This window comes from Nansenia antarctica (genome assembly GCF_963989245.1).
Source record: "Nansenia antarctica genome assembly, chromosome: 1".
NCBI lineage: Eukaryota > Metazoa > Chordata > Actinopteri > Argentiniformes > Microstomatidae > Nansenia > Nansenia antarctica.
The window spans coordinates 72223855-72286354 of NC_137674.1; the positions used below are offsets into that span (position 1 = coordinate 72223855).

Here is a 62500-nt window from a genome sequence, read left to right on the forward strand (position 1 = left end):
TGTTTTCATATTTCTTTGACATCTATTGATTTGAGGACAGCTGTACGGCTTTGTCGCAGGAGAGAGCTCCGGTCACAATGCATTAGTGTGACGCGTGAGCACAAGCCCAACATCTGAGGATCCAAACAGGCAAAGCTTGACAAGGACAACAACATAATCACGGAAAACCCACACGTTTTTTGGCCTGATGTTGATACTCATTTAATCTGTATGAAATAAAAGTTAAATACAACTCTGCCACCTTTTTGTTTTCGTATCATCAAATCATTCAATTAAATTATGTATTGACCTGAAATATACCTTGATTCAAATTAGGGAAAGATATATAAATCCAGAAGTTATATATATATTTTTTTTCCGTTTTGGGGGAAAAAAAAGCTGACAAAATGTTTCATATCCATCGAATAATTATGCTGTGTGTGTGTGTGTGTGTGTGTGTGTGTGTGTGTGTGTGTGTGTGTGTGTGTGTGTGTGTGTGTGTGTGTTTGTGTGTGTGCGTGTGTGAGAGAGTGTGCGTGCGTGTGTTTGTGCGCGCGCGCGTGTGTGTGTGTGTGTGTGTATGTGTGAGATAGAGAGAGAGAGAGAGAGAGAGAGAGAGAGAGAGAGAGAGAGAGAGAGAGAGAGAGAGAGAGAGAGAGAGGGAGAGAGAGTGAGAGTGTGTAATTGGGCGATCGCAGCGAATAATTTCAATTAAAGTAAAGAACAATGCTGGGATCTTTTGCAGCAGGAGAGTCTTGTTTTCAGAGTCTTGTGTTTCTTTGTTTCTTTGTTTTCAGTGGGTGATACTCTAAAGCCTACTAATACGCATATCACATTCCAAAATAAGTATCACTGTTGAGTTGCACTTTTGGCTACTAACCTAGGCCTACAACCACAACTACCCGAGGCTAAAAAGATTGCTGACAAATAGTCATTGTGTTGATCATCTTCATTATCATGATCCAAATTAAACATCAATATCATTCATTTTATTCTCCCCAGATTTTCAGATAACAAGAACGGGCGTTTAAAAGTTGACTAGGGGTTGGTCCCACCTCAGATGGTCCTGGTCACGGGAACAGATGGAGCAGACATTTAGCCACAATCCCCCGTACATTGTCCCCCCGTCTGCCTATACTTCGAGTGAGGTATTGCATTCAGTGGCATTTCGGCTTGGCCTATACCCTGACGCCTTGTTTTTAACAAATCACATTCTCACTCTTCCCTTAGACAATGAATCAAGATTTAAAGATGGGAGGACACATCCCTTGGCAGAAAAAAGGCCATTGCAGGCTTTGAGGGGCTGATTTACGTGCCGTCTACTACCCACTCTCCCCCACCCAAGACGGCCACTCTGGGGCATCCACAGAGACCACTACTCGGGGGGCAAAGCCGGGGGTCGGCTGCTATAATTTGTTACACGGCTGGAGCCCTGAAACCAGGAAGAGTTACGCCAGAGAAAAAAAGACAAGTTGAAGCCGCTCCTCCCTCTGAAAGAGAGAGAGAAACTTTAAAAAAAAGCTTTTTCTCAGCAGGCTACACCTTAAAAGTCCCTCCTGAGTCATACTAACCCCCTGTACTGTTTCTCCAGTGTCCCCTGGCCTGAGAAATAGATTACTTTTTCCTGCTATGACTGGTGGATAGATGATTCACGTAGTCAGATGTATTTGTTGTAAGTCGCTTTGGAATAAGGCGTCTGTCTGCTAAATGCCAAAAATGTCAATGTAAATATAAATGTAATTATTGTCAATGTTATACAGATGATGCTCACCACTGATTAATGAATGCAGCTTAAATCTACTCGTTTACCACTGTGGTCTAAGGTCACCATCACCATGTAATCGAAGATAAATAGCCGTGCGTAAAAGGTGTGGTTTGCTCCGCTGTGCTTCTGATTTTTGTTGTTAGGCCAACCAGACTTCTCTTGAATTTATAGAAGATAAGACTCTTATCCCCCCCCCCTAACGAAGATGATGATCTAACGAAGATGGTACGGCTACTGCTATAGAGTCGGGGGGGTCCAGCTCAGTGGGTACTGCATTAGACAAACTCCCAGGTTGGAGTTTACCGTCGCCTGCAGTACAGCTCGTGGAACTTGGGTGCCCCCTTGCGCCAAAACAGTCTCATAGAAACCTTTGAATGCTTTAATTCTTTGCCGTGCATGTTTCACAAAAATCAACCAACTTAGTCCGTTTCAAGTACATTTGGTTAATTATAAGCGTGTAAGTGAGGTCGTTCGTGTGGTTCATGGTTATCTTATGGCAAATTGTGTAGTACCAGTCAAACATATTAGTCTGTAGTAGTGTGAAACCTCGATCACATGAGGAGCGTGGTGCTGAACGGACAGCACCCAAGCGGAATCACATGGAAAAACAATGTTAGTGGGCAATTTGATCATGTCTATCCTAAAACAGACATTAGATTGCAGATTAAATCATGATCAAATTCGAGTCTTCACACACTAGGAATCAAAGAAGCATGTCAAACACTCCATGGTTATACGATTAGCTTTCCTCTCCAGATTCGATGATGTCCTGATGAGCAGACGGGCCAAGGGAGTAGGCCTATCATATAATATAATATAATAATAATAACCTTTATTTGCATAGCACTTTTCCTGCAAACGTTGCAGCTCAAAGTGCTTGTATTTATTTATTTATGATTAGACATGCCCTATGTGTAGTCTTAGGCAAATGACCTAAAGCCTTTACTTTTCAACAGCCTTAACACTGGATGAGAAACGCACAGAACACATAAAAATGTCCTGCCCACTAGCCAGTTGATTTATTACAAAAGTAGAAGAAAAATATTATTATAATATTCCTAGTATCCCATATTAATATTCCTAACCACTTAAACATCGAGACTGTAGGTTTAGGCTTCACACTACAGTGCACTTTTTTTCAGAAAGTAATGAAAATGAAAGAAGATTCGTTACATTACTGTACAGTCAAACAGCCAAAGCAGTAGGCCAAACAGTATGATCCTGAAAATTACGTTAATGCTTAAAGGATTAGTATTAATCTTCCATTAGGTGGCAGAGAGGGAAATGTCAGACGCATCGGAGAGGTTCATCCGTATGTTACCCACTAATGAGCACATGTTAGAGGTAGTACATGGAAGACGGGGCACGAAACACCCGGGATTAAAACGCCATTCATTGATTTCTCCTCCTCCTATATGGAAGCATACTCCTAAAGTATATTCGTTTTTGGTGGATCTTAACTTTGATTAACTTTGCCTTGACTATACGTTAATTAACGTTTCTTATTACATTTGCAATCAAGTCTCGCGTGATATGGATTTCACAAAATTAAACAGCATACAGAGAAAACGGAACATTTGGTGATTACTTTGTCGATAGTTTATCAATAGGCCTAGCGGACGGTATAACAATGGAACATAATATGTTTTAACTATGAGGTTGCGGCCTGTACTGCATTTCATATAAGTCATTTGCTTATGAAGAGTACTATTTCCATGCAAGAGAAGATGGAGAAAATTTCCATTTATCATATTTCTGAGGTTCATCTCTCTCTCTCTCCCTCTCTCTCTCTCTGTGTCTCTGTCTCTCACACACTCTCTCTCTCTAGGGAGGCTGGCGTTTGCTTGACAATTTCTGTCTTGAAGTGCAGGCTTTCAGTGCAGTGTTTTTATCTACACCTAAAATAGCTGCGGGACAATTTAACAGGCAATTGAGCTGACCGTGTGTTAGTGAGGCTGTCTGTCCCGTACACTGCCAGGGCTTCATGGCATGATGGATGTGGCAGTTTAGGTTTGGTGGAGAGACAGGCACCCACCCCCCCCCCCCACACACACACACACACACACACACACACACACACACACACACACACACACACACACACACACACACACACACACACACACACACACACACACACACACACACACACACACACAGTCCCTTGTCATCATTGCCTTTGTCCCTTTGTTGGAGACTTGTATTGAAGGTGGGTCCAAATCTTAAAAGTAATAAAGGTCCGCTCCATAGGTGTGTGTGTGTGTGTGTGTGTGTGTGTGTTTGTGTGTGTTTAGGACAGATGGGTGAGGCATGGTGCTGCATGGCAGAGACAAGAACAGGTACAGCTGTGTCGGCACAATAGAGAAAAACACACAGAGTCACGCATATGGACCCATCCGTGGCCAACACCGTTCCATTAGGCCAACATCTTGTGCTGGAGGTTGGAACAGGGCAGGGCAGGAGTTGGGTCGTCCAAACCCGTCAGTTAGAGGAGGCAGAGGCGTTTGTCATCCCTCTCTCTGGACGCCTCCCCCTCCTGGAAGAGAGAGAGAGGGGACAGTGGGCTGGGCTGTGGAGCATCTGGTCCTGGTAGCTCCAGCTGTGGGGAGAGAGGGGGGAGAGGAGCTGATCTGGTGCCCAGGGGAGGACTTCGGATCCTGCAGCCAAACCCTCGTCACCTCCCTCCCTCCCTGCTGGCTGGATGGTGATGGAAGATCGCAGGATAGTGTGGGGAGTTTGTTTACATGTAGGCAGGCAGTGTGGCATGGTATGTCATGTCTACTATACAATGCAGGAACACACATACACACATACAGTGCTGCTTGAAAGTATGTGAACCCCTTATAGATTGTTTTAGTTTTTACCAAGAAATATTTATTTAATCAGAACAAGTCTTTTTTATCTGACATAACAGGTTTATATTTACCAATTCCATATGTTGGTTTAGAGGGAATCATGCGTGTGGTAGAAAAACTAAATTAGTGCAAGTGCAAAAATAAGTCAACAGCAACTTGCATTTGTTAAATCAAGTAGGTGAGTAGAATCCGGTGGGTAAATAATTGGGTACCAAATTAACCAGTTGAAGGACAGATCTTTAGGAAAGAGTTCGGGTGGGACTGATATAGAGATAAGAAAGCTGGTCAGTTTTGTGTTATCCATACAGGTAAATGCAAAACACACCATGCAGAGAAGAAAGGAGATCTCAGAGGACATCAGGAAGAGGTTAGTGAGAGCACATCAGTCTGCAGAAGGCTAAATAAGATTGTAACACCATTAGTCCATTGTGAGGCAAATCATTTACAAATGGAGAGCATTTAACATGACAGCAACTCGGCCTAGAAATGGACACCCTTCCCAAAATATCCCTAAGAGCCACAAGAACCAAACTGCCCTTCTTAACTTTGCCGGAAACCATCTGGACATGCCTGAAGATTTCTGGAAGTCCATTCTCTGGAAAGATGAGTCCAAAATTGACCTTTTTGGTCACAATCAAATCCACTATGTTTGGCAAAACCCCAACACTGCCTACCACCAAAAGAACCTTATCCCAATAGTCAAGCATGGTGGTGGGAATGTCATGATCTGGGGCTGCTTTTCCTCCTCTGGACTTGGCCTACTCCACATCATTAAGGGAACCCTGAATTTTGAGGTATACCAGGAGATTTTTGAACAGAACTTCAAGCCATCAGTCAAGGAGCTAAAGCTGGGCTGAAGATAGATCTTTCAACAAGACAACGACCCAAAGCATTCAAACAAATCTACCAAAGAATGGCTCCAAAGAAGATTTGTGTTTTGGATTGGCCAAGTCAAATTCTGACCTAAATCCAATTGAGATGCTGTGACAGGACCTGAAGCAGGCAGTTTATGCCAGACATCCCTCACTCAATGGACTCACGTCTGTAAAGAGGAGTGGGCAAAAATATCACAAAACAGATGTCAGAGACTAGTGGCTATACAAGATGTTTACTTCAGTTATCGCTGCTAATGGAGGTGGTCAAGCTATTGACTGAAGAGGTTCACTTATTTTTACACTTGCACTCATTTCTTTATAATTTAGTTTTTCTACTACCGTACACGCATGATTCCCTCTAAACCAACACATGGAATTGGTAAATATAAACCTGTTATGTCAGATAAAAAACACATTGGGTCTTTTTTATGCACAAGGTGTTCATATACTTTCAAGCAGCACTGTATATTCTCTTTTTATTTTCTTCTGAGTCAATGCTTTCTGACTATGGCCTCTGTTGCTTGGCAGCTCTGAGGAGGGTTCTCTCCTTCCCTTCCAAAACCCTTGAACGCGCGGCATCTAAACAACTGACTGACTATCTTCGGAAGATGGATCACTTAGACCCCCACCAATCCGGCTTCAAGGCTGGGCATTCCACTGAGACTGCGCTCCTTGCTGTCACGGAAGCCCTCCACTCTGCCCAAGCTTCCTCCCTCTCCTCTGTTCTCATTCTCCTTGACCTGTCTGCTGCCTTCGACACAGTCAATCACCAGATCCTTCTCTCTATCCTCTCAGACCTGGGCATCTCTGGCACCGCACACTCCTGGTTTTCTTCCTACCTGGCGGGCCGCTCCTACCAGGTGACCTGGAGAGAATCGCTATCTTCTCCACGAACCCTCTCCACTGGAGTACCCCAGGGTTCCGTCCATAGGGCCCCTACTCTTCTCCCTCTACACCAAGTCTCTTGGCTCGGTAATCTCTTCACATGGGCTGTCCTACCACAGCTACGCAGACGACACTCAACTCTTCCTGTCCTTCCCCCCGTCTGATGTACACGTGGCAACCCGTATCTCAGCATGTCTCGCTGACATTTCAACTTGGATGGCTGACCACCATCTCAAGCTCAATCTTAACAAGACCGAGCTCCTCTTCATTCCCGGGAAAGCCTGCCCTCTCCAAGACTTCTCCATCACAGTGGAGAACTCTACTGTAACCCCCTCCCTGACAGCCAAGAACCTTGGAGTGATCCTGGATAACCGACTTTCCTGTGCGGAGAACATTGCAGCAACGGCTCGCTCCTGCAGATTCTTCCTCTACAACATCAGAAGGATACGACCATTCCTTACCAGAGAGGCAGCGCAACTCTTGACCCAGGCACTGGTCATCTCCCGCCTGGATGACTGCAATGTACTCCTGGCTGGGCTCCCCGCTTCAGCCATTAGACCTCTGCAGCTCATCCAGAATGCTGCTGCCCGGCTGGTATTCAACTTCCCCAAATACTCGCACGTCACCCCTCTCCTTCGCACCCTGCACTGGCTCCCGATAGCAGCTCGCATCAGATTCAAGACCCTGGTGCTTGCATACCAGGCAGCTAAAGGGACAGCCCCTGCCTACCTGAAGGAAATGGTAACCCCCCAAACCCCTGCCCGCTCACTCCGCTCCTCCACCTCGGCTGGCCGACTGGCCCCACCTCCTCTACACAGCAGTCGGGCTGCCCGATCACGTCTCTTCACAACACTGGCTCCCCGCTGGTGGAATGAGCTCCCCACGGCTGTCAGAATGGCAGAGTCACTACCCATCTTCCGTCGTAGACTGAAGACCCATCTCTTCAGGTTACATCTTAACTGCTCCTCCTGAGACATCTTCTGACCCTCACCACTACGTCTCCTAAAGACACCCGCTTTCCCCTCTACTGTGTCCCTAAGAACTTCTATTGCCCCCCTTGTACTGTTTCTCAGTTTCTCCAGTAATAAAATAAAATAAATAAAAAAATTAAAAGTTTTAGTAGAAGGCGATAATAGGGAGAAGGTTTTTCCTTCTATCAGTGGCCTCGGGCCCGAGCTAGAGTACTCTTCCTGCAACGAATGGTGGACTGCTGATTCACATGCTTAGTATTCAAATGTATTGATTGTAAGTCGCTTTGGAATAAGGCGTCTGCTAAATGCCAAAAATGTAAATGTAAATGTAGGGTTTAGGGCCAAGTACCAGGGACAGACCACATCATATCACATGTGTTTCTGTGGGCCGTTGAGAAAAGTGCTCACTTAGCAGGGGAAGGGTCTGGTCCTACAAACCAACCCTGCAGCAGAGAGGGATATGTCAGCTTTCACGACAGTGTGTGTGTGTGTGTGTGTGTGTGTTTGTGTATGTATGTGTGTGTGTGTGTGTGTGTGTGTGTGTGTCTGTGTGTCTGTGAGAGTGTGTGTGTGTGTGTACATGTGTGTGTGTTTGTGTGTGTGTGCAAGCACACGTGTGTGCGTGTGTGTGTGTGTGTGTGTGTGTGTGTGTGCGTGTGCGTGTGCGTGTGCATGTGCATGTGCATGTGCGTGTTTGTGTGTGTGCATGTACACAGACCCTACAGCAGGGCCGAGGTGTGAAGGACCTACAGTAATGCAGACTGACTGGCACAATGGACTAGAGGAAAATGTCGCCCGAATGATGACCCACAAATCAGTAAAGCCGCCAAAGCCAAAGCAACGCAGCCAGGCCCTAGAGACAGCATTTAGCATTTAGCCTCAGCACACAAACCATGGCTAGCCAACGGCAGAAATGTAGCACCAGGCACCACTGCCGTTGGAGACATTTCATATCACATCTATCATCTTTAGATGTGGCAGGGCCTGGAGAGGCCATTTAGTGTTAGCATTTAAAGGCTAAGGATGTTCCAGGGTTTGTTCTTGGGCCATAATAGTTAGGATGATTATTGAGGGGAGGGGGGGATGAGAGTTGAAGCCCTGAGAGGGGTGACTCATCTTGCTCTCCCTCTCTGAGAAGTGTGAACTTTACTATAGGAAGAACCACGGGGCTGGAGAGCCCCCTCATTAATCTGGGATAACTCCTCCAGCGTGGATTAGCATAGTCTGCCATTAGCCCTCCTGGATTGTAGTCTGAGACTGTAAGGAATATTATACAGTTTCCTGTTGTGCACTGCTTACTCTAGTCTTTCAGGGAGTGATTGCCTCAACTGACCTTTCAAGGGAAGACCACCTAAACTGATCTTTCAGTGAGAGACCACCTCAACTGATCTTTCAGAGGGAGACCGCTTAAACTGATCATTCAGGGAGAGAGCCCCTAAACTGATCTTTCAGTGAGAGACCACCTCAACTGATCTTTCAGAGGGAGACCACCTCAACTGATCTTTTAGGTGAAGACCACCTAAACTGATCTTTCAGTGGAAGAGACCACCTAAACTGATCTTTCAGTGGAAGAGACCACCTAAACTGATCTTTCAGTGGAAGACTGCCGTCCTAAACTGATCTTTCAGGGAGAGAGCCTCTAAAGTGATATTTTAGGGAGAGAATGTTTAGACTGATCTTTCAGGATCTATCATAAGGAGGGGTATGGGGGGGACTATAGAGTACAGTTGATCCCCGTTTGAATGGAATGATTGATCAGGACATATTCATCTGACTGTATAAGGCTGTACATGTAGGTGTCTGCAAGCAAAAGTTTGGAGAGTTTTGTCGTTTTCTTTGTGATATTATATCATATTATCTGTCGATGGCAGGAGCAAGTGATTGATTTGCTTGTTATTTTCTTAAGGAAAATGGCACACACACACACACGCCCACACGCGCACACACACACACACACACACACACACACACACACACACACACACACACACACACACACACAGCCACACTACCATATAGGAGGAGCACAAACAAACATGTCCACTTTCGTCAAGGCATAATATGTACAATCAACACATCCATCAAAGCACATCAAATGTCTTCAGCTGTCCCTTCCTGTACGCTGTTGGTCGAAGTCAGCCTTCAGATAGCAGACTATGGTTACCTCTGGAATAAGGAAGTCATTCTACAGGTCTGAGAGCTGAGGTAAAGCTACAACCTTAGTGGACTAGGCTTCTTCAACTACAACACAGGCAGAGATAGTGTTTAGACAGGCAGCATCATGCTTAGACACTAACACTGTTGAGATTAGCACCACACACATCACAAGCATCCTATTTGATGTCACTAATGAAGCTTCAGAAGGGTGCCATGTTCCTTAGTTAAAAAATAAATAATCCAGATTCACTCTGGACATGTGTTTGTGTGATCTAAAGAATGTCAGAGTCCCAGAAGGCTCTAGAACACAGAATGAACGCCTCTGCCCACAACCACAGTTACTGCCAACCGTTAGTGAGGCTGTCTGGGGACTGGCTGTAGGGAACGCTACTGTTTGGACAATGTAGGAGGCTGCTTTCCTCCAATGGAGGCTGGTGGAGGTAGAAATCGGAGGACAGGCTCATTACATTTTCTGCCTTCTGTTATTACGACTTCTGCCTCCATCAGCCTCCACCGCTTTCCACTTACTGTGTGATTTATGCTTAGGCTAGCCTATACGATGATACAATTAATGGGTGGTCTCGACTGATAGTTCTTTTTATGGTCTTCATTACGACACGTCGGAACATAAATTGCAAATAAATTGCCGTGTTTATTAACACACCAAACATAGGCCTTAACCATTTTGCCCCCTTGTGAATCTATGGTTAATGGTCAATGGTGACCAAGTGGGTAAATTAAGACCCTATGTGAAACACACACACACACACACACACACACACACACACACACACACACGCACACACAGGCACACACACTCCACACATCTCCCCTGCCACAATTCTATCTTCACACGCTTCCTCAAACATTATTTCCCCCCTTGATGACCCCCATTAAAAACCTATTTAATAGATGCTTGCTGTCCACGTGCTGTGACATTGACTAACGCCGGCTATGCACCACAGAGCGCATAAATGAAGTGGTGGGTCTGAGTTTTGCTGCAGCACCTCTGTCGTATAACAGAGTAATTACAGGATCAACTCTGTTCAAATTGCGCTACGGCTGTTCCATGACCTATCCTATACTAATCTGCACGTTGAGGTTCGGCTGCGTGACTATAAATTGCTGACTTAATTAAAAGTAGGACCTCTCTGTCATCTAATTACAAGGAGAGAAAGGTTATTGCTTCAATGCAATTTTCCAAACGCGAGATATTGAGAGCACCCAGTGCCGTTTATTGTTTCAGATTTTTCAATATGGAAATGAGCCCGGTGACAGACGTAATGACTCGGGGAAAACGCTTCATCTCGATTGTGGCCCGGCCGTGGACCATTTGTCTACGGTAAGTGAAGCGGACGGGAACGGGGAAATGTCACGGGAGGAATCCCATGATTGCCTCCGCTTTACAGTCGTCATTAAAGAGAGCAAAGGTTTCTTTTCTCCGCCGCAGCAGCCGTGATAACTTTATTAATATAGAATGGTTTGGGCAGTGAGTTATGACAATTATGAAAGTATAAGTGAGAGAGAGAGAGGGGGGGTATGTTAAACAAAGCCATGGAAACTTGGCTGATGATTTCACTTCATTGTTCTGTTGAATGAGGGCATCTGACGTTTATCAAACTTTTCTCAAATTCCAGCACTGACTAGTATGGTGGAGGTTACGAGCCCTCATTCCCTAACCCTAACCCCAACCCCAACCCTAACTTAAAAAATGTTAATAATAGCACCGGATAACTGTTTTCAATAATTGTGTATCTAATGGAAATAATAAGCCCCTTTTCCACTATCGTGCCAGCGGGTCGACCCGGGCTGGCCTGCTTCTTTGGCGCTTTTCCATTTGTCGGCCCGGGTCGCCTCGGCTCGGTTCGGCTCGCTTCTTTAGCTACCCTTCTTAACCAGGAACCAAATTTAGACCCAGAACCTTTTTGCCAGGCTGCGTGTGACGTGTGACGCTGCACACCGTTGATTGGTCAATGGAAATCGTCATCCCATGTTCATAGATTTCTTCGCTAACCGCCATCTTGAAATACCACATTCGCTCTTGGAAAATGTCACTACAGTTTCTGTAATAGCTTATTAATAAAGATTCGAAAAATTATGCTGACCATCGTATTATCTTAGTTTAATGTCATTTCAATGCATCATAGAACTTTTATTTACAACAAGCATAACACAAAAATCGCTATTATGCACCGTCTTTGCCCGTGAATAACACCGGCTGTGAATGTGGTAGAAACACAATACTCCTTTGCTAACTTCACCATCGGTCTACGGTCATTTTGAGCCCTTAACCACCGCGCTGACACCCCGAGAAGTTATGCTTTTAACCGTAAACTCAATGAACCCGGGAGTTCACCCGGCTGCTGCTGCTCGCAGCACCGCTTGCTGCTGGTTGAAAGTCCCGTTGACAGCGGGGGCAGGAATTCGCTTCGCGCTGTCGACGGTGATAGGAGTGTAGGATCGACACCATTCAAATGGTTTTGGATACCCTGTCCTCTCCTATCCGGACACGTTTGAATTGTTATCCTAACCCACGGTAATCCAATGTTATTAACCCGCAAAGCACCGCTTGCTGCTGGATGAAACTCCTGTTGACAGCGGGGGCAGAGAAAAGTTTTACCAGGGAATTCGCTCCGCGCTGTCGACGGTGATAGGAGTGTAGGATCGACACCATTCAAATGGTTTTGGATTCCCTGTCCTCTCCTCTATCCGGACACGTTTGAATTGTTATCCTAACCCACGGTAATCCAAAGTTATTAACCCGCAAAGCACCGCTTGCTGCTGGATGAAACTCCTGTTGACAGCGGGGGCAGAGAATATTTCTACCCGGGAATTCGCTCTGCGCTGTCGACGGTGATAGGAGTGTAGGATCGATACCATTCAAATGGTTTTGGATTCCCTGTCCTCTCCTCTATCCGGACACGTTTGAATTGTTATCCTAACCCACGGTAATCCAAAGTTATTAACCCGCAAAGCACCGCTTGCTGCTGGATGAAACTCCTGTTGACAGCGGGGGCAGAGAATATTTCTACCCGGGAATTCGCTCTGCGCTGTCGACGGTGATAGGAGTGTAGGATCGATACCATTCAAATGGTTTTGGATTCCCTGTCCTCTCCTCTATCCGGACACGTTGGAATTGTTATCCTAACCCACGGTAATCCAAAGTTATTAACCCGCAAAGCACCGCTTGCTGCTGGATGAAACTCCTGTTGACAGCGGGGGCAGAGAATATTTCTACCCGGGAATTCGCTCCGCGCTGTCGACGGTGATAGGAGTGTAGGATCGATACCATTCAAATGGTTTTGGATTCCCTGTCCTCTCCCCTATCCGGACACGTTTGAATTGTTATCCTAACCCACGGTAAACCGAAGTTATTAACCCGCAAAGGGCACCGTGCACTCCTTCAGGCCGTGCACTCCTTCACCATCATCTCGATATCACGGTCTATGCCCGGCCACCACACCAAATCCCTGCAGCGCTGCTTCACCTTTACAATGCCCAGGTGGCCCTCGTGCGCCATGGCGAGGACGCGCGCCCTGAGGTCGCTGGGGATGAACGTGCGGAGCCCCCGGGCCACACAGACACCGTTCCAGCAGGTCAGTTCATTCCTGACCCGATGAAAAGGCGCCAGCTCCTCCGGCACTTTCGTGGGCCAACCCTCCCGGATGTAAGTGCGGAGATGGGAGAGCGTGGGGTCCTCTGTCGACGCGCGCTGAAGGTCCTCCAGGGAAACCGTGGCCTGGAGTGGGGCGTGAAGCATGAGCACAAGCTCTGACTCCATCTCGTCTGGGCCCTTGTTGGGCAACGGGCCGGGGTTGGGGCCGCCGAGTGCTGGGACGGGGGTGGCTCGGGAGAGCAGGTCAGCCACTACATTTTCCCTGCCGGGGGTAAACAGTGTGGTGAAATCATACGGTTGAAGCCTCTCCGACCAGCGGTAGATCCTCAGCGGCTTGTGGCCCGAATCTGAAGTAGCGAGCAGGGCCGTGAGAGCCTGGTGGTCAGTTCGCAATGTAAAGTGTCGCCCGTACACATACATATGCCACCGCTCGCACGCCCAGACGCAGGCTAGCGCCTCCCGCTCCCCCACCGAGTACTTTTGTTCAGCTGTGTTGAGGGACCGAGAGGCGAATGCCACCGGGCGTTCCGTGCCCCCCTGGATCTGGGACAGCACCGCCCCGATCGCCGTGTTGGATGCATCACACGTCACGAGTGTGGGGCTCGCCAGGTCAAAGAATGCCAGCACCGGCGGCGAGGTCAGCTGCTTCTTCAGTTGGTGAATAGCAGCAGAGCAGGCCGGGGTCCACTCCCAGACCGCGTCCTGTTTCAATAGTTCACGCAGTGGGGAGGTGGTCATGGAGTATCGGGGAAGGAAACGCAGGTAGTAGGCCGTCATCCCAAGAAACGAAGCCAGCTGAGCTGGGCAGGACGGCTGCGGCAGGCGCAGCACAGCCTCTACGTTAGAGTGTAGCGGGCTGAGTCCGTCGGCGGTGAGGCGGAACCCCACGAACTCGATGACCGGAGTGGCGAAGGTGCACTTTTCCCCATTTAGCGTGAGGTTGTGGCTGGCGAGGACGTCCAACACCCTCGCCAGGCGCTCGTCATGGACGTCCGGTGTCGCACCATGGACCACTATGTCGTCCAGGAAGATGACCACGCCCGGGATGCCGGCGAAGATGGTGGTCATGATCTTCTGGAAACAGCTGGGGGCTGAGCTGAGACCGAAGGGCATGCGGGTGTAGCGGAACACCCCGCAATGCGTCACGAAAGCTGTCAGGTTGCGGCTGTCGGGGTGCAGCGGAACCTGTAGGTAGCCTTGGCGAAGGTCGAGTTTCGAGAACACAGAGGAGCCGTAGAAATGTGCAGCCAGCTCCTCCACCGTGGGCAGCGGGTACCTGTCCGGGATCACTGCCTTGTTGACTGACCTGAGATCGATGCACGGACGCAGGCCCCCTGACTTTTTCTTTACCACCACCAGGTTCGAAATCCAGGGGGAGGCATCGACACGCTCGATGATGCCCGCATCCGAGAGTTTCTGGAGCTCGGCGGTGACGTCGTCGCGTAGGGCGAGGGGCAGGCGGCGTATGGGCTGTATCACCGGATGCACCTCGGGCTTGAGGAGGGGCTGGTGGTTGAAGGCGGTGAGGCAGCCCAAACCGCTGAATAGAGCAGGCCAGCGTTGTTCCCACGGCGAGCCGACAGACAAGATGGCGGATCCAACATTGTCCATGAGGGTGAAACCCAGCTCGCAAAACAAATCAAAACCCATGAGGTTAGAACCCTGGTGAGACACCTGAAAAGTGAATGAGGGGAGGGCCTTAGTCCCGTAACGCACAGTGAAGGCGATTGTGCCCACCATGTCTATTTTGGAGTGCCCATAGCCATATAGGTCCTCGGCGTTGGCAGTGAGCGTTCGGAGTGGAAAGAGCCGCCGTACCGTGGCAGCGTTCATGAGCGACCTGGAGGCCCCCGTATCCACCAGCAGTGGGAGGCGAACCCCATCCAGCTCAACAGTGCACCACTTAGCCGGTCGGGGGGTGGCAGTCACTGAATGGATGGTCGTCTGTGTGGGCCGTCCCGGTGTACCTTGTGGCCGTGGACTGTCTGTTGTGGGGGTAGAGCGGCAGACCCGGGCAAAATGGTTCTGCCTGCCACAGCGCTGACACTGCTGCCCCTTGGCAGGGCAGTTTGGGGCTCGGCTTTGGTGTGATGATGAGCCACAATTACCACAGGCCCGGCGTGTTGTCGTACCCTGGCGTGCAGCAAAGTTCACATCGAGGCCGTCCTCTGGGAAACCGGACTCGGAAGGCTCCGTGGGCGGTGCCACCATTTGAGTTAGTAGCATGGGTCTGGGGGGAAAAGAGCTGGAGGTGGGCGCTAGCTGTGACTTCAAGGCTGCTGCTGACTCGAGCTGGAATGCTAAATCCACAGCTTTAGCTAAAGTTAGGTCGTCTGGCATCATTAACAACTTGTCTCTGAGCTTTGAGTTATTAGTGTGTTCAGCCAGCTGATCCCGTATCAGTTCGTCTTCCAGCACCCCGAATTTACAGAGGCTGGCTAGTCCCCTCAGATCAGCCACGTAATGGTGGATAGACTCACCCGTCTGCTGCCGACGTTGGCGAAACATTATCCGCCGGAGCATTACATTCTGTGGAGCAGCAAAATGTCCATTGAGCAGTGTCACACAGTCCGCGTATCTCGGAGCGGGTCCGAGAGTCCGAAAAATCCGCTGTCCCTCGCTGCCCAGTGAGTGAATCAGCAGGGCTTTTCTTCGTTGGTCACTAGCACCGGCCAACCCGGCGGCTACTATGAATGTTTCGAAGGACTCACACCAGCGAATCCACGGGACCGGTGGATCGCCCGGCAGGGCGAGGAACGGGGGAAGAGGTGAGAGTAGAGAATCCATAATCCTCGTCGCCAATGTTATGATTAATAACTGTCCGCACCTTGGATAACAGTCATCACTTTATTATCTCCTCACATCGCCATCTTGCACACCAACAACACGTGTCAACCGGGGGGTAACTCCACTAACTTCCGGTGTCTCTTAAAGGTGCAGTCCCACATACATAACAGTGTACATAGCTTCCTCTCTCTCTTTCTCTTTCTCTCCCAAAAAAATCACGGTTAGTAATATACCACATGCCGAGGAAAAAGTATACGATAGCTTCAAGTTCCTCCATGTCGCTGTTGTTGTGGCTGTGTTGTGTCTCGTGAAAATATACGTCACCACCATGGCGCGCTGTTATGACGCGTAACTCCGCCTACTATCGCCTACTCCTCCTACTAGTTCCTGGTCTGTTGTGTATAGTGGAAAACCAGAACTGTTGAAAAGCGGGCCGAAGCGACCCGAACCGACCCGACCCGAAGCGATCCGGGCCGCTGATGGAAAAGCGCCATAAGTTGTTTAAAAGCAGTTCCCTCAGGTCCTCGTTGACCAACCACCGTGTGAGTAATGTTGTTAGACTGCAGGAGACGGAGGGAGGAGAGAGAAGGTCACCTAGCAGGCCTGAGTGCTCTCCCCCTCTCTCTCTCTCTCTCTCTCTCTCTCTCTCTCTCTCTCCCTTCTCTGTCCTCACTCTCTCTCTCTCTCTCTACTCTGTCCTCTCTCTCTCTCCCTACTCCCCCCTCTCTCTCTCTCCCCCCCCTCTCTCTCCCTCCTCTGTCCTCTATCTCTCTCTCCCTACACTGTCCTCTCTCTTCCCCCCTCTCTCTCTCTCTCTTCCTACTCTGTCCTCTCTCTCTCCCCCCCCCCCCTCTCTCTCTCTCTCTCTCTCACGTGTTGCTCTGCATTTGTCGCTCCCTGCAGAGGTTTAACCTTTAATCTTTTTCCACCTTAGTTTTTTTGCTGTCTGTTCCCTACACTGACTCACTGGCAGGCAGTATTTCCTCTGTGAAGGATAACGTGAGGCCGTATTTCCTCTGTGAAGGATAACGTGAGGCCGTATTTCCTCTGTGAAGGATAACGTGAGACAGTATCGGGAGACATGTAGTTCACAAACAGGCAAAACGCTACAGCTTCCATCTTCCATTGCAATACGATTTCTACAAGATATCATTCAAAGCCATGGCCCTAAAACAAACTCCAACTGTTTCCTTTTGCATTTTAACAGCCGAGTTTTAATTAAATGTAATTTATTGTGTTTACCTTGACAAGACAATGTCTCCAGGTGCCTGTGGGAGCGCACACTTCACACACTCCCTGGCGGTGCATAGCTGATCGCCGGGCCATAAAAGTACAGCTGTCTAATGATCTAGTCGTTTTTGGCAAAAAAAATTGGGCCGCTACCCACACCTTTAGCTGTGTAACTCATTCCACGAATGCATGATCCTTACAAGTTGTACCTCGTTGTAAAGGTGACTAATCAGGCTTTCCAACGATATAAAATACAATACCAATTGGTATTATTAAAGGGGAGCAAGAATCGACTGAAATAACGTTTCCAAACTTTTTTTGAGGGGTTTAGTAGTTCATTCACCAGGAGTCAGGAGGTAGAGCCGCCGTCTAATGATCGCAAGGTTGGCAGATCGGCGGTTCGAGTCCCCGGCACATGTCGAAGCGTCCTTGGGCAAGACACTGAACCCCAAATTGCTCCCAGTGAGTGAGCGGGCCGGCGACCTTGCATGGTAGCTTGCCGCCGTTGGTGTGTGAATGTGTGTGTGAATGGGTGAATGAGAGGCCGTTGTAAAGCACTTTGGATAAAGGCGCTGTATAAGTGCAGTCCATTTACCACTTAGGAGGCCTTGTTGTTGGTCTATCTAGTCCAACCAGGGTTTTTACTTTTATCGTCAAGGTCCAGTTTACCCTTTTCTAGACACAGCCGAGTCCATCAATTTAATTTCCTAATGAAATAATTTATTCATTTCGTAATCGTTTTTTTTCAATGCTAACATTTTATTTCATCTGTGAATCGGTATTGTTTCATAGTCCGGGTCTCCTTTTTTATGCGTTAGCCGCTTGGAACTCTGGGAAGTGGCCAATTTTCTGTGCAGCCTCCTCAGCCCAGTGGGCCTCCAGCGCAGCGGCCGCTTCATCCACCTGGTAGCGCAGCGCCTCAGGAGACGCCAGCAGGCGCAGCAGATCACGGTTGTCCATCTCCAGCAGCATGCCCGTGACCTTGGGGGCGATGCTGGGGTGCATGCTGAGGATGGATGGGAAGAGATGCTCACCTGGAGGGAGGGGAGAATAGATATCAGTAACAGTAACTGTTGTAACTTTATAGGTTACCTGATCGATTGACAGTTAAAAGAGATTGATTCATGTTACATGATTGATTGACAGTTAAAAGAGTTATTATTTATCGTTAAGGTAGTTAAAAAACAAGAAGTACATTTCTGTTGTATTAGTTAAAGAATGGGTTTCAGAACTGCAGGTTCCAGAATGCCTTGCAACAAGACGTCTCACAGAAATGCAAATTGTACCGTCCAGAATATGAAAGTGAATATCTAACAGCTTGTTTTATTGAATTGAAAGTGATCCCAAGTGTATGTCAGCAGATTTGTATATAGTCATAGCCATCATTTCAGAAGGTAGAAATTCTACAGTAACTGTAACAGCTAATGGGGATCCATAGAAACAGACAAATAGACTTGCCTATCATCTGCTTCTGGTCCTCATGGGGAACTGTAGCCAGTATGGAGGCAGTCAGTGTCTCCTGGTCCTGGTCCTGGACATGGACAGCAGGCTGCTGCACGGGGACTTGTAGCTGGGGAGCCGTGTGCTGCTGGCGGTCGTGTACACCAGCTGTGGACTTGTTCTGGGGCACAGCGTGCAGCCGTGCCATAGCTGGATCACCATCTGCAACGGCAGGGTGCTTTCTCAAGGCCTGGGTAGCTGAGAGGGGAAGATAAGCATAACCAAAGGGATATTTATGGCAAATGTTTGGATAGTGCTCTTGTCTCTATGTCAGGGGTCCCCACACCTTCTGAAACATCCCATTCAAGCACCTTTCAAGGACTTTCAAGACTCGATTCCCTCAAATTCAAGGACCCAACACGGCATAGTTTGAGACGGAGCTAGTTGACGAGCTGAGTAAAACATTTTTGAATATATATTATTTATTTTTTAGCGAGAGAGAGAGGGGAATTCAAGCACTTTCAATGGCCCATGTCTATTTTCAAAAAACTCAACACCAAACCCTCTCTCTGACCTTGATTTATTTTTCTCAAACTCACAAACTTTCAAGGGTTTCAAGGACCCGTGGGAACCTTGCTATGCGCAGGGATGCTTCACTAAATAAACTGACCTATGTGCTGAGACGTCATCCTACGGGGCACCTGGGAAGGTGTGGCGGGGGTCATAGCATCGAAGGTCTGAGGCCCGGTAGCCCATGGAGATGTGGTGGTGTCGTCGGGCGTGTTCTGGAAGTGCTGAGGTTTCGCCTCAGGTTCGAGGGTAGCCAGGTGATGAGTGGGTCTCAGCTGAGCTGAGGAGTATTGGGCGGTTCCACAGTCCTGGGTCTGTGGAATGTGAGAAGCCATGAAGAGTCCAGGTGGGGGAGCAACCTGGTAGGGTAAGTTATGTAGGAAGTCTGGGTCGGGAACGGCGCAGACGCTGGCCATCCTCTGTGGCATGTTCCAGTTGGTTCTGAGAGCCTGGCGCTCCTCCTTGCGCTGGGCCAGGGCCACGTACAGGGGCTTGGTGGCCACGATGCGGCCGTTCATCTCGGTCACGGCCTTGGTGGCCGCCTCGGGGGAGGAGAAGCACACGAAGCCGAATCCCTTGCTGCGTCCTTTCTCCGTCATCATCACCTTCGCGCTGGTGATGGTTCCGAAGCGGGAGAACTCTTTGTGCAGTTGGTCGTCGTCCAAGCGGTCGTGCAAGTTCTTCACGTACAGGTTGACACCCTGCTGGTAGAGAGAGAGCATGTTTAGTGAGATGTTTTTATACCTCAAATACATCAGCAATGTTTACCGAGACTATCAGCTTCTTTTTCTTATACACATAATAATGTTAGGTGTAGCTATCTCACCCAGTGACTAACACTGACAGATATTGACAGCTGTCAATCTAGAGGGGGAGTGGTTGTGTTACCGCCCATTAGCTGGCTGTGTGAAGGTATGAAAAACACTCTTCAAACAGCTTTTTCTCTGGATTGTGATTGTATGACACATCATTCGAAAGCGTACAATCTGTAGTTTAAGCACATGTAAAAAAAAAACTGAAAAATGACTTTGCCTACTGGTTGCTTTGACTACTTTTCACCAGCAGCTGTCACATTTTTTCCTTCATAAACACACACCTGGTATGTGGTCCTGTGGCCCTGGTTCAGTTGCTCAAACTGGCTCTTCAGGACAGCCTGGCGCTCTCCTCTCTTCTGGGCCCGGCCCACGTAGACCCGCCTCCCGTTTATCTCCTGGCCGTTCATCTCCTCGACGGCCCTCTTGGCGTTCTCGTGCCTCTCGAAGTTGACGAATCCAAAACCCACGGATCTACCAGCGCCATCAGTCATGACCCGGACGCTCAGGGCCGGTCCGAATCTCTCAAACCTCTCCTTCAGGCGTCGGTCGTCCATATCCTCCCCAAAGTTCTTGACGTACACGTTAGTGAACTCTCGCTCTTTGCGAGACATCCAGTGTCCGACAAACACTTTTTGGTCGTTCAACAACGTGCCGTCGAGTCTCTCGATAGCTCTCTCTGCGGCCTCCTGGGTGTTATACTGGACGAAGCCGAAGCGTTTAGAGAAGCCGTTCTCGTCAGACGCTACCTTGCAGGAAAGGATGTCCCCGAACTCGGAGAGCGTGTCGTAGAGGTCCTTGCTGTTAAAAGCCTTCGCTAAATTCTTGATGAAGATGTTGCCGACTCCACTGTTCCTTCTAGAGGGGTCATGCTGACACCACATGATGCGCATGGGTCTCCCGTTGACGTCGTCGAAGTTCATGGTGTCCAAGGCGCGCTCAGCGTCAGCTCGCTGTTGGAAGTTGACGAAAGCGTACCCGAGAGACCGGCGTGTCCTCATGTCCCTGCACACTCTTATAGAGGTGATCGGTCCAGAAGGGCTGAATTTCTCACATAGCATTCCTTCAGTGGTGTCCATGTGGAGATCTCCTACATACAAGGAGGCCGTCGGTTGAATAGGCGCACTAGGATTCATTGTCTGGTGACTTTCGGATAGCGAGAGTTGGAGAAAAACTGTGAGAAGAACGAATAACTAATCTATCTATCTAGCTCTTCACAGAGGAATGGCAGGTAAATTAACGGCATGTGTACTGCAGCTGGATTCTAGAACCTGGTCATTCACATAGAATTCTAACTTTGGTCATTGTTACATCACAGACCATAGCCAGGGTCCATTTTGTATAGAGGTCAGCAAACCCATATTAATAATAATAAAGTTTATTTGTATAGCACTTTTCCTGCAAACGTTGCAGCTCAAAGTGCTTAGGCTATATTAGGAATACTTGAGGAATCCTTTCCCCAGCGGAGATGTATTACACGTAAACAAGGATATTGTAACTGAATATGAGGGAGAGAGAGAGGGACAGAGGGACAGAGGGACAGAGGGAGAGAGGGAGGTAGGGAGGTAGGGAGGTAGGGAGAGAGGGAGGGAAGGAGAGAGAGAGAGACTGAGATGGACGGACAGGGCGTTTGTGTGTGTGTGTCTGTGTCTGTGTCTGTGTCTGTGTCTGTGTCTGTGTGTGTCTGTACGTGTCTCTGTCTGTCTGTGTGTCTGTGTGTCTGTGTCTCTGTGTGTGTGAGAGATAGAGAGAGAGAATCCGCTCCAGTTTGCCCCTCAGCCATGCTACAGATAACAATAGAGAACCAGCAAGCACTCTCCCTGTAGCTGTTTTGGACTGGGGAAGGGAACTCCAGACTAGTCTATTGGCGCTCTTCCACTACAGGGCCGACCCGGGTCGACCCGGGTTGGCCCTGGTCTTTAGCCTTTCTCCACTGCCAAAAGTACCCGTGCCATTTCTGGTACCCGTGCCGGTTTTAGTTCTTGTTCGGGATGGGTAGCGAAAGGTACCAAAGGTACTTTTTTGCCAGGCTGCGTGTGACGTGTGACACACCGTTGATTGGTCAATGGAAAACGTCATCCCATGTTCATAGATTTCTTTGCTAACCGCCATCTTTAAATACCACAACAGATTTCGCTCTCGGAAAATGTCACTTACTGTTTCTGTAATAACTTATTAATAAAGATTAGAACAATTATGATAACCATTGTATTATCTTAGTTTCAATGCATCATAGAACTTTTATTTACAACAAGCATAACAAAAAAATCGCTATTATGGCGATGTCCTGTCCCTATGCTGTTCCTCAGTCCAGCGGCAGTCAAATGCCGGTAGATTTGCGTCTTGCTCCCTTTAACACATGTCGGCGTTTCCCTGGTTGCGAGATCTAAACTACTAGAACTGAAAGCGGCAGGTAACAGGCACGTAACATCCATATGCTGTATATATAAATAAATATATTAGACACCGGAGCACTCGTATCTATAACAAACGCGGAGATTGTATGAGCCCCGCGTCAGTCAGCCTTTCCGTAGAAATACATCGCTCTGTTATATATCTAACGTTACGTGTTTTAAGGCTGATCTGTGCATGATAGTGCTGCATTATGTTGATCTATTTATATCGATCTATTCTTGCCAATTCCTTATTACCAGTGGAAAGGGGGAAGGCTAAAACACTTTGAATGGAATAGATAGGACTTTCCGTTCAATGGAGGAAGCATGATACTCGCGAGTTCATCTCGCTTTCCCCCCCGTTGATGTATTAAACAATCTAAGCAATCTAATCAGAGCAGTTGTTATTATGTAATATTATTGATGGATGTGCCATTTTTGATGGAGAGCAGTGAGCGGATGACTGAATGTGAGCATGTATTTGACTAATGCTGATAGATTCGCGTCTTGCTCCGAAACCGGAGCTGTCGGCGCAGACAGGATTTTACAGCGTTCCTTCAAACTATCGTAATTCATGAACTATATGCCCAATCTAAAAAATTCAAACAGTTTCTGAAAGCAGAGAAGTTGCACTTTTTGAACAGTTGAACTTTTTTAGGCTTATTACGGTAGTTCACCAACAAAAAAAAGCACAGTGCTCAACGTGTCAGGATAAATAAAAATAGAATCGGGGCTTTAACACATGTCGGCATTTTCCTGGTTGCGAGATCTAAACTAGTCTACTAGAACTGTAAGCGGCAAGTAACAGGCACTTAGCGTTACTTTGAATTGATTGATTGAAAACCTTTATTGTCCCCAATGGGGAAATTTTGTTGTCAAACAGCTCAGTTAGGGCAGACAGAAAACATTCAATAAAATACATAAAACAGTGCAGGCTCAATAAGTAAAAAGTTCCAAGTTCCAAAGTTCCAGTTACATGTTGTAAGGCTGATCTGTGCACGACAGTGCTGCATTTTGACATCATTCTTATCACATTTCCCCCCGCTGATCTGTATAGCGGGGGGAATCTTATGACACTTAACTCCTCCTACAGTCCCGGGTCGTTCCTGTGTAGTGGAGAACGATTCCTATATGGAACTTTTCAAAAGCCGTGCCGAGCCGAGCCGAGCCGAGCCGGTCAATGGAAAAGCGCCATATGGGGCTCTGGCTCTGTCTTTGGCCTTGGTGATGCTGTCTCCATCCACACACAGGTCTGAGAGGATACAGTGCTGGCTCTGGGGCATAGGGAAGGCACAGGCCACTGCAGGACTGAGATACTAATGCCCTGTGTCTCCCAGCATAGGGTTCTCTTAATCACATTAACCAAATGCCTTTTGAAATTGTGTGTGTGTGTGTGTGTGTGTGTGTGTGTATGTCATGGTTAGCTGAACACCCACTATAGCTAGACTCCCTCCCCCCTGAATCTCTTCCTCCAAATGTGAAATATTCATGTTGAAAGCCACTCCTCCCCGCCCCCTTGCTTTCTCCAACACGCTAATGCAGAGAAGTGTTCAGCCATGCTATGATTATCGCAGGGTAATTGTTACTTCCTAATTACAGTTTTCTGATCTGATGCTTGTTAAAGCTAAATGGCCCAACCCAGTTCTGGTGAGATTCAGATGATGTGTGAAAGAGAAAGTTGATGAGCTACTGTAGGAAAAATGGGATGAAATTGGACACGTTTAAGGTTATTGGTGGTTTAATGTGTACAGTACATTAACAGGGTAACTCAATGTGATACATGGAAACGCTGAGTTTTGTTTTAGCTTCTTTTTGTATATCTCCAAGGTGTCATCGAACTGCAATGATCAAGATCAGCAGTGTAGCTGTAAGAGGGGAGGGGGAGGCATCTTGCTGGGAAAACACATCTGTATTTCTCTGTCTCTCCGCAACACACTGATTCAAATTGACAGAGCAAGACTAATTAAAACACATGAACTATTCATTAATTGAATAAAAAGGCCAGTTAGCCCCAGGGCCCACTTATAATCCAAAACTACAGTGTACAGTTTATGCAAAACAGCAAAGTGCCATGTGTTGGATTATGCTAATGCTTAATGACAAAATACATATTCTCCTGCCTGTAAGGAGGATTGGGGATGACAGTGGCAGCAAGTTGTCTCCAGAGTACACAAGACTCCGCTAATGCATATTGTTATTGAAATACGTGAATAATTTATGTGATCCAATTTGTCCTATCTGTGTTTCAGTGCTATTCATGGCAAGTGATAACAAAATAAATAAACATGGATTGCTTTTTGCATGTTGACTTTAGATAATGAGTGGACTGATATTGTTGTGTAGATAATATTTGGTATATTTCCCTCTCTTCAACCATAGAGGGAAGTAGGCCTATCATTAAAAGAACTTGAAGCGGGGTAGGGTTTGGCTTACTATTTTTTGCAACCCCCCAATTCAGCTCCAGCGGTATCCGCACGGCAGTGAGTGAGTTTGCGTGTCATCTTGCAACGTGGCGCCGACGTTCGTCTCGTGTTACGGACAGTCCGCGGACCAATGGCTGAGACACTAACAATGAACGAGGCTGAGCCTGGAAATGAAACCGTAGACACGAATGGCTGGGCTTCAAGTGGGAAGAACCCCTACTCGGTTTGGTTGTGCCCTTGTTGTGTGTCCCATAGTAACCAGCCGGGTATGTTTGAAACGAAAATAAGACCTAATGCGGCTTGGAGTTGCGCTGAAGTGACCTGTGAACGCACCCAGACCTTTTAGTGCAAGATCTGATCGGACGCTGCGTCTCGGCAACACTACTGTTCCTCAAAGTAAGACTAGTAGTAGCCAGCTAGCTTAAGTTTTCCAATCAAATCGGCTACATTTGTAGTGAGTTGATCACAGCTTGCTTGCATAGCTGCGCTCTGAAACAGCTGATCGGACCAGGCAGGCAGCCCCAGATCGCCCCAGGATGGACCTGGACGGCCTCATGTGCATGGCCATGCTCCTCTGCGCCAGTGCGGTGCTCGGGAAGCCCACGGCGAGGAAAGAACGGGTTCACCACGAACCCGAACTGGCCCCGCGGACCCAGGAAGACAACCAGAGCTACCAGTACGACCATGAGGCCTTTCTGGGGAAGGAGGAATCCACTACGTTTGACCAGCTCAGCTCAGAGGAGAGCAAGGAAAGACTTGGGTAAGGTCCCCCCCCACTCTGAGAACAGACCCATGTTACTTTTATCCATGGTCACTTATTTTATTTTTTTAAGTGCAGCACTTCGGGCACTCAGCTTCATTCATCTGCGTCAACGTTGCGATGTCATGATGAACATTCATGACGGGACCTCTTATGCGCATTGTCGCACTTGACTTGTCCAATAGTACAGGGCCTTTTAGTGGGACAGTACACAACCAGTCCCACATCCGTGTTGCGTGTATCCCCCGTATACCCCTGAGGTCATTAACATTTTACAACTTTCACCCAAGTGGTGCCTGAGACGTTTGGCACGTCAAAGATCAGCATGATATAACGGTGCGTTATTATGCGGTAAAAGTACAGTTGAGTGCCTTATTCGCTCGCACACATTGCAGGGGACATAATTGTGTAGCTCTTAATTATGCACAATGCATTAAATAACCAAGATGTGTGAGAGAGAGGGGAGTTGTGAGAAAGTCGGACAAAAGTTGAGGAAACCACTACAAGTCATGTTCAAATGTGTTGCGTTCTTATGCAACGTGTCGTTGTGTCTGCCTATGTGTTTTTTTCTATAGGCTGGAAGAAGAAAAAAAACCTTGTCTACTTCACTAACACTTTACTTTACTGGGTTATGTTTCCCTCCCCGCCACGGCTTCAAGTGACATGTTGGCACCATGTAACACACGTTGGCTGAAATGGGCGTGGGTCGTGTGTTGTTGGCGCTTTTCACGCAAAGTTCCCTTTTCCTGAAGCGTTCAGAGTGGGAGGGTCCTTTATCACAACGTGGCAATCCAGATATAAATACCTTTATCCTGACTTGAGGAAAGCTCTCTTTCCTAAATAAAGCACACTCTTCCGATTATTTACGCACTGGGGCCTCTCATAGCAAACATCTAGGCGTATCCCAAGATATCTTTTTTTTTTTTAACAGGCTGAAGCTGAAAGTGGGCCTAGGCTATTTGTGAACTCATAAAGGGGGTTGAAAAGTGAGTGTCTCTGAGGCGTATCTCATGATAGGCCTACGGGTTGTATCTAAGAACTGTCTAAAGAAGAATCTTATGCCTATAATTTAACAGGTTTGGAAACAAATGATATTGAATGTTGTACTGTGTGTGTCTGCCCTCTCCCACAGTAAGATAGTGGAGCGGATAGACAGTAACGGAGACAGCTACATCTCCACCGCCGAACTCAAGGCGTGGATCAAGCGAGTGCAGAAGCGCTACGTCTACGAGAACGTAGCCAAAGTATGGACTGATTACGACCTCAACAAAGACAACAAGATCTCGTGGGACGAGTACAAGCAAGCCACTTACGGCTACTACCTCGGTATGAAGTCACCTGTTTGTTAGACTGTGTCTATTGTATTTTGTTATTATGAAGCAAGACAGTGTTATGTAGGTTTTATTGCAGAGAAGATGTACTGTGACAATCACTAAGAGAAGGTCAGTTATCTCTGTGTCCTGGGCGATTTCCCGTAAGATCATCAGATCAGAACAGATCAGAATTTCTTTCATTACATCCAATGTACAAGTACACAAGAGTAAACATCTTTAGCTTAGGTTCTTCAACATTGGCATTGCCGCAAGATACAAAATCACAATAATAGAGTAAAGTAAAATAAGTAAAGTAAGTAATAATAAAGTTCTCTCCTCCCCTCCCCTCTCCTCCTCTCCCCTCCTCCCCTCCCCTCCCCTCTCCTCTCCTCTCCTCTCCTCTCCCCTCCTCCCCTCTCCTCTCCTCTCCCCTCCTCTCCTCTCCTCTCCTCTCCTCTCCTCTCCTCTCCTCTCCTCTCCTCTCCTCTCCTCTCCTCTCCTCTCCTCTCTCCCCAGCTAACCCAGAGGAGTTTGAGGACGCCACAGATCAGTTCAGCTTTAAGAAGATGCTTCCCCGGGACGAGAGGCGCTTCAAGGCGGCAGACATGGACGGAGACCTGGCCGCAGGGCGGGAGGAGTTCACCGCCTTCCTCCACCCGGAGGAGTTTGACCACATGAAGGACATCGTCGTCCTGGTAAACACACACACACATACACACACACTGACCAGTAGAATATTAGATTAGATTCAACTTTATTGTCATTGAACAGTACAAGTACAAAGACAACACAACGCAGTTGGGCATCTAACCAGATGCAATAGTGCAGAAGCCATGAATGTATGGACAGTGTGTGGTGGTATAGTATGAATGTATGGACAGTGTATGGTGGTACAGTATGAATGTATGGACAGTGTATGGTGGTACAGTATGAATGTATGGACAGTGTATGGTGGTACAGTATACTGTATCACAGTGAGTATAAGTCAAATGAATATAAAGTCAGTATACGTTCAATGAATATCAAAAGTAAATATGAGCATGAATATCAATATGATATGTACAGTAAAGATATATGTACAGTGTGATATGTACAGGACAAGGGCTAAGCTATGTACAGTTAAGATATGTACAGTTAAGATAGGCACAGTTAAGATATGTACAGTTAAGATAGGTACAGTTAAGATATGTACAGTTAAGATATGTACAGTTAAGATAGGTACAGTTAAGATAGGTACAGTTAAGATATGTTAAGATATGTACAGTTAAGATAGGTACAGTTAAGATACCCAAAGCTGTAATCAGAAGTCGACATACCCCAGGGGTACAGACAGTTCATGCCATATGCCTTCAGTATCTTGCCGTTCGGGTCAACGTTCTATGATTCTTGGAGCAGTTTAGAATTTCTATCAAATCTGCTTCGGCTGATCAACTAGGATGAGCGCACTGCGCTGGGTTCACTCTAGTGAAACCTTTAACTCTGCCCAACGGAAATTATGGCCATATATTTTTTGGGGTGGGAACGGCCCTTCCGGGACTACCAACCCCCCTCACTTAAGATCAGAGTTTTTAAATATGAATTCGGCAGGACAGGACAGTCGCGTGGCAAACGCAGGAACGTAAATGCACTATGCCTCTGTGTTCATGAAAGTTGTAATACCCATTTTACAGGTTGAATTATTCATGGTTAAATTCTTTTTATTTCATATCGGATATCGGGGGGGGTTAGTGTTGTTCTCGTTGGTTGTGGGGGTATAGATTTGGCATTATGAGATGCTGTTGTCGATGAGGGAAGTCAGGAGCTATTGCTTTTTGTGCCGTGCCTGGTCGAAGGAATAACCCTCCTATACACCCATGTGATACAGAGAAGACCAGTCATGCTATAGAGTGGTCTATATTTATGATGTGGTATATTTTTTATGAACATATGTTCTTGTTTATTATTAGCCACCCCCGCTTGACTTTGGAGGTTAAGTGGCCATTAAACATGCAGTAGGGTTCAACGAGGACATCTTACCTGTTCATAGCACTGGAGCAGAGGGGATGTGTGAGTGTGAGTGTGAGTGTGAGTGTGAGTGTGAGTGTGAGTGTGAGTGTGAGTGTGAGAGAGAGAGTCAGGGCCACACATCTTTAATACAGCTGTCACATTTTAATATAATGTACCCCAAGTGTCTCAAATAGCATTCAGAACTTGTAGCTAGTCGGTAGTTGGGTTAGCATGGCCAGCATGTCTATACTCACAGTGTCATCCAGCCAGCCCACCTGTAAGCAGAGCCACGTAGCATTACTGCCATCGCCCCCGGGGGCTGAGTGTTTATCTTTTATTACCGTCAGTGAGAGTCCCACTGCCGTTGACACTCCTGTCCCCCTTTTATGACATCATCATCTCTGTTTGCATGCAGGAAACCCTGGAGGATATTGATAAGAATGGGGACGGACATGTGGACGAGGATGAGTATATCTGTGAGTTCTCTCGTCGGCGACATTTCTGATGACATTTCTGTTCACATTTCGAAATATGTGTTGCACATATACAGTATCAGTCAACAGTTTGGACACACCTTCTCATTCAATGGTTTTCTTTATTTTTCATTATTGTCTGTAAATGAATACTGAAGACATCACAACTATCAAAGAACACATGGAATTATGTAGGAAACCAAAAAAGTGTTAAACAAATCAGAATATGTTTTAAGATTTTAGATTCTTCAATGTAGCCACCTTTAGCTTTGATGACAGCTTTGGACACTCTTGGCATTCTCTCAATCGGCTTGGTGTGTGTGTGTGTGTGTCAGTGGAAAACTGTGAAGCTTTTGACTGGTACTGTATATATCATTCTTCCTTTTAAACGTTATAATAGGAGCCATCCCTATGTGGCTACTCACAATGGGCTGTTGTTAGCGGCTAAGGTTTTGGCGTGGGTATATTCCTGGGTTTTTCACTGCATCCCAGAGGGACGGTTCCCGACACTACATGTAACCGCGTGTTCTCTGTGCCCTAATTATGGACTCAAAGCGGTAATTGTTTGCGGTTCTGGGAAAGCTCCGTATCATCTCACGTGACGCGAGCTTGTGACACGACCATATCTCAGGAATTTCACTACTGCTCATTGTTTAGTCAGGTTTCATTCAGATGGTCTTACAAACAGGATTTATTTGTTATTCTCTTTTCGTCGTTATTTGTTAGCCCTTCAATTAAGAAAATAACATAGCAGCTATTAATGCATAGCGGCTACATAATACAGATTTATTAAATGTTAATAAATGCATGAATCAGTTGTTTTATGATTTTACAAACAAATAGTTTACAAGCTGTTTATAACCCGACCTTCAAATCAAGTGTTCACCTAGTGTGCCTATTTGCACTATTAGATTTATTTGCAGTATAACATTCCCTGGTATATTTCCTGTGAGAGTGAGAGTGAGAGTGAGAGTGAGTGTGAGTGTGAGTGTGAGTGTGAGTGTGAGTGTGAGTGTGAGTGTGAGTGTGAGTGTGAGTGTGAGTGTGAGTGTGAGTGTGAGTGTGCGTGTGCGTGTCAGTGTCAGTGTGTGTACTGTACTGTACTGAACACACACCTGTGGTGGTTGTTGCAGCGGACATGTTTGCCCATGAGGAGGGCGGTCCGGAGCCTGACTGGGTCAGGACCGAGAGGGACCAGTTCTCCGACTTCCGGGACATGAACAAGGACGGGAGGATGGATACGGACGAGATCCGCCACTGGATCCTCCCCCAGGACTACGACCACGCCCAGGCCGAGGCCCGGCACCTGGTGTACGAGTCGGACCAGGACAAGGTACCAGACACAGCCAGCACGCCTGATACTGTCTCTGTATGACCACGTCAGGCTGCTTCAGGACTGATACCTAATACTTTTTTGTGAATACATTTTTTATTATTTTACTTATTTTCCCCCCCCATAACAGACATAAAGAAACAACAAACAACAACAACAACAAATAAAATAAAAAAGAAACAGTCACAGTCGTTGTGTGTAAATAGCAGCTTAGCATTGAAAAAAGGCAGAGTAGGCTCTTTTAGTAGGTAAAAAGGCACGGCTGTTCTAGTGTTAACGTCTCCTGTGTGTTTCTCTTGTCTCCTCAGGACGAGCTGCTGACCAAGGAGGAGATCCTGGACAACTGGAACATGTTTGTGGGCAGCCAGGCAACCAACTATGGAGAGGACCTGACCAAGAACCACGACGAGCTCTGAGCTCTCCGTAGTGTGTGTGTGTGTGTGTGTGTGTGTGTGTGTGTGTGTGTGTGTGTGAGTGTGTGAGTGTGTGAGTGTGTGAGTGTGAGTGTGAGTGTGAGTGTGAGTGTGAGTGTGAGTGTGAGTGTGAGTGTGTGTGTGTGTGTGTGTGTGTGTGTGTGCATTCGCGCGCGTGAGTGTGTGCGCGTGTGCGTGCACCAGGGTAGTGGGTTTGCAACTGAGCTTCCCTCTGCAGAACCACAACCTTGTCCGGCCATCCCATCCCTGTCGTCTCTGCCCAGCCCCCCCCTCACACACACACACAGACGTCCCTGGGTTGGACATACAGACACGGACCCCCGACAGCGCAGGGACCTGAGACATGAGGGGGGGGGGGGTGATGGTGGAGGTCCTCCTGAGCCGTTGGACCGGGTGTGGTCCTGTTTCTTGACCTTCCCAGTCGGAGCGGTGCCGGTCCCATCTGAGCCTGGCTGTGGATGCCTACCAGCCAGAACGTTCTGGGCCAGCCGCTGCCTCTTAGATCTGTGTAGGTCGTAGCTGTCGTCAAAGACTCCGCTTCCGTAGTGTTGTTATATTGTATTTTTTTTAATAAAAACCTTTACGCACGATTTAGCGGAAAAAGAAAACGGAGAATGTAGGGTCGACCGTCAGGAACTCGCGGTGCCAATGTGAAAGCACAACCTAGAATTACTTATTCAATTTTCTTATTTATTTAGTCGTTTTAACTTGAGGAAGGTGTGAAGCCTGCCTTGTCGGGGCATTCGCCGAGAGTGTCGTGGCGATGTTTAGCGTTTGATGATGCTGCCTAGTTTTTTTCAACTCCTGTTTCAGGATTATCGCTACAGTGGGGTGTTGTTTTTGTTTGTTTACGCTTACGCTGGCTAGTATAAGACGATGATGAACGATGTTAAGATTTGAAGTACTCTCGGGACTGTAAGCTTCCTCTAGTTAAATGTTTAAGAACTTGTTACTAACATGTCTTTGCAACATGCTCTTTGCATGCTGTCTTTCTTTCAAATATAGCTTATGAAAAGTTTAAATCACATTTAAGTAAGTTAAGTTACTGAATGTTTTTTTGTTTTGTTTTATGTTCTTGTGTTTTGTTTTTTGATACACTAATACCCTGCATGTTGTCAATGTTAAATATGAATCTTTCCTGCCAAACGATGAAGCTTATGTCTGCGTGAAACGTTCGGTTACGCCTTCGCCTTTCTCGTCGGGAAGCTAGACTTTTTTGAGTGGTGTGAAATGACTTGAAGTGCAGGTGAGAGGGCACAGGTGAGGACATCCTCTGTTTACCTCAAAAAACTGCTCTACTGTGCGCCTCTCACAAGACGGGACTTCCTGCATCCTGTAACATCACTTCCACTTCCACTGTTATCATGTAAAATGTACTTAATTGCAATACCTTCCTTTGTGTATGTGTATATTCATGTTTTTGAAAAAAGAAAACACGTTTTTCCCCCAAAATATCCTAATATCTGTGTAATAGTAGATATATTTATTTTACTCATTTATGTTCCTTTCTGTGTGGGTGATGTGAACTTGGAAAAGTGTTTTCCCCTGTGGTAATGTTCATTCAAAGGCCACCTAAGATGGCTGTCTACACTGAGCAGTGTCCCCACCTCCGCTTGCCTCCCCTTGTGTGTTAAGGGCATGGGAAAGAGTCTGGAGCCGACAGCCGTCTGGTGGTGAACAAGGTCTGGCAGGGTTCTAACACAGGGTTGGGTATCGTGTCGTAGGACACACAAACAGCTATTTAAACACTTTGCACGTCACCCCAGACATCATCAGGCTAGTGTTTTTTCTCTCTATCTCTCTATCTACTTCCTCTCTCACACTCCTTCCCTCTTTCCCTTTTTGCTCTCTTTCTCTCACACACGTTCTCCATTCCCTACCTCCTTTGTCAGACGCTTGGCAGCTGTTGACCAGTGCTCACTGTTTGCCTCTGACCATTGTTCAGACTGACTTATAGCCTTTAAATGGCCTGTAATTGAGCCCTTTACACACCTACTTGAGGTCTGTCCATGCCTCCTAGCCTGTGTGATATCAAATAAAGATACCGGTGTGTCAGACTGGCTAGTTTCACTACACGTGGAATCTTCCATCGGGTCACAAACTAGGAAACTGATCTTCACGGACTGGTCACGAGAGAGTGTGTGATGTCGATGTGCTCGCGGATATGTCGGTTTGTACTTTACTTTATTTGGCTGAGTGAGCATGACAACGGGGAGATTAGGGGATCCTGTTCACGCTGTCACTGACTAATTGAAACACACACACACAGAGTCAGTAGTATCAGGGATGTAGTTGAGCTGACTGTTGCTCCTGGCGGTTCCAGTGTTACTCATACATGTAACTGAGAAAGCCACCCAGCCTCAGAGCTACTCTCCTCTGACCACTCATGTGGAACATAGGGACGTGTATGTGCCAGTTAACAGGACAACTCAAGCAGGACCAATCTGATAAAGGCCATTAGGAACCAGAGACGAGCATGTATATGTGTAGGCTGTGTCATTCTGGTGTACTGGAGGCCTTCTGGAAGCTGTTGAACATTCTGTCTACCCAGCCTCTCACGAATGGGTTTCACACTGACATAGAGCATCTTGAAGGGGACTTTTAATATAATGCTGCTATTGTGCTGCTGTAGTATATATATCATTGCTGGTTTTCATTGAAATTCTCCTCACCTTTTTCCAGGTTTAGTGAATTTGTGGCAACACGTATGTATTCCTACTCGACACAGGCCAATGTAATGTTAATATTTCATAAAACTATTACAGTAAAACGTAAAACAAATTCTCCTGGCTTTATTTTCACGCTATAGTTCATGAATAGAGATTAGTTTGCATATGACTTGTGTATCTTTGCTCGTGACATTATGAAGCACAGGTTTTGAGGAACACTTTACGGAGAGGTATTTCCTGAGGTGATATTAGAATTGCCGAGCTCCTTTTGGGTCTTGACTCCTCCGAGCTCCTTTTGGGGTCTTGACAAAAGCAATTTCACTTTCTAATGTGTGTTATTCTGCGGTCTTAGTGAATAATGTGGGGTCAGTCTGGAGTCACGCATTTGAATAATTGGGAGTCTGCAATACTACACAGTTTAATGTGCTTTTCCATACAGCATATGAGTTTTGTCAGGTGTCAGGGTGCATCTATGTGCATGTGTTTCCGTGTGTGTGTGTGTGCGTGCGTGCGTGTGTGTGTGTGTGTGTGTACAGTACATGTGTGTGCGTGCATGCATACAATGCATGTGTGTGTGTGTGCGTGTGTTTCCGTGTGTGTGTGTGTGTATGAGTGTGTGTGTGCCCCCAGCACAGCTCGCCCTGCGGTCACATGTAACAGCCTGCCTCCCTCCTGTTTAAGATGAGTCTCTAATCACTCACACTGTGTGTGTGTGTGTGTGTGTGTACAGTGATGCCCTCAGACGGCTCACATATGAGTGTCTGTGTAGATCAGCCCATCTCCAGAGATAATAATGAGCCCTGGGGGTGAGGGGGTGGGTTACTGGAGATATTATTGTTGTCGTTGTCGTCGTCGTCCCCCACACACACACACACACACACACATCCTTCGCTTAATCTCAACCAAGTCAATGGTGGTTCGGGGCTTTATTGAAAGAACTCCAAGGCCCTGTAAACCTCGGGATGGAGGAAGCGCTTTCTTTCTACTCCTCTCCCTCCTCCTCATCACCTCCGTGTCTTATTCTCTCTCCCGTCTTCTCTTCTTCATCCTGTTGTTTTCAGGAACACCTTGATGATTCCGTGTATAAAGGTCCGTCCACTGACAAAAAAAGCGAAAGATGTAAAGTAGCACAACAGAGATAGAGATTCAACGCATATTTAAGACTGAAAAAAGACTGAATAGTGTGTCGAGTCTTTATGAACAGTAAGAGATCCTTCTACAAATCCCGCTCACCCTCTCTCAGCTCTCACCACCCACCGCCCATCCTCCACTCCACTCCTCTCCTTCCTTGAAATATCTATATGGTCTTCCTCCCTCTCTCTTCTCCTGGTTCTCTACCCTCCTCTCTCTCCCCCAGCTGGAGGCTGCCTCGGGTAGCTGTTCCAAGGCAGACGTCTCTGACGTTCTCCTGTGGCCTGTCTGATCTGACCCAAGCCTTTCATCACAAGCCTCCTCAACAGAAGATCTGGAGGCTGCACTCAACAAATTACGTAACACATGCATACTGTAGCTGCAATAACACATCATCATTGCTTATGTTCATAGAAATTCTCCTCACCTTTTCCAGGTTTAGTGAATTTGTGGCAACACGTATGTATTCCTACTCGACACAGGCCAATATTATGTTCATTTTTCATAAAACTATTACAGTAAAACGTAAAACAAATTCTCCTGGCTTTATTTTCACGTTATAGTTCATGAATAGAGATTAGTTTGCATATGACTTGTGTATCTTTGCTCTTGTGTTTCGACCTTGCTCTGGTGTCTCGACCTGACACCCCCAACAACTACCCGGCCCATTTCCAATCTCACCTTCTTGTCCAAAATCCTCTAGAAAGTTGTTGCTGCCCAACTCAAATCCCACCTTGAGTCCAATAACCTGTATGAACCATTTCAATCTGGCTTCCGTTCCAAACACAGCACTGAAACAGCACTACTAAAAATCACCAATGACATACTCCTCTCTGCTGACTCACTAGCCACCTCACCATCGTCATCCTCCTCGACCTTTGACACCATCAACCATTCCATCCTCCTCACCCGTCTCCAACACATTGGCATAACCGGCACCGCCCTCTCCTGGTTCAAGTCCTATCTCTCAAACAGACATCAATACATCTCAATAAATAACTGTAAATCCTCCACTGCTCCAGTCACCCACGGTGTCCCCCAGGGTTCAGTGCTAGGCCCCCTCCTCTTCATCCTTTACATCCTTTACCATCTCCCCTAAAACCCACTCCACTCTCACTACCTGCCTCAATGACATAAAATCATGGATGCAACTGAATTTTCAGAAACTCAACTGCAATAAATCGGAAATCCCATCATCGACCCAAAGTCCCTCACCCGTTCCACCCAGACATTCTCACTCAACATCGATGGCTTCACCGTAACCCCCTCCAACCACGTCCGCAACCTCGGCATCATCTTTGACCCCACCCTCTCGTTCCTTCCCCTTGCCAACCAGGTCACTAAATCTGCATTTTTCCACCTCAGGAACATTGCCCGCATCCAACCCTCCCTGTCCTTTTCCGCTGCTGAAACACTCATCCGCGCCCTCATAAATTCCCGACTCGACTACTGCAACAGCATCCTCTACGGTTTACCTAATAACATCCTTTTTTTGTAATCAATTATTTATTGCAAAACAGTACACATGAAAAACTCACATTATTACACCAAACAAAATAAGTGTCTGTCCTGATTTTTTTTTCTTCCCTTATCTTACCCCCCCCCCCCCTACTATAAACACATGAGTAACCCCCCCCCCCCCCCCCATGGCGATAACATCCCTTCCACCTCCCCCCCATAGTTCTTCATTACACTATATTTGGTATATCATACAATCATAATAATACAACAATTACAGGTTAACTTCACATACAACACAGCCTACAAACACAGTCACTCCATCAACTCTTTTATCCTATGTATTGCAGAGGTCCATGTTTGAATTGTCCTTTCTTTAGCTCCATGTATTCTGGCTATAGATTGTTCCATGTATAGTATGTCCAGGAAAGACAGCCGCCATTGTTTACGCGTAAGAGTATGTGGAGGATTCCATCGTAATGCTAACATCTTTTTGGCTGTGGTAAGACCAGAAAATAAAACACGAAACATGGAAGCTGACAGATCCAATGATGAAGTATCATTCAAGATCAATAACCTCGGACAACAAGGTATATGGATCCCCAATAGATTAGATAAAGTGGAAGATATTAGTTTCCAAAATGCCGCCACCCCAGGACATTCCCAGTACATGTGTAAAAAGGAGCCCACATGACCGAGTGAACACAGATCACAAATTGAGGAGGGTATGATTTTCATGAGGTGGCGTCTTCTCGGAGTGAGGTATAACCTGTGTAAGAAGTTAAAGTGAATAAGCTTATGATTAGGATTTTTAGATGTGATATCCAGATTGTCCCAAACGGTCATCCAATCAATATCCCCATCAGAAAAATCAAGGTCTCTCTCCCATACCTGGTGAACAGCAAGAGGTTTACAGGAAGCTTCTAGTAAATGAGTGTATAATTGAGAGACTAAACCCCTTGTCTGTACTCCCACATCTAACATCGTGTGAAGCTCATGGGTATATAGAGATTGTCCCCAGGGAACACCATATGCACGCATGGAAGATCTAAGTTGCAGGTAAAGAAAAAACGAGAACCCTGGTAAATTGTAGGTTATACGCAGATCATTAAACATTCTAAGACCCTCATCATTAGAAATGTCAGAAAGAACATGTATACCTTTATCACTCCATTGGGAATATGAAAAGGGAACTTTTCCGGTTAGAAGAGCGAAATTGTGGAAGATAGGAGTATGGGTGTGCCACTTTAACTGAGAGTGAGTTGCCTTCTCGACAGCCAGCCATACTGATAAAAGAGAGGACATTATAGGGCCCAGCTTAGATTTGGATTGTTTAGTAGATAGACCTGAGTACACTAAGTCCTGTAAGCGGTGAGGGGAAGCCAAATTTTCCTCTATCGCTCGCCATGAAACCGATGCATTACAATCTAACCAGGTTGATAAAGGGCGCAGCACATACGCCCAAAAATACATTTTAAAATTGGGGACAGCTAGACCTTCATCCTGTCTGCTGCGCTGTAGAGTGGATAGTTTTAAGCGAGGGCGCTTGCCTTTCCAAATAAATTTTGATATAAGACTATGGAACTTGTCCCAGTAACCCTTGGGAGGTGAGATTGGCAACATATTGGAATAAAAATTTACCCTGGGAAGAACATCCATTTTGACAATGGAGACACGTGCTTGTAGGGAGTGTGGATGAAGTGACCATCTATTCATGTCTGCCTCCACTCTGCTTAAGATGCCTTGGAAGTTTTTGGTTACAACTGAATACAGAGAGGGAAATATATCTACCCTGAGGTATTTAAAAGACTTAACGACTGGAATGTGAGATGGTAGGGTAGATGGATCAAGAGAAGTACTGAGAGACATTAATGAAGACTTGGACCAATTGATCTTGTAGCCTGACAGAGTGCCAAACTCTTCAAAAGTGTCCAACACTCTGGGAATGGATGCTGGAGCCTTATCCATATATAACAGAATATCGTCGGCGAATAATGAAATGTGGTGTGATGTATTACAAAACTTGATAGAGGAGATAAGAGGGTGTTGCCGAATCTTTTGAGCTAATGGCTCGAGTGAGAGACAGAATAGGATTGGTGAGAGCGGACATCCCTGCCTAGAGCCCCTTGAAATTTTAAAAGAAGGTGAAATTATATTTCCTGTAGTGACCATAGCTGAGGGGTTTGAATACAAAACTTTGATCAATTTTGTGAAGTCTGAACCTAAGCCAAATTTGTCTAGTACCAGCCACAGATAGTCCCATTCCAGCCTGTCAAAAGCTTTTTCAGCGTCTAATGATAGGACTGCACATGGAGACTTAATATCCTGAGAGAAGTGGAGTACATGATGAATGAATGAATGAATGAATGAATGAATGGTCTTTATTGTCATTGCTATAGTACAGGTACCAAACAACGAAATTTGGGAGGGGTGGCTCCCCTGGTGCTAGGAAAGAAAAAAAAAGAAAAAAAAACAGGAAGGGAAAGGAGCTGGTTTACATAAATAAAGGCTATGTACACTATCCACTATACTATACTGTACAGGTAAGACGACTAGGGTTGTCATATTGCACATAGTGTTATTGCACATTCATTTAAAGTGTTGCAGTTTGCAGGCTTGAAATGTACACATTTGTGCCTCAGCACTACACCTGATTTTTTCAATCCAGCAGCTGCCATCAATCCGTCCAGACTGTCCAGGGCCCAGAACCTAGGTCTTTGCTGTGTTCAGGGCCTGGATGGCCCTGGGGTAGAAGCTGTGCTTCAGTCTGTTTGTCCTTGCGGCCATGGTCCTGTACCGCCTTTTCGAGGGCAGCCGGGCAAAGTGTTCGTACCCAGGGTGGGTTGGGTCTCTGGAGATCTTGGAGGCCTTCCTGAGACAGCGTGTGTTGTACAGCTCTTCCAGAGAGGGGAGGGGGGCGCCGGTGATCTTCTGGGCTGTTCTCACGACTCTCTGTAGCGCATTTCTCTCCGCGGTTGTGCAGCTGGAGAACCAGTTGCAGATGCCGTAGGTGAGGATGCTCTCCACTGCGCCGCGGTAGAAGGCCACCAGTATCTCCTGCTTGTTGTGTTCCTTCCTGAGGACTCTCAGGAAGTAGAGCCGCTGTTGTGCCTTCTTGATGGTGGCTACTGTGTTGTTCTTCTAGGACAGGTCATCCTGTGTGCACCCCCAGGAATCGGAGGGTTGAGACTCTCTCCACGCTCTCTCCGTCGATGAGCAGGGGCTGGATCTCAGATTTTTTCCTCCTGAAGTCCACGATGATTTCCTGGGTCTTTGACTTGTTCAGCAGCAGGTTGTTAACCTTGCACAGCTTGCTCAGCTGCTCTACCTCATCCCTGTATGCCGCCTCGTCCCCCCCCGAGATGCAGCCCACCACGGTGGTGTCGTCTGCAAACTTTACGATGGAGTTGCTGGGGTGGACGGGGGTGAAGTCGTAGGTGTAGAGGTTGTAGAGGATGGGGCTTAGCACGCAGCCCTGGGGGGGACCCAGTGCTGAGTCTGAGGGCTGTGGAGGTGTGGGAGCCCACCCGCACCCTCTGGGGGCGGTCGGACAGGAAGTCCTTGATCCATGCACATATAGAGTGTGATAGTCCCAGGTCTAGTAGTTTGGTCACTAGCCTGTCTGGAAGGATGGTGTTGAAGGCAGAGCTGAAGTCCACAAAGAGCAGTCTCGCGTAGCTGTTTCCCCTCTCCAGGTGGGATAGAGTGGCGTGGAGAGTCGTCGCGATGGCGTCCTCTGTGGACCTGTGGGCTCTGTAGGCGAACTGGTATGGATCCAGGTTGGGCGGGAGGCGTGTGAGTATGTGGGCCCGGACTAGTTTCTCGAAGCACTTCATGATGATTGGTGTGAGTGATGGAGCAAGTGATGGAGTGATGGAGCAATCTACGAATATTGTCCGCAGCTTGGCGAGTTTTTATGAAGCCTGTTTGGTCATGATGAACGAGTTTGGTCATATGCACGTCAAGTCTAGAGGCCAGCACCTTGGCATAAATCTTTACATCGGCATTCAATATTGATAATGCTCTGTAGCTGCTACAGAGGGTGGGGTCCTTGTTAGGTTTTAGAAGGAGAGATAGAATGGCAGAGTTGGCGTCCCTATTGAAACACCCTTTCTCAACCGAAGTAGTAATCATGTCTAACATGAATTGGCCTAACACATCCCAGAAGGTAAGGTAGAATTCAGGAGGGATGCCCTCCCAACCCGGCGATTTACCCTTCTTCATCTTTTGAATAGCGTTTATCAGTTCCTCCAGGGATATTGGAGTCTGCAGCTGGTCAGATTCGTCCTTATTCAGGGAGGGAAGATCTAGGCTCTGCAAAAAAGTGTTATAATTGTCCCTGTCTAGAATGACCTCGGAAGAATATAGCTTACAATAGAAGTTACGGAATTCAGAGTTAATTGCTTTGGGGTCGGAGATGGTATCATGAGAATCACTAGGCTTGATAGTTGATATGGTTGAGAATTTTTCGTCGTGTTTCAGTCTAAGGGCTAGGAGGTGGCTAGGTCTGGGGCCGTTAAAAAAATAATTTCGTCTAGTCTTATGGATTAAGAATTCAGCTCGTCGTCTAAGAAGAGAGTTAAGTCCTAATTTGGTAATACGGATATTTTCGTATATATTGGTATCTGTTACTACTAAAAATGAAGAAGAGTTCTTGAGCAAATTTAAGACTTGTTTATTCAAAAAAGCAGGTTACACAGCATGGCCCCTCAATGGAGCTGATGGTCCGAATCGGTCACAGGATATTAAGTCAAAAATATGGATGTGAAGAAAAAGAGGCAGAGCCCATCTGTGTAGAGGATTTTATACCCTGTCACTGCCACTGTCGCTGAGCCAATCAAAACAGAGTCCACGTCATTTTAATTTGGTTGAATACAAAGTATACCAGTGAGATCATAGTAGGTGAGGTCATTCTCTGTCCTGCAAATAGGATGTTATTGTCTTATTATAATGCAATTCACCCTATGGTCTAATACAATTCCAATGCAATTTATGTTATGGGCGTCTTGCTGGCTCGGGCCCTAATGCAATTATATCTTCCCATGATGACATTCCTATGGGCGTCTTGCTGGCTCGGGCCCTAATGCAATTATATCTTCCCATGATGACATTCCATCCTCTGCACATGCATGTCAAAAGGCCATTGTGTGTATTAGAGGGCCATGGCTATGGTTACAGAGCATGAAAATACACTACACAGCCCCCCTCGGAACACGCAGAGTGTGTTCCGAAACTAAACGACAGACAGAAAAACTACATCAACCCATCAACTACATCAACACATCAACACATCAACACATCAACACATCAACACATCAACACATCAACACATCACTCAGTTCATCATGCATAATACAAAAACTGAGATACAGAAATTTCCAACGACCGATGTTTCCCTCGTCCGAAGCGGCAGGGTCAGAGGTTGCTAGCACATGGCCCCAGTTGGAGAACAGCCTTTACCGCTGTCTCAGATTGATAACACTTTCATAGTCAGGAGCTTCCATTGTCGCGTAACCATTACATCACTTCACAACCGACATCAATCACATGATATAGAAAGAAACAAACAGGAACCGAAGCAAACAATCACAAAACATCACTTAATAAACAAATCATCAAAAGAGGAAACAAAATCAGAAAGCAAAGCAGAATCCAGCTTTTGCTCATCAGCTATGTCGGCCATCATTAAAGCATTAACCGGAACATCAGAAATACACTTTCCAAAACATTTGATTAAAATACCAAGTAACATAATACAGATGATAATGACAACAAGAATAATAGCGACGGACCTGATCATATTACCAATACCTGAAAAAGCAGAATCAAAGAAATCCAATGTATTCCAACCGTGTTCTTTACGTAAATCCTCTATACCCTTCTTGTTAGATTCATGGAAATCATACAGAGCGTTACCAGAATCCGAAATATAACTGCAACATTCACCGCCTATCAAAGCACAAGTACCACCCTGACTGGCCAAAATAATGTCCAAAGCCATTCTATTTTGGAGAGCTACATTCTTAGTTTCAGTCAATTCAGTAGCCAGGGCAGATACTACAGCATCCGAAGCATTAATGTGTTTTTCAAGAACGGATGATAGGGCACTTAATTCAGTCTGAGAGTTGTAGACACCATAACTTGGGAATATTAGGCCAAAAAACTTCTGAGCGGTAGATAACGCCCTACGACTACGATGGGTTGCTTGTTTGTGAAGTACAGACATCTCTTCCCGAGTAACTTTCCTAATCAAAGGTATCAGATGAGCTAAATAACAAAGACCCTCACTCAAAGCAGGAAGCTTGGAGAATGCATTATTATCACACACAAGAAACACACCCTCCGGGAGTTGAAGCTCCGTACCAGGATACACGAAAATGACACCACCTATACAAGACGCGGCCCCTAGCTGACGAAGCGCGCTGCCCTTGAGCCGAGATTGTATGTCAATACAGGTTGTAATATTTACGAGAGGCATGACCTTAAGCTGCGTGGTGCCTTTCTGCCGTCTGATAGTATTGGTATCATGTAATTTCATTTGAGGCACCATAGCACAATCAACAACTTTACATTTCAATCCAGAAATAACAACTGAACCTCTCCACCGTGTAGAAGTCACACTCCCAGAACATAACAGATGAGGACTCAATGCAGTACCATTCAATTGAACGAACATAGCTTGGATAATATATATCTTCTTCGGACCTGTTGGTTGTGACAAATGTGTAAGCCTATCAATAATAACCTTCCCCACACCGCTAGGCCTATGGTGTTCGTTAACTGCTGCTGTCAGACGTTCCAACACACCAATATCCACACCTGCATAGGAAGAATTTAAAGGAACCAGAATCGTGCTGGGCTGACAAGAAGAGCTCTGGTTCTTGCCCTGTAAAACAAATTGGGCTAAACCCTGCCAATTATAATGAAACCATTCTGCTTTAGTTAACGGTATGGGGAAAAACATAGGAGCAGATGTACTTACAGGGACCTGTTGACAAATCCAGCAATCAGAATAATTCATTTTTGAAGCAAAATCTTTCATGATACTAGTGGCAGAATTAGGGTGGGACCGTGTCCCCAGGTGATTAGAATCATACAACAAATAATCGTCAGTAGCGACTACAATCACCTTCGTAGAAGCCTTCACAGCAACATTTTCAACCTTTCCTGGTAACTCAACGTGAACATATTCATGCACAAATTTCTCACAGTCCAACCTATAGTAGTGTGGATAGTCAGGAGTGTTCCTACAAACTTTGTCCTTGAAATTGTTGGATTTACTAGACACCTGTTCACCGATATTACGTCTAGCACACCAATACGAGTTCAACACCTTGTCAACATTAGTTAATGTCACACGAGTTTCTTGCGTGTTGCTTGAGTGTTGATTAAGTGTAACATATTTATCATCCAGTAAATACCACTCGTCCGCTTCGGCGGTATAGATCAAACAATCATCAACAGTACAACGTGAATGTGGGCAAACAAAAGCTCTACCTGCTGTGATCATTCTTCTCTGACGTCCAGGCATAACAGTGTGTGAGTGAAGTGTAACATTGTCCAAGGAAGTCAATGGGGTAGGAACACTAAGGGGTATATTAGTCTCTGAAACGGCATGGCTTGAGTTTCCTCCTAATTGGCCTCGGTGTATCACGGGATCTGTCTGGTTGGGGTGTATCACTGACAGGTCTGTGTCTCTCAATGGTACCTTGGTCCGGGCAGCCGCCCGGGTTGCTGACATCTCCGTCTGGAGCATTGTCAGGGTCGGAAGGGGTGACAACAGGGGCAACACCAGGCTTGGTAGAACCCCCAAGAGGGGTGTCGCAGTCCCTTGGTCCTTCACGATCTCCATTGGCCCACTCATCTCTGGGCTGGACAGGGTCTGGGACGAGGCCCCCGGCATCATCTGCATCACGGCGCAGATACTCACCAACATCTTCGTCAGCCTGGATGTCCAAGCTGTGGACTTCCTCGTCCCCAGGGGTCTCCTCACCATCCTGCTGAGGCTCTCCCTCATCGTCCTCATTGGGTGCCTTGATGCAGTGATGAACGTGATACCAGGTGGGGGACCCCTTGATTTGGATGGCAGTCCCAGTGCACCGAACGACCTCGTATGGTCCTTCCCGTCGAGCCTCATGCCACTTCCGTCTGTAGACCTTCACGTATACTTTGTCACCCGGCTGCAACGCGTCCTTCCTCTCCTGTGCGTTCACCTCCTCTTCACGTTCCTGTTTGTGGAGCACATAAGAAGAGATACTCTTTTGCCGGTTAGTCATGTACTGTACATAGGCTTTCATGTCACTCTCCAAGAGAGCCAAACTTGGCCCTTTCCCACTGGTTCGTGCACAGGGAGCTGTCATTATTCTCCCCATAGCCAGTTCATGGGGAGTCAAGTGCAGCCCTCGAATCTCACTGGAACGACAGGCCATCAATGCAAGAGGGAGTCCTTCCACCCAATTAAGACCTGTATGCTGACAGACCTTAGAAAGACGGTTCTTAAGGACCCCGTTCATCCTCTCTACCATCCCCTGGCTTTGAGGTGAGTAAATACACCCAAATCTCTGCTTGATTCCCAACTTTTGTAGTATAAGCTTTACCGTCTTATCCACAAATTCCTTACCATTGTCTGACGCTATCCTATCTGGAATTCCAAACCTAGGTATGAATTCCCTGCATAGGAACTTTGCTACAGACTGAGCATCCTTTTTTCGAGTGGGGCATGCTTCTACCCATCTGCTGAACCTGTCCACTACAACTAACATGTACCTGTATCCTGCAACAGGACGAATCATGTCCACATAGTCAATCACCAAGTGTTTCATTGGCCCGTTTGGGGTAGGGATATGCCCAGTTCCCACTGGTATTCCAGGTCTGATATTGTTTTTCAAACAGACCACACATTGACCAAGGATATGGTCTATTTGTTCCAATAAATATGGAGCCCAAAAACCATATTCCTTGGTGATCTTGCGTCTTACCTCCCCCCTGGCCACATGAGCTAATCCATGGGCTTCCTGTATCAGCATGCCTAATAAATCTGGGGGTGCCACAACCAGTCCCTCATGATTTCTCCATAGACCTGTGTCATCCTGACTAGCCCCCCTTGTTAACCATAGGTTTTTGTCTAGCGCATTTGCCCCACTCTGTAACATCAACAAATCCTCAAGCGTGACCATGCCCTGTAACTGTGCTTCATGTGTGACCAGCAGAACTTTACCTGCTTTGTCTGCTCCTGTAATGGCTTTGGCTGCATCATCTGCAGCCCTGTTACCTTGTGTGACATGTGATGAGTCAGATCTGTGTGCGGCACACTTCACTATGGCTAATTCCCTTGGTTTCATCATGGCTTGTAACAGCTTCATGATTTGGGCGTGGTGTTGAATAGGCGAACCATCAGTTTTCTTAAAACCCCGTCCCTTCCATACAGCTCCATGTAGATGACACACATTATGGGCGTAGGCAGAGTCTGTGTACACTGTCACTCTTCGTCCGGTTCCCAAGTTGCATGCTTCTGTGAGGGCAATTAACTCAGCCAATTGAGCTGAACAAGGCTGAGGAACAGCCTCGGCTTGTTCCACAATGAACCCTGAATTTTGGGATCGGACTATGGCATACCCAGCACGTAAACTTTCTCCTACCCGGTAACAAGATCCATCAGTCCAATACTCAACGTCAGCTTCCTTTAAAGGCAAAGCTAGTAGATCTGCTCTAAGCTTAGAGTACCTCATAGCTTCCTTCACACAATCGTGTGGTTCCCCATCTTCTGGGGTTGGCAAGGTCTCTGCTGGGTTAAGTGTGTTACATCTTAGTAATGTTACATCTTCCCTTTCCAACATCCTGTAATAATTCCTAATCCTAGGCATCGTCAAAGTATACTTGCCTTGATTCAAAAGATTCCTTAGACTGTGGTGGCAGAGAATGGTAATTGGGTACCCCATTGTTAAGGTTGTTGCCTTCTCATACATAAGATATGCCCCGGCCATTGCTCTGTAGCATGGCGCGAAACCCATTTCTACCTCTGAATATGCGACAGAGTAATAGGCTATGGGCTGTGGACTAGGTCCAATGCCTGTTGGTTGCGTAAGAACAGCGCAGGCATACTTCCCTTTGGCTGAAGAAGAAACATACAATCCAAATTCTTTGGAATAATCTGGAAGCGCTAAAGCTGGCGCTTCTTGCAATTTGTGTTTAATTGTCTCAAACGCCAAATCAGCTTCCCTTGTCCAAGTAATGCAACATTGGAGTTTATCACTACCTGTTTCCTTAATCATCCCCCTCAATGGAGCGACCAGTCTAGTGTAATCCTCCACCCATGCTGAACTATACCCAGTAATGCCCAAAAACATCATCATTTCCCTAACCGTTCGTGGTTTTGGAGCCTTCTGAATAGCTTCCAAGTGTTCGTTAGTGACACTGCGATGTCCCTGTGTAATAGATTGTCCTAAGTAAGTTACCTTTTCCTGGCAATACTGTAGCTTCTTTTTAGACACCTTGTGTCCCTTCTCCGCCAAAACCTTTAACAGTTTAACGGAATCCCTGTGACATGTTTCTTCATCTGGGGCACAAAGGAGTATGTCATCCATGTACTGAATGGCAGTACTACTTATCGTCTGCCCTAACCCGTCTAAGTCCTCCTTCAAGACCTGATTAAAAACATGAGGACTGTGTTTGTACCCTTGTGGCATTCTGGTATATTGATAATGTTGACCTTTGTAGGTAAACCCAAATAACCCTTGACTTTCTACACTAAGAGGTATAGAAAAGAAAGCCCCGCATAAATCAATCACTGTAAATACTTTGGCTGTAGATGGAATCTGAGTCAACAGCACATGAGGATCAGGAACTTCAGCTGGATAGCTGACAACTACCTCATTCACAGCCCGTAGGTCATGTACCAGACGATATGAACCATCAGGTTTCGTTACTGGCAGAAGAGGTGTGTTACTTAACGGATATTGAGTTATCTTCAAGACTCCTGCCTCTAACAATCCTTTGATCTGTGGCTCAATTCCATCAATTGCTTCCTGTTTCAATGGGTATTGGTTTTTCCAAGGGGGTTTTGCACCCGGTATGAGTTCAACTCTCAATGGACGAGCTGATTTCACAAATCCAATGTCTGTACTGTTCTTTGCCCACAGGTCTGCTGGCACATTCTGTATCATTTCTTCTCTGAGGTCTTTTTCAGGTTGTACAGGAAGGATTAGCTGGTTCATTAGCTTCACAGTCTGCGGATGTCCTATTCCTTGAGCAGAGATCATCAGTTTTGTGAACTGTCCATCAATGCTCCTCCAGATAGCAGGGTTTTCTTTTGTCGTTACAAATCTGGCTTTTTCTGAGTCTGCCATCATTGCCCCTAAATGCTTCTGTTTATAGTGTTCAGATATCATAAGTGTCACATGAGGGATGCTACCCTCAATCTTATGCTCCTGATCTAGATAAGTGTCACTGTTTATCTTCATAGCCACTCCCTGAGGGCCTAGGATTATACAACTTGTACTAAGCTGTACCTGTTTTGGCTGATGGTTCAGCCACTCATCTGGGTTTGCATCTGCAACTTCTCTAAAATACTGGAGTGTACAATGCAATGGATCAGTAGGCCTTCTGGCCTCTGACATGTGTGCCAGGATATAATTGTCCCACATCCTTGCTGGTTCCATTAGGTCTGGGCTAAGCCCTCCCACCCAATACACCATAGATGCGTTGTTGTCCATCATGACAGACAGCTGTCTGTTCTCTTGTGGCACTGTCACCCGACAGCCGTCAGGTGTGCATTTCACTGTACAGTTCAATTGGCATAGTGCATCTCTCCCTAGTAGCCCTATTGGCGTGTGTTTTGATACAAGTATTGACAGATCTGCTCTCTGTCCTTTGTACTCTAAGCTTACAAGCTCAGTAGTAGGGATCAGCTGTTTAATTCCCTCGAATCCGATTGTCTTCACATATTTCCCAGACATAGGAAGGTGCGTGGCATCTTCAGGCTTCAGACAGGTGTAGGCTGCTCCACTGTCCACCATCAATTCTAATGGACGTTGGTTGACCGACACCCATATGGTAGGTTCATCTTCAGGCCTGTTCGTCACCACCAGCTGGCACCCCCCTCTCGGATCTTCTGGGCACCCCTATAGCCCAGCTGCTGGGCCTCCGTAGGGGTTCACCACTCCTGGAGCCGGTGTAGCAGGGGGCCTATATCTTCCTTTTTGTTTCCCCCCTGCGCCCCCCTGGTTCTTCTTCCAGCAGGTACGGGCTAAGTGTCCATCCTGGCCGCATTGGAAACATGGTCCTAACATCTTCTTCCCGGCTGCGGTCCATCCCTCTTGTGGTGGTCCTTGGCCAGGCTGGTTGTATGGCTGGTACGGAACCACTTGCACCCCTGGTGGCCCCTGTGGGTATGGATACCCCCCTTGTGGCCCCTGTGGGTATGACTGGGGAGGGACAGTTTGCAGTTGCTGTGGTTGAGATGGGACCTGTAGGGCTATGGTCTGCACTCTCTCTCTGGTTTTCTTGCCTTCAGTCAATTGTACTTGAGTTAGTTTTCTGAGTGAGTCTTCGTCTTGTGCCTTCTGTATCTGAATCTTCTTTCTAAATAATTCTACTTGGTGTGCTACGTTGTCTATATAAACAGCCTTGTTCATGTGTCGTAGCCCCACCACTTCTGCTAACTTGTTCTTAACTGGGGTAGGGAGACCTTGTTGAATCTTTTCCCTGATTATGGCTTTTTCTAACGGGTTATCTTCGGCATCCTTCCCTGTCACACTTCTCCATTGAGAGTGCACACGGGCTACAAAACCCCTGGGATTCTCATCTTCTCCCAGTGGCATCACAATGATATTGTCTGGGTGAATGTGAGTAGGGTATGTCTCTCTGATTGCCTTCCACAGCCTGCCTCTGTTTGCTGCGAAGAGCTCTGGGTCATAAACTGATGTACCGATATATTTATGAAGTCCTGCCTTCGTCAATATTTCCTGCATGGTGTCCAATCCTGTAATAAAGGCTAAGAGTCTTTTCAGGTCTCCCATCGCGGCCTGCGTCCCTGTCAGTCTCACGTCCATCTCGTTAGTCCAAGGGTGACCCCCATCTTCTAGGACTGGGAGTTTTTCGATCACTTCAGACAGATCTGTATGACCCCAAGGACGATATTCTATCTTGTTATCTCGAAACAGCACCGGGAAGATCCCCTGAATTTCCTCTTCCTCCGATGCCTTCCCTCTTGGTCTAAGGCCATAATTGCTTACTAGTGGCTTCGTTCTTTCGTCCCGCCTTGGTGTCGCTGTAGACCTTGGGAGGTTCGGCTGGGATGTATGTGATGGCACTTGACGATACTCTCTTGAGAGGTTCGGCTGGGATGTATGAAATGATGTCACTTGAGCTATCTGTTCTTCCAGTTCCTCTATCTGTCGTATACAACTTTCCTCCTCTCTTAGGCTTCTCTGGAGTTTTCTTGCCCTCTTTCTTAACTCCTCCTTATCCTTTTTCACCCTTTCTTCCTCCTCTTCCTCCGACATCCTCTTCTTTTGCTTTAAGCTCTCTTTCTTCTTCTCTATCTTCAGAGACTCCTGCTCATCTTCAGAACCACTTTCTTCTTTTCCCTTTTTATAGCGTCTTGTCCTTCCCTGTTTTTCGGCCCTGGCTATTAGTTTTCTGATCTGAGCACTGTAACCTCCCTGTGCATTGCTGTCAGCACCGGAACATTCGCCTTCACCTCCACTGCCATCTTCACTGTCATCTGTCTTGTTCTCTGGTTCGAAATCCACGGTCACTTTCGCTCTTCCCCTCTCTAGTACATTATCACCCTCATCTTTGATAGTGAAGGCTCCGTTCGTACTTAGGACGGGGACCTGAGGGTAGATCCGCTGAGAATTGTCCTCCAGTATCTTGGCATAGGGAGGAGGACTGGAGATTGGAGCTGTGTGTGAGAATGGAATGTTCACTTTCTCTTCCATTGCTTTGGCCAATTCATCTCTTTTTTCTGGATCCATGTGAGCTGTTTTCTCATTCCAAGCTAATGCTACTTTCTGCCCCTCTACCTTGAAGAGGTCTAAAATAGCTAACTCTAACCTGCGTTTCTCTGATCTAATCTTTCCTTTTTGATGCGCCTTATGTGCATTGATAAGTATCTCCAATGTTGCAATTAATTGTAAGTCAAAGGTGCCCTCTTCTGGCCATGGTTGTTCAATGTCTGCCCAACGAATATTCCATTTCGTTGACATTTTGCTAATCTCCTTAACAAGAGGATTCATTTTTTCCACTATAGCCACAGGGGATGAATTTGCTAATATTCCCTTATCTGTATTAACAGCCCTCACAATGTTACTGGGTTTGGCTCCCATGTCTGAAATATTTATACGGCTTAATATGCTGAAAATATGCTATAAGGTGTACTTTTCTTACAACCCACCTTCTGTTGCCGTATCTGCTAAACAGATGCTAGTCCAACTTTTAACTGCGTCAACTGTCTACACAGAACATTACAATTCAGAACAACGGATTGTTTCAGTGGTATTGTGTATTATTGACTTAAATGTAATCTATGTGTGTGTGTTTTAATTTAAATTTAATTAAAATTTTAATTCAATTTTATTTAAATTATTTAAATAATCATAACTAATTAATCACTAACAATCAATTATCACTATTAATTAATATTAATTAATTATTCATAATCATAACTAAATAATCATTCAATTCAAATTTAAATTCAATTTAATTTCAATTCAATTCAATCCAAATTTAGTTTAGTTTTAATCTAAATGTTTTTCCCTTATTGTGTATGAATGTGTATCACTTAATTGCTCAGTCAATACTAATTATAGTTCAGGTCAACTTTAATTATTAAACTACAAAGGCTGTTCAACACAATTTATCAAATTACAAAGGCAGGTCACGCTCTAAGTCTTTCTGATCCACAAACCCTTGATTGATCAATCCTCAGATAGAAACTGTTCTGCTATTCTTTAATCAAAAACTGTGAAAAAGAACTTAACTTGAAATAAAAAGATGTAAAACACGAATAGTGACAACAACCTGTAAAGAAATCGATTTATTTTGGAAGGAATAAAATGATTAATTATTAATTACAATCTGTAAAGAAATCGACTTGTTATTTGAAAGGAATGCATAATTAATTAGACTTAAGGGCTCTGCACACAGCGTGCGATTTCTGTTGCGTGTCAACGTTCCATTTTGAAGTTTGAATGGAAGTCTATGAGAACATCGCATTTACCCACACACGGCCCCGATTTTAATCGCACGGCGAACATTCGATTCCATTCATTTTGAATGGGACAAAGCAGTGCGACAAAACTCGCACGCCGTGTGCTTTGTCCCATTCAAAATGAATGGAATCGAATGTTCGCCGTGCGATTAAAATCGGGGCCGTGTGTGGGTAAATGCGATGTTCTCATAGACTTCCATTCAAACTTCAAAATGGAACGTTGATGCGCAACAGAAATCGCACGCTGTGTGCAGAGCCCTTTAGTCATTAACACTTCATTGATGTAACCCTGTGAAAGAAAACGTTACCATTGGACTATTACAATCTGTCCACTAGATGGCAGCAAGTTCCTTCCATAGATCTGATAGGCTCAGATGGAATCTGATTCTGTAAGCAACCGAAAATGTCTTATCGATTGCTTCAGACCACCCTGCCGTGATCTTCAAGTCGCAATCTATTATTTTCTACAATCCATAAACAACCCAACCGTCAAGCGAAAAGAATGAACGATTAGTTAGAATTATTCATTATATAATCATATACATTGATTTAAAACCTGTGGAGTAATGGTTTTCATTAGACAGTTGAATTATCCATAGACCGTAAAAAACAATAGGCTGTGAAAGTAATAGGTTGTCAAGGGGCTAACTCCAATTAATCAGCTCCTCCGTGCAAGATGCAGTCTATGAATGCCTTGAACCATCTAAAATATCCCGCTGATCAATTCACTCCATCTCCAACTTTAAGTAAAATGGAGGAAAAAGGAATCCGTCTCCAGTCTCTGCTGGGCTACGCCCCTCTCCGCGCATGTGCCCGCTTTTCACCAGACTTGCGAATGAAAACTCAACAAATATCCCCAAACTACTTTAAAATACCCCAACGATCAACCCACTTTATCTCTATACCACTACAGTCTATGTGAAATGGATTTTAACTTTATCTTTTATGCAACAATCAAATTCAGGTTCCCTTTGTAGTAGAAAGGATTTTCAACTCCGTGTGTGCATGTGTGTTTTTGCAGCCTTTTTTTTTTTTCTCTGAAATGAGACACACAGAAAGGGAGGGGATGGGCTCTACCCCACGGTTTTTCCTTGAAAAACCACGGTCTTCTCAAACAGAGCACATTCACGACTCCGCAATATCAAGATTATCTTTCAATGCAGTTAAACGTATTATTTCACTTTAATATTCTCTAATGCCTTTTTTCCACAGCCTCTGTACTTGAACGCCTTGAGCGCCTGCAGGCATAAGGCTCGACGGCACTAAAGTAATTAGCTGACAATGGTCCTCTTGTCTTCTCAAACAGGAATTCTCATTCCTTATACATACAATAACACAATTATCAGACTCTCTTCTGATTTATCACAAGATATCAGCCCACTGTGAGAACGTCTTCCACGCAGTATTCTACTGACAGCGCATTCGCAAAACGCGCACTGAAGCAATTCATCCTTTGCTCCACAATACACACGATACTTCTACAATATCGTACAATTACACATTTATGTACAATTACAGATTTCTAAATCCGGCTCTTTAAATTCAATCCAATTGTAATTATCTTATATTTCTAACAGATACTCAACACAAATCTAAATTCTTTTGTTTAGCTTAAGACCATTTAATTACATCAAAGCTGGAAGTCTGACAGAGAGAGAGAGGGACAGTTAGAGAGAGAGAGAAAGAGAGCAGAGAAAGGGGGAGCAGAGAAAGGGGGGGGAAGCAGAAGTCAATGGGTCACAGAGGGAGAGACAGAGAGAGAGCAGAGAAAGGGCAGAGAGAGGGGGGAATTGGCTACTTACCTCCAGGCGCTGAGAGAAGTTGAAGAGATGCAAAAATTGACGGTCACTATAATTACTTATAAGCTATTAATTTACTCGTGGACTAGGCTCGCCATTATTTCGTATATATTGGTATCTGTTACTACTAAAAATGAAGAAGAGTTCTTGAGCAAATTTAAGACTTGTTTATTCAAAAAAGCAGGTTACACAGCATGGCCCCTCAATGGAGCTGATGGTCCGAATCGGTCACAGGATATTAAGTCAAAAATATGGATGTGAAGAAAAAGAGGCAGAGCCCATCTGTGTAGAGGATTTTATACCCTGTCACTGCCACTGTCGCTGAGCCAATCAAAACAGAGTCCACGTCATTTTAATTTGGTTGAATACAAAGTATACCAGTGAGATCATAGTAGGTGAGGTCATTCTCTGTCCTGCAAATAGGATGTTATTGTCTTATTATAATGCAATTCACCCTATGGTCTAATACAATTCCAATGCAATTTATGTTATGGGCGTCTTGCTGGCTTGGGCCCTAATGCAATTATATCTTCCCATGATGACATTCCTATGGGCGTCTTGCTGGCTCGGGCCCTAATGCAATTATATCTTCCCATGATGACATTCCATCCTCTGCACATGCATGTCAAAAGGCCATTGTGTGTATTAGAGGGCCATGGCTATGGTTACAGAGCATGAAAATACACTACAATATTCCGGTCCCTAGTTTCAGAGAAAGATATCTGCTGTTGTTTTTCCAGTGTTGCAAGATCGGATTCCATCTCATCAATTCTGCCCAACCGAGTCTTGTTAAGGTGGGATGAAAAAGATATTGAAACGTTCCTGATACACCCTTTCAATGCATACCAAAAGATACAAGGGTCATCAACACTACCAACATTCTCAGATACAAATTTATCAAGCTCGCTCCTAAAATAAGTACAATAATCAATATTTTTCAGAAGGGTTGTATTGAAGCGCCAGCGTGATGCTTTAGTTGGTGTATTAGCTAAAGTCAATGTGACCATAATGACACAGTGATCAGAAAGTTGACAAGGAAACATTAATGCATCATGTAATTCAGAAATGGATGGAGAAATGAAAATGTAATCTATACGCGAGTATGTTTTATGTCTGTTGGAAAAGAAGCTGTATTGTTTAACCGAGGGGTTAATAACTCTGAATGTGTCCAGGAGGTTAAAGTCTGATATAAAACGTGACAGAAAGGCCGATGCTGAATTTTGGGAGTGAGAATGTTGGTCCTGAGGATGTGAGCGATCTAAGGCAGGGTCCAGGGTCGCATTCATGTCCCCACCCATGATCAAAGCATAATCCTGCAACTCTGACATTATCACTGACAGTTGTTGGAAAAACTCTTTGTCAAAAGGGTTGGGGGCATAAACAGACAAGAACGCCAGCTTTCGCCCAGCAATAATGGTTTTGATCAGTGAGACCCGCCCATCAGCACTGCCAGACTTCTCCAGGACATTTATAGATAGGGAGCATTTTGTTACAATAAGAGAACCACGGGATTTGGAATTATATGAAGCCGACGCTGCTATACAGTAGTGTCTGTTAGCAAAACGACGTACATCAGCTGCTTTAAGATGTGACTTCTGTACAAATGCTATATCAACCTTCTTCCTATAGAGGTAATCTAGACATGCCGCACGTTTGATCGGGCCATTTAAACCATTCACATTCCAGCTGGCTATTTGAAGAGTTGTCATACTAGATGAGAGTTGGGCTGTGTAGAAAGAGGGGCAACAGTAGGAATTACCCACTCCCTAGAAATGAACAACAGGAGTAGACCTGTGGGTCTGGTAAACAAAGACAGTACATTGTAATGAACATCAATATAGTGAGAACAAGAATAACTATAACACCCCCCACCCATATCGCCAAAATACCCAGAAATGCCACCAAATAACGTGTGACAAGAAAAATAAAAAATAAAATAAACAAACATATTCCCCATATCCCCAAAAAACATTAGACACCTGACGCTGAGAACGGGGGCTATAAACACAGTCACCTAGCCCGTTCCCTTAACCAAAACAGTTGCCTACATAGGCAGTATTGGGTAACTATCCCATAAAAAGAAAAAACTATATTATTCTGATGCATAATTTTCTATGACAGGCTTAATAATTGCTGTATTTTCGGTCCTTTAAATCACCATCAAGTAGGCTATATTGGCCTAATGGTAATGTTAACTCAGCAACCTAATCAGGGATTTGAAACATAAGCAATTTTAACACTACCTTTTCGTATGTCCTGACATGTGGCAGTTAGTGAAATAAAAAAAAATAAAAAAGGATAACTAGCCTAATTAAATAGAAATGACCAAGCGCTCAGTGGTTTAACACCAACCATCCAACCTGTACTCCTGCGTGTGCGAGAACGATCACCAAATTGCGTTCAGTCCCCAGCCTCCAATGGTTTCTGTGCGTTGAGGAAGTCCTCTGCTTCGGCATGCGAGTCGAAGACACGCTGATGGGAACCGTGGATCACTTTAAGCCTGGCCGGATAGAGGAGGAAAGATTGGAACCCTCGCCTCTTCGCGATGTCCATGGCAGTAGAGAAGAGTCGGCGCCGAGCGATGGTGTGTTGGCTGTAGTCAGCGGAGAAGCGGATGCTCCTCTCGCCGAGGTTGAGAGGTGTCAGCCGGGCAGCTTTGAGGATCCTGTCGCGGTCTGTGAATCGTAACATCTTGCAAATGAGGGTCCGTGAGCCATTGGCATTGGCATTGGCATTACGGGGAAGAGGGAGACGATGTGCCCTCATGACTTCTAACGTCTCTCCGCTCAAGTTGGGGAACCATTTGGGAAGATTGGAGGAGATGTATTGGACCGCGTTGGAACCCTCGTTTCCCTCAGGTATTCCCATAATGCGTATGTTGTCACGTCGGCTACGATCCTCTAAATCAGCTAGCTTAGCTTCGAGGTTAGCCTTGTTATCAACTGTAGTTTCCTCAGATTTCTCCATCTTTTTGCGAAGTTCAGTGCATTCACCGCGGAGTTTCTGCACGTCTTTTGTACAGTTAGCTAGGTCGGTCTTGATTGCATCAAGTTTGCCGTTCATACCAGAGAATTGGTTTTCAATGAAAAGACGTTGGTCCTCCATAGCCTTACTCAGCATGTTCGCTAGCTCTTTTGTCTCCACTTCGTCTTGAGAAGATTCTGGGTCAGGAGAGGATGGCTTGGACTTTCTTGTGTGCGGCATTTTGAGCTATCAATTGTTAAATAACATTTACTGTATCAGAATTATTAAATAAAAGTTTACTATGAGTAGTTTCAAAAGAAATAAGGGAAATAGGGCAGGAGCGAGCGCGCTAAGCAGCCATCTCTTCTGCAGGTCACGTGACTCCCTTCTACCTAATAACATCCTAAACAAATTCCAATATGTCCAGAACTCTGCTGCCCGTCTGCTCACCTCCACTCACTGCTGTGACCACATCACCCCTGTCCTCCAAAACCTACACTGGCTCCCGGTCAAATACAGGATCCAATTCAAAATCCTACTCACCACTTACAAAGCCATCAACAATCTGGCCCCCTCCTACCTTGCCGACCTCGTCCCCCTCCACACCCCCTCTCGTTGCCTCAGGTTTGACGACCAAACCACCCTCAAGACCACCAGGACCAAGCTCCGGACCTGGGGTGATGGGGCCTTTTCAGCCGCAGCCCCGTCCCTCTGGAACGCCCTCCCCAACCACATCAGACAGGCCAACACCCTCCAAACATTTAAACAGGCCTTCAAGCTTGCCTTCACCAGTTAACCCTCTCCCCCTCCCCTTCCCATGTGTCCCCAGCACTACCTTAATTAGGCCCCTATACTTTCTTTTATTTATTTTTTGTTTCTTTTTATTATTACTACTCAATCAGTTTGTAAAGCGTCTTTGAGTGTCTAGAAAAGCGCTATATAAGTCTAATGTATTATTATTATTATTAATAATAATAATAAGCACAAGTTTTGAGGAACACTTTATGGGGAGGTATTTCCTGAGGTGATATTGCATACTGTAGCTGCAATAACACATGTTATACATCCCTCTGTTGATTATGAAGCGGTTTGGTCCAAACGTGTTTTTTTCGTCAAATAGAATGGAGGAATTATGTGAAGCTCCTCAGTGACGTAAGTGACAAACCATAAACATAATTCTAGTTTGACCTCAAGTGATAAGAGCCAAGGTATATTTTTGTGAGATTACTGCTGAAAACACGTCCCAGCTACAGGACGCTATATATGTAGGAATGCTGTACTGCGGTTGTTTTAGGACCTAAGGCCTACTGCATAAAGATTGATATACATGTCATATCATACATCAAATATTCATTGTGTGTGTGTGTATGTATGTGTGTGTGTGTGTGTGTGTGCGTGTGCGTGTGCGTGTGCGTGTGCGCATGCGCGTGTGTGTGCGTGTGTGTGTGTGTGTGTGTGAGAGAGAGTGTGTGAGTGTGAGTGTGTGTGTGTGTGTGTGTGTGTGTGTGTGTGAGAGAGAGAGTGTGTGAGTGTGAGTGTGAGTGTGAGTGTGTGAGTGTGCGTGTGCGTGTGCGTGTGTGTGTGTGTGTGTGTGTGTACGTCAGCATTGTTGCTGTGTTTGAAAAGTCCATCTTACATCGACCCTGCAGTATGTGCGTGCTATACATGTCTGAATGTGCTAATTTAGCCTTACTGTATGTGTGCGTGCGATGTATATACCAGAGATCTGCGTGCATGCAGTTTCCTTTTTCTTTCTTTTTCTTTTTACATGAAGCTCAACTATGCTATCAATCTTTCATATGTCATCTGGAGAAGTCTCACTATACCGGCACACAGGGCTCTACTCCCCCTAGTGGAGAAAGGGTAGACGCACATCTCTGTCTGTCTTTAACAACTGCACTTCTGCCCTCGCATATCATGAGTTTTTATGTGCCCATCAAAGCAGTGCAGATAGAGAATCATCCATTAATGGCTGCACAATTAGAGAGGGGTTTCTTTTAGGCGCCGATACATTTCAATTTAGGAGCTGTAAAACCAGTGAGTAGGTCATTAATTCCAAGGCGACTGTGAAGAAATAGGGGCCGGAGGGTCACGAACACCTTATTCCGTTTTCAAACGGCCTTTTACATGAATAATTCTCTCACTTCATTCGCCCCGCTTAATCCTTCGGGCTGTTATCTGTCACCTGTAACACACACACAGCAACTTTCTAAACAGAACCTAACTCCACTGAGCTGTTTGAATCATCAAACTCTATCCTCTCCTTACCTCACTCTTTTTCTATAATTTCTTTCCTCCCGCTTTCTCTTTGCTTCTCTCCCTTCTGGCTCCCTCTCTCAGTGCACCCCCCCCCCCCCCCCCCACCCACCCCCGTCTTCCCCGTGGTTCACTCCCCAGGGGGGCGAGGGGCCTGTGATCTCGTGTCTCACATGATGGAGACATCATCTAATCCTGTTAGAACTCTGTTAACATCCTCACCAGGAGGGAGAGGAGAAGGCCTGGGGGGGGGGGGGGGGGAGGAGGGGAGGGGAGAGGAGAGGAGAGGAGAGGAGAGGAGAGGAGAGGAAGGGAGGGGAGGGGAGGGGAGTGGAGGGGAGAGGAGAGGAGAGGAGAGGAGAGGAGAGGAGAGGAGAGGGAGAGGAGAGGAGAGGAGAGGAGAGGAGAGGGAGACGAGAGGAGAGGAGAGGGGAGGGCAGGAGAGGAGAGGATGGAAGAGGAGAGGAGGGGAGAGGAGAGGAGAGGACAGGAGAGGAGAGGAGAGGGCAGAGAAGGGGAGGGGAGAGGATGGGAGAGGAGAGGAGAGGAGGCCAGGTGGGGGGAGGAGAGGAGAGGAGAGGGGACGGCAGGAGAGAAGAGGAGGCTAAGTGGGGGGAGGAGAGGAGGATAGGGGACAGGAGAGGAGAGGAGAGTAGGCCAGGTGGCGGAAGGAGAGCAGAGCAGAGCAGCGCAAAGGGGGGACAAGGGAGGAGAAAAACAGAGTCTGTCTTCCCTCCTCTCCTGTCTTCCCTCCTCTCCTCCCTCCTCTCCCTCTCCTGTCTTCCCTCCTCTCCTCCCTCGTCTTCCCTCCTCTCCTCCCTCCTCCCCTCCCTCCTCTCCCTCTCCTCTCCTCTCCTCCCTCCTCTCCCTCTCCTGTCTTCCCTCCTCTCCTCTCCTCCCTCCTCTCCCTCTCCTCCCTCCTCCCTCCTCTCCTGCCTTCCCTCCTCTCCCTCTCCTGTCTTCCCTCCTCTCCTGTCTTCCCTCCTCTCCTCCCTCCTCTCCCTCTCCTGTCTTCCCCCACCCCCATCCACCGCCTCTGAGAAAGGTCCCATCTGATCCCAGGTGCCTACACCCCCCCCCCCCCCCGAGCTCCCCATACACAGGAGCCCCTACTGCACCCCCATTACACCACATGGAATACCCTGGGCCCCCCCAGGCCCCGCTCCAACACACTGTGATGGAGCAGCAGCTTTGCACTGGGAGTCTTCCAGAGGGGGGGGGACGTAACTGGGAATTGCAAGGCACGGTTCAGTAACCATGGAAGCGGACCGAGATCGTGCCTCGTATCGGTGTGTATCCGCACGGGCATGGGCCTCACCTCAGAGGTGATCCACTCGATCTATCCTCCCCCGATCGCAGATTCGATCATAGACGATCGATTTGGATATTCCGATTCGGAATACTGCCCAAAAATACAAATGATTCTAGGATCTTTGGTGAAATGCCAAATTAAATATAATAAATCAATGACAGTCAAGGACCTGTGTACAACATCAGAAGCCCCCCCCCCTCCCTCTTCCCCCTGTTAACGTGCTCCCTCCCTGGGGTCCTAGCCTTGTTAACTACCCCTCCGGGGGCCGATAGAGCCCCCTCCTCCCCCTTTTTTCTGTGTGTGTGTGTTGACCCCCCCGGCTTCTCGGGGTGAAAGGGTCACAGCTGGAGCCGTATGTCAACGTGGGGAGGTGGGGGGGGGGGGGGGGGCGCCCCTGGGTGACCACGTCGCTTCTCATGGAACACATCTTGTAGGGCAGGGGTGGGCAATTCAATTTCACAATGGGCCACATGAGAGGGACTATTGTGGAGGGCCGGACCAGTAGGCTGAACTTAATTCTGCTCAATATTACTTTTATCGCTTTATAAAAAGCAGTAAATGATATGGTTTTGACTAGCTGCTACTGGTAAGAATACATGTTACGATAAGGCTATGGAAATGTGGAGTAGGTCAAATTCAAGATGGCGGCGCGCTTGGTCGCGAGACTTGGGGGAGCTCCCAAATCGGTGCTTTTAAGTGTTTCTAAGTACATTTGTATGTACATTTTTATTTTAGTACTTATAGGGTAGTTTTTTTTTCTTTCCTAGCACCAGGGGAGCCACCCCTCCTAAATTTCGTTGTTTGGTACCTGTACTATAGCAATGACAAATAAAGACCATTCATTCATTCATTCATTCATTCAAATATAGAAGAGCAAGAGGACTCATTTAAACACAGGGAAGTAAATGCAGCTATAGTTTTGACCTTTTGCAACATCAGTTTGTGCCTATTATTTATTAACGTTACATACATACAACATTACGAGTCACAGTGTAGTATTTCTACCTTCTGAAATGATGGCTAGGACTGGTGATATCAAGCGAAAGGTTCTTTATATACAAATCTGCTGACATACACTTGTGATCACTTTCTTTTTCAATAAAACGAGCTATTAGATATTCACTTTCAATTCAATGTACAATTCACATTTCTCAAAAACAACGTGTATATGACGTCCTTCTACAAGACATTCTGGAACCTGCAGTTCTTCTTCTTCTTAGCTAATACAACAGAAATGTACTTCTGTCAATCAATATTAATCAATCTATTTTAACTGTGAATCAATCATGTAACACATTAATCAATCTATTTTAACTGTGAATCAATCATGTAACACATTAATCAATCTGTTTTAACTGTGAATCAATCATGTAACATATTAATCAATCTATTTATAGAATAAAAGTCCCCCAAAAAATATTTCTGAAGAAAAGTCACAAAAAAAATATTTCAGAAGAAAAGTCCCAAAAATAAATCTGAATAAAAGTCAGAAAAAAAACCCTGAATAAAACTCAAAGAAAAATGGTCTGCAGCGTCACATGTCACACACAGCCTGGCAAAAAGTACCTCTCGCTACCCCTCTGATACGACAACTAAAACGGCTCGGCTCGGCCCGGCTAAGTTGGCAGTGGAGAAAGCAAAACAAACCGGGCTCACGCGGTACGGCACGGGTCGGCAGGGTAGTGGAAAAGCGCCATAACATAGTCACGCATGCACATACGTAAATTGAAAATAAAATTGTCGCCTTCAAAATAAAAGCAATGCAATTGTACTGGACGCATTGCCTACACTTATTTACATGTTATTTCTATTATTATGAAAAAACGTTTATTTTTATTTTTGACCTCACACAGGGACAGTCATAGCAGCCCGGGGGCCGTACAATGCCCAGGGGCCTCATTTATAAAAAAGTACTTGAACGTCATCTTTGACTTGCACGTAAGCACATTTTCCTAAACGGACGTAAGCATTATTTATAAAACGGGCTGCGCTCGTTTAAAATTGCGAACGTACTAAAGTCTATAAATACCAAATATACTTGAGAATGAACTTTGTATTTACGCCCTGTGATAGCGGCTCAATTATAGTGAGCGGGAGAGGGCAGAGAAGGGTGGCTTCTCTGTAAGTTGCATTTGTAACGTTTGATCAAGACAACTAACCAGGCAAATGCTTATACTCAGTACTCAAGTTGTAAAAGAAAATCAGGGGAGATGGTGGATTTTATCATATGAGGACAATTTTAGCAAACCCCACAGCGTCCGTGACTTCAGTGTCAGTGACTTGGTAAAAATATCATTGCATGTGTGCGTGCCCCCTCCCTTGCCCACAGTATTTTACTCGATATGCGCAAAACTAAATGTTGAAATAGCAGTAATACCACGTTCAAGATAAAATGACATAAGGATGGAAAGGGGGGATGGCAGTTTTAGAAGGGGGATGATTTTGACCGTTTATATTTCAGGGGGGATGCCACCCCCCCCCCCTCATCACCCCTCAACTTCAGTGCTGATGACAACTAACCAGGCAAATGCTTATACTGTAATAATATAATGGTCTTATTCTTATCAGGTGACATTGAAAATATGGCTGCTCACTCCCAGACACCGGAGACACCGGAGAAAAATCCAGTATAATTTAGCGCAC

At 46.1% G+C, this 62500-nt stretch overlaps 1 protein-coding gene across 1 annotated transcript; it reads left to right on the forward strand.

The window, feature by feature from the left end:
* Window positions 1–25178: 25178 nt before the first annotated feature.
* On the forward strand, window positions 25179–31062 carry rcn1 (reticulocalbin 1, EF-hand calcium binding domain). Its single transcript, XM_080550471.1, has 6 exons — window positions 25179–25518; window positions 26651–26844; window positions 27348–27526; window positions 29233–29293; window positions 30424–30623; window positions 30932–31062. The coding sequence occupies exons 1-6, from the start codon at window positions 25295–25297 to the stop codon at window positions 31037–31039; spliced, it is 966 nt and encodes a 321-aa protein (XP_080406597.1). The 5' UTR covers window positions 25179–25294; the 3' UTR covers window positions 31040–31062.
* Window positions 31063–62500: the final 31438 nt, after the last annotated feature.

Excerpts from the sequence above, each read along its gene's own strand:
- rcn1 (XM_080550471.1), top strand. The coding sequence starts at position 25,295 with ATGGACCTGGACGGCCTCATGTGCATGGCCATGCTCCTCTGCGCCAGT. Across the intron at positions 25,519-26,650 it reads GAGAGCAAGGAAAGACTTGG|TAAGATAGTGGAGCGGATAG; the intron begins GTAAGGTCCCCC and ends CCTCTCCCACAG. Across the intron at positions 26,845-27,347 it reads CACTTACGGCTACTACCTCG|CTAACCCAGAGGAGTTTGAG; the intron begins GTATGAAGTCAC and ends CTCTCTCCCCAG.